This window comes from Sorghum bicolor, chromosome 2 (assembly GCF_000003195.3).
Source record: "Sorghum bicolor cultivar BTx623 chromosome 2, Sorghum_bicolor_NCBIv3, whole genome shotgun sequence".
In the NCBI taxonomy this organism is placed as follows: domain Eukaryota; kingdom Viridiplantae; phylum Streptophyta; class Magnoliopsida; order Poales; family Poaceae; genus Sorghum; species Sorghum bicolor.
This window is the reverse complement of record NC_012871.2, coordinates 57,578,177-57,650,265: the sequence shown is the minus strand read 5'-3', so window position 1 is coordinate 57,650,265 and position 72,089 is coordinate 57,578,177. Positions and strand designations below refer to the sequence as shown.

At 41.8% G+C, this 72,089-nt stretch overlaps 4 protein-coding genes across 4 annotated transcripts; 2 read left to right on the top strand and 2 right to left on the bottom strand.

Moving 5' to 3' along the window:
• LOC8055777 lies at positions 14,058–14,920 on the top strand. The gene has a single exon (XM_002462273.2). The coding sequence runs from the start codon at positions 14,203–14,205 to the stop codon at positions 14,731–14,733; it is 531 nt and encodes a 176-aa protein (XP_002462318.2). The 5' UTR covers positions 14,058–14,202; the 3' UTR covers positions 14,734–14,920.
• On the bottom strand, positions 43,129–44,315 carry LOC8056202. Its single transcript, XM_002460120.2, has 3 exons — positions 43,843–44,315; positions 43,607–43,728; positions 43,129–43,508 (listed from the first exon to the last, which is right to left on the bottom strand). Exons 1-3 carry the CDS (start codon positions 44,135–44,137, stop codon positions 43,386–43,388), a joined length of 540 nt encoding a protein of 179 aa, XP_002460165.1. The 5' UTR covers positions 44,138–44,315; the 3' UTR covers positions 43,129–43,385.
• Positions 58,480–59,649, top strand: LOC8055775 (RING-H2 finger protein ATL79). The gene has a single exon (XM_002462271.2). It carries the CDS (start codon positions 58,774–58,776, stop codon positions 59,335–59,337), a length of 564 nt encoding a protein of 187 aa, XP_002462316.1. The 5' UTR covers positions 58,480–58,773; the 3' UTR covers positions 59,338–59,649.
• LOC110432923 (nucleobase-ascorbate transporter 6-like) lies at positions 61,164–65,411 on the bottom strand. Its single transcript, XM_021454151.1, has 14 exons — positions 64,792–65,411; positions 64,063–64,160; positions 63,772–63,948; positions 63,589–63,689; positions 63,411–63,486; positions 63,268–63,327; positions 63,001–63,185; positions 62,819–62,915; positions 62,623–62,709; positions 62,473–62,531; positions 62,282–62,373; positions 62,086–62,163; positions 61,822–61,982; positions 61,164–61,718 (listed from the first exon to the last, which is right to left on the bottom strand). The coding sequence occupies exons 1-14, from the start codon at positions 64,892–64,894 to the stop codon at positions 61,500–61,502; spliced, it is 1,593 nt and encodes a 530-aa protein (XP_021309826.1). The 5' UTR covers positions 64,895–65,411; the 3' UTR covers positions 61,164–61,499.

Below are 72,089 nucleotides of genomic sequence, written 5' to 3'. Positions count from 1 at the left end.
ACAACCTATTGTTGCAGTAGTTCATCAGACGTTGTTGCAATATCATGTTTATAACATTTCAGCGTCTTCATCCTTATGTTGCAGCATGCAGGCAGGGAGGGGGGAGGGAGCTGTGGTGGCGACCTGGTAGTAGGCGGATATGTTGGGGGCCGACGAGGTTGGAGGTGGGTGGATTCCGTGCACGTCGGAGAGTGGGGCGGGTTCGGAGGAAGCGTGGTTTCCTTTCTACTTCTAGCCCACATGGGGGCAAGTGGGGTTGTGGGCGGGTTCGAAGGAAGGGCTTCCTCCTTCCGTGCGGGGCGAGCAGGGGCAGGATGGGTTCAAACCTCCCGTCCGACGAGCGGGGCCGACATGTTCCTTTCTTTTCGATTGGGGCAAGTAGGGTTACCTAAAGCACCGGCATCCGGATGCACTCACGCGCCGCACGTCCGTGCGCTAGTATGACCGTAGATTTTACTATTACCAATGTATTCTATTGCAAAAAAATATTTAAATAACTATAAATTACTAATATCTTTTACTATAAAATATTCAAATAAAATACTAATAAATTCTACATATCTATATCATCTAAAACTAATCCTCACTAAAAGTATTTCTTAACATTCATATCATCCCTCACCGAATATTCATATTCTCTCTCACTAATAATCATGTCATTCTCTAACTTCCAACATCTTATTGCAAGTTGTTCACTCCACTTAATTTTATTTTAAATTATTCACAGTCTCTAAGATTTGAAGTGTTGTTACCCTAAATATAACACATTTTTCTATGAAGATAGAACATTTTACCTTAGATTTAGAACATTGTCTTTGCTTAATAAAATAAAATATTCTTTCTTTATGAGAAATCTACTTGTTAATAAAATTTTATCTGGATTTATTCATACAAAATTTTGTTTAAAAAATTAGGGTAGAAGCATAACGGTGAAATTGGAATTTAATTTAGATGCTCACATATGCATTTTTAAACTTCATGAAAATGCTTATATTTATACAAAATAAATGTGTGAAATAACGGCCTAACAAGGCCCGCGAGTGGGGGAAGATTTTTATATTTTAATTCTTTTTTATAAATATTTTAATATTAATTCTTCTAGAAAATACTTTGCATAAGATAACTCCTTAATAATATAGTTGCGCTACATGTGTTGGCGTGGTAAGATACGAAACATTCAGTGACATTCCCGACGTGGGAATTTGTCGCGCCACTCCCATTGGTGTGACAGTATTGTCTTGTTGCACCATCGAGAGTGGTGTGATAAAACTGGATTTTCAAAAAAACATAACTCTTCAATACGATATTAGATGGAGACAATTTTTATAGTTTTTAATTTTTTGATTTGATCAAGTTAAGGTGCTCAAAAAGTTATATAAAAGTTCAGCATCATAATTATCACGTATTTTTGCTCATCATATTAGAAAATTAATATTTTTTTGTATGTTGTCAAATAAAGACACATTTTATATCAAAATTATAGTACTCAAATAGATCTACAAGTTTGTAGTTTTGAGTTTTCACATTTAATATCATTACGATGTTTAAAAAAATAATATAAAGTATTAGCAACTTAATATGTTGTTGAGGCTTTATACAACTTTCTCGACATTTTAACAACTTCAATGTCAAATGTAAAAATTCAAAACTACAAACATGTGAAACACTTTGAGGGCTACAAATTTGGTATAAAATGTGTATTTATTTGACAACATACAAAAAAGATATTAATTTTCTAATACGACAAGCGGAAGTATATGATTATTATGGTGCTAAAATTTAATATACTTTTTTAGCACCTTTACGTCGTCAAATGAAAAAACTCAAAACTAGAAAGGTCTCATCAAAATCTATATTTTTTATAAAAAATCATCTTCATTCGACATCGTATTAAAGAGTTATGATTTTTGATAGTTCGGTCTTGTCCCGCCACTCCGGGTGGCGCGACAAGAGAATATTGTCACGCCAACGGGAGTGGCGCGGCAAATTTTTTCACATCGAATGTATCGTATCTTGCCGTGTCAATATATGTAGCACGACTATATTATTTTGCCACACCAGCGGGACAAAGGGGCTATTTAATACAAAATATTTTCTGACGTGATTAATATTAAAATATTTATTAAAAAGGATTAGAATATTTTATTTAAAAAAAAACTGAGCGGGTGCGCTCTCCCCGGGCCGATTCCGGCCGAACAACCCCTGGGCCGGCCGGCCGCCGCATTTCTATTCACAGTTGAAACCACGTGCGTTTCTGTCTCTCACTCTCTCCTCGCTCTCCGAGACTCCGACGACTGGAGGGCTGCCGCCGCCGCACTACGCCAGGTTGAGGCGGTCTCTTCGCCGGCGACGAGCACCCACCAGGTATTCCCACCCCTTCTCTTCCCTTCCTGCTGTGCGAACCCGAGCACCCAAACCCTAAACTAAAGGCATTTGGGCATCTGACTCCTCCTAGCTTAGAAAACCTTTTGCAAAATTATCCGGTGTATACATCCATGTACCTTTGTTGAGTCCGCCCTTGCTCCCAACATGGTGAACGTGAAGGGTACAATGTTGCTCTATGTCGTTTACATGTCTTGAAGTGTTATTTATCTACTTTTCTTAATTGATTGTTCAAAACTTCAAATGTTGAAAAGCCCCCTTTACTCTTCCATTCACTAGGGGTGTGTGTGTGTGTGTGTCCGATTACCCACACATGACTACATGAGACTCCTAAATGCAAGTTTGTTCAATTGTATTTTGCCATTACTATGGACATAGCTCTGGTTAAGTGTCTGTAGCTCCATACCCAACTACTGTGCCATTTCTGGTAAACTTTCCGAATGAAAGTTTATCCAGTTAACCTCCCCAAATAATCTCTTTTATGTTGTATGAAATAGTATGTTCAGAACTTCAGATAATGCTTCGAACAAAAAAAATGTATGGCTGCATTAAGGCAATGTTCAAATAACATCATAACTCTGGTAAACTTGTTTCATATTCTTAATTTGTTGCTCTTGCTGCCTAGGCATGCAAGATATGGATGATAATGCCAATAAAGGTGAAGATGAAAAAGAAGAGAGCACTGACAACAACACCAGCCCACTCTACTCAGGCATAATGTCGAATAAAAGGCTCCGGTCGAAGGTGTGGGATGACTTCATACCCTCCTTTGTTGATGGGAAGGTGGCGCGGGCTGAGTGCAAGCACTGCCACCGGGTCTACAACTGCAGCAGCACCAATGGCACTGGCAGCCTGCTACGGCACCAGGCCAATTGTAGCACGGGGACGGGGACTCACAAGAGGCCATGGCAGCACGAGCACACGTCCTTGCCAGACCCAATGCAGAAGAAGCTACCTTCTTTCCATCCAGCCAAAAGAAACACTCAAGCACAACAGATGCCTCACCTGAACAGGGGCTTACCTTGCCTGGTGTTCATACCAATGACACAAATACAAAGATCCGGGAGGTTGATCAGAATGGGTCTCATGACAAACTTGTGGTGCCTGAGTAGAAGAATCTTGCTTCACTCAAGCAAGTCATACCTACTGACACTAATTGCGAGAATCGGGAGGTTAAACAGAATTTTTCTAATGAAGAAATTGCCAGGGTATTGTCCATCACGGACACAACCCAAGCATGATCGAACAAGATAGATTCAAGAAACTAGTTGCTTACTTGAATCCTATGGTCAAGATGCAATCCTTCTTGTATCTGAATACATACTTTTTGAACTTGTGTCAGCAAGAAGAGTCCAAGCTCAAGGAGAAGTTAATAGCCTTGCGCAGCCGTGCTTGTTTGAGTGCTTACATGTGGCGCTATGATCCACGTCCACACTTGGCATTCTTGTGCTTGACCGTTCACTACATCGATGACAAATCGGAGAAGCAACAAAAGATCATCAGATTTCATGCCGTGAATCCCTCTTGCAATGCAAAAGAACTGGGTGACATCATATGGGCGTCTATTATAAATTGGCATCTTGGTGGCAAGATTTTCAACATTATACTAGATGATGCATTCATTGATGACACAGTGGCTTTGGATGTCAATGCCAGTCTACAGAAACAGAACAAACTTGCTGCAAACCGTAGCTTCTTTGTGGTACGTTATGCAACTCATGTACTTGATCACGTTATTCAGGTGGGGTTGGATGAGCTGTACACATACATGGGGAAGTCAGCAAAGTTTTCCAAGTATACAACAGGCCCCACTCCTTCAATAGTACAATATTCTAACTGCACTATGCACCTTCAACTGAAGAGTGGAAAAATGCAAAGAAAATTTGTAAGATCTTGTAGGATTTTCACAAACACATGGACTCTGTTGATATTTGGGAACGCAATAAGGAATTGATGTGCAAGCGCACGGATATCGGTGAGCACTTCACCCGGGATGTTATCCAGAGTATCGTATTTATATTTTTACTACTAGGAGAAAGTGTGCATCTGACTAACCCAGTCTATTACTACTAACCTTTAGGCTACAAAGAATGTTTCTCGATGTGAGTGATATATAGAGAAGACTACAACCGTAATCCTTTCTAACCTTGGTAAGGATGATCTACTGTTCTATTGGAGAAGCTTACGGAATCTAGACACCACAGAGGATGTTCAACCCGCACCTATAAACCTTATCCTTCCTGCTAACGAGATATGGTTTGCAAAGGTAACTTGGAAATGTCACGTTCCTCGCTACTACCATGGTCCAGCTAGTCAGGGGATATCTATGAGTATCCTAGCCCAAACACCACGTCTACGCTAGAGATGAGTACTCTAAACTCTACGCGAAGAGATTAAAGTAAACTCACAAACTAAAGAACAATAAAACAAACTTAGAATTTAGAAGTCGAAATACTGAAGAATCCTAGGAGCAAGCTTCGGGTTAGGAGAACTTGATCCCGCTGGTACAACCTCGGAGTAGACACCAACAGGGCGGGCTTTCTCCGATCTACACCTCCACTCTATCTCTCTCAATCTAGTAGAACTTAGAAGAACTAATTCTACTCATATTGGATGCTAAGCCCTAAGTCTATTTAGAGGAGAGGTATTCCTTCGAGGGCTCCTCTCAACTCTATGATGAACTTGTTCTCCTCCAGGTGCTTATATAGTCCCCTCAGGTGAACGTGGGCTGTTGGATCAAACCAACATTGATTGAACGGTTATCCTTGATCCTTTAGGTCAGTGGAGCGTGATCCGCGAAGAGAGTCCTGATTGGACTCTAGGTCAGGGCGGGCACCCTAGGGGGGAGGGAGGGCGCCCTGCCCCCGGGCCCGATTGCCTTCCCGTTCGTTCCCGTCGCTTCTGGAGTCTTCTAGATGGTAGAAAATTGCGCGGTGCGTTAATATCTCTATGTAATCCCGACATGTGGGCCTTTCTTCTTTATTTTCTGATAACCCCCTGCAGAAACAGATAAACAACAAAACTCATGGGATTCTGTCAGATCAAACCCTAATTCTAGGTGTTGTATATTGGTCCTTTCTCTTGTTTATTTGATAACTAAAATTGATACTTAAGAACCGTCAACAAATACTCCCATACTTAGGCTTTTACTCGTCCTCGAGAAAAGGATGGTTAAGAAAAATATCTGGGGTTAAAACATTGTAAAGCATTTTCTTTATACTTGCAGGGTGTTGTAAAAATTCACTGTGTACTGTAATCAGGGACATATATGGTTAAGAGTAGAGATCCTTTCTTCTCAATCCTGTTACTTGGTTGGAGTTTTTGTATATTTTTGAAAAGAAATTCAGCATATCTTTATCCTCATAGGTTCTCTCAGATCACTCATTTATCTTATATATATATCTCGCTGAGGCTGTTCTAATTTGCAAAAATTCTCAAGCATACTTACCTTGCATCTATTGCTTGATCAAAACGAGATACGAGGAGAAGAATGCCATACTCTTAGATCAAAGACTTTGGAAATTAAAAACTAGTCAACTCTTAGGGACCATGGGCTATTATTTTCTTTTTTTTCTCTATTTTTTAGGTGGATACCGAGGTACTCCTAATTCTACTGTCGGACACTTGTCTATTTTTTTCTACGAGGTTATCGAGCACTTGCTCCTTTTTATTTTCTCGAATTATTCATATTTTTACATAGCCCATGCCTCTAATGCAATAATACTTCGGAAGAGTGAATCTTTCTGAATAAATGTCTTGATCTTAGGAGCATGATAAATCTCTCAACAAGGGTCTAACTCATTTTGAACAAACTCAATATATAGCAGATAGCTTTTCTAATTATAATAATTAATATTTTCAGGTTTATCAGGCATATAAAACACTGAGGATGGTAGCTTGAATTTTGAAGATTTTGAAATAAATTCTCCAAGCAACAATGATATCAAGAATAAGAAACTCATACCCTACCATCTCATATTCCACAATGACTTAAGTAGCACAGGGTTTTCAATGATTCTTAATAATTTTAGATTTTCAGGAAATATCACTGAGTGAGATTAATCATGATTAGAAACATCTTTTTAATTTATCATGTCGGAAATAATATTCTGCATAATCCAAGATATATATGCATGTGTAAAGTGTGCAGAGTATGTACCTGAATCGTGGAGTGGTGTAGTCGAAGTGTGTTTGGCGTGTCGAGGGATCTCCCCCATACTTGTTTTCTGCTTTCTTGCATAAAAATAAAGTAGAGACACACAAGACATAATAATAATACTCTTTATTAACCTTGAGGCATTTATTACAAATGACTAGTAATGAATTGAAGCTAATAATAGATCTAAACCGAATTTAAAGATAAATAACTAAGATGCATTGCCTCAAGATCTAATCTAGATAACTTAGCGGCGCTCTAACTCCCTGATCTTCTTATTGGCACTAGCTAGATCATGCCTAAGACCTAGTATAACGGTGTTATGGTTAGAGAGCTGCCTAGTGATAGAGTTAACTGAAGACTGGAGGTCTATGATGACCCTGTCTAGCCTGCGAACGTCCTCATCAATATCTACTATAGTCTTGCGACGCTTAGGAGGTGTCTTGAGAGTATTGAGAGCGTGCTTCGGGGTGCCTTTGGAGGGATAAAACAGACTTTGGCTGCTCTAATCCCCTCAAAGTAAGGTCTCTCTTCCTCCGTAGTGTAGCGGATATTGCTGATCTCGCCGCTCCGATTGGTCTTGACTCCTACGACCCTCTCATTGGGTCTAGGTGGAAGGATCCTCGTTCCGGCTGGCACCTTGATGGTGGTCTCCTTCTTGGCTGACGGTCCCTTGAGAAGTAGGGGTTGTGGCGGTGCGGTGAGAACTGGTTGAGCATGGTAGGATTGGGCAGAGCTACGCTGGCGTAATGGCATGGCTTCTAGCTGTCGCTCTGTGTTGGCCGGGATGAGAGCACGGGCGTCGGGGTCTTCCTTAGGCTTCTTGTTGAGGTCGTAGGGAACGACTTCCCAATCGTCGTAGAACTCTTCGGCCATTGGAGCAGCGACGAACTAAGCAAGCTCTAATTGAAGAAGAAGAGAAGGCTTGAATAGATTGGTGTTTGAAAACTGATGTCAGGGGTTTGTTTATATAGGGGTCAAAAAGTGCCTCTAGGGGTTGTTCGGGTTACTCCCGTCGCCGTGCGTGCGAAACTTTCCATCTGAAGGATTATTTGGTTTACCATAATTTTTTTTTACGCGGCGGAGGAAATCGGGACCGAGAGGGGTCAGGGGCTGGGCGCCCGCCCTCTTCATCAGGGTGCCCGCCCTGTGTCTGGCCCCTCTGTGGGCCCGCTTCCTCGAGCGTGTTTCTAGATGCAAAACTTATTAGGAAAATATATGTGTGACCCAAAAACGTCAGATTAAAAAGGTCGGGCTCTAAATCTCCATGGGAAGGTAAAAATGGATTACGTCTATTTCTTCTAATTCTTTATTGGGCTCTAAAAATAATTTAAGACGTTGACCATTTACCTTGAATAACGTACCTTCATCATTTTGAAGAGTGATAGCTCCGTGGGATGATGAATTGATTACCTTGAATGGTCCTTCCCATTTACTCGAGAGTTTTCCATGCCCGAAAAGCTTCACCCTGGAATTAAAAAGTAATACCTTATCTCCGGGTGCGAACTCCTTCTTCTTGATCCTCTTGTCATGCCACCTTTTGACTCTTTCTTTGTAGATCTTCGAATTGTGATATGCTTTCTCTCGCCATTCTTCCAATTCTGATAATTGCATTCTTCTATGATCTCCAGCAATATCTAGGTCTATATTCCATCTCCTTATGGCCCAGTGTGCTTTGAATTCTAGTTCAACAGGTAGGTGGCAAGTCTTCCCGTACACCAATTGGTATGGGGACATTCCAATTGGGGTCTTGTATGCTGTCAGGTATGCCCAGAGTGCATCGGGTAACTTGTCTTTCCATACCATTCCCATTTCATTCACTGTCTTCTGAAGAATGTTCTTGATTTGCTTGTTGGAAGTCTCTAATTGGCCACTTTTCTGAGGATGGTAAGGGGTAGCGACGTTGTGACGGATTCCATGTTTTGATAGATATTGCTTGAAGCGTTTGTCGATGAAGTGTGCTCCTCCATAACTTATCACTACTCTGGGAACTCCAAATCTTGGAAATATAATTTCTTCAAACATCCGCTTTGAACTGATGTTGTCGCCATGTTTGCAAGGTAGTGCCTCTACCCACTTAGAGACGTAGTCGACTGCCACCAAGATGAACTCACACTTCTTTGATGGGGGAAATGGACCCATGTAATCTATTCCCCAAACATCAAAGAGCTCAATCTGATGGTTGTTGGTGAGTGGCATGGCATCCCTTGTGTTTATGTTTCCGTGCCTTTGACATGGCCCACATCTTCTGATATATTGCTTCGTGTCTTCATACATTGTAGGCCAGTAGAATCCACACTGCCAGATCTTTGAATGTGTACGGAATGCTCCATAATGACCTCCATATGGTGATGAATGACATCTGTCGATGATCTTCCATCCTTCCTTAGTGGTCACACACCTCCTGAGTAAGCCATCAGAGCATACTCGGAAGAGGTATGGCTCATCCCATATATGTGAACGACTTTCTTGAATAAGCTTCTTCTTGTTTGCTCCTGGTGGTACATACCCTGAAACCATAAAATTAACATTATCTGCATACCAGGGGTCAGACCTGTTAATCCTGTAGAGCATGTCGTCCCGGAGTGAATCATTGATGGGGGTTTCCTGTGGACTCTTAAAATACATTCTAGACAAGTGATCAGCAATAGAATTTTTTATTCCCTTTTTATCTTTTATTTCTAAGTCAAATTCTTAAAGTAATAGGATCTATCTAATCAGGCGAGGTTTAGCATCTTTTTTAGTGAGCAGATATTTTAGTGCAGCATGATCAGTGTAAATAATTATTTTAGCTCCAACTAAATAAGATCTAAATTTATCAACGGCAAAGACAACAGCCAGAAGCTTATTTTCAGTGGTTGCATAATTAAGTTGAGCTCCTATCAAAGTTTTACTGGCATAAGCGATTGCATGATGCTTCTTATTTTTAGTTCGTCCCAAAACTGCCCCCACAGCATAATCTCTAGCATCACACATAATTTCAAAAGGCAACGACCAATCAGGGGGTTGAATGATTGGTGCAGAGATGAGTGCTTTCTTTAATAAATTGAAAGATGTTAGACATGCATCATCAAATTCGAAAGGAGCATCCTTGGCTAGCAAAAGAGTAAGTGGTCTAGCAATAAATGAAAAATCTTTTATGAATCTACGATAAAAACAAGCATGGCCAAAAAAGCTTTGAATTCCTTTTATATTCACAGGTGGAGGTAGTTGTTCAATTACTTCAACTTTAGCTTTGTCTACCTCAATACCTCTTTCAGACACTAGGTGTCCCAGCACTATTCCTTCCCTAACCATAAAGTGACATTTTTCCCAATTAAGGACTAAGTGTTTTTCTTCACATCTTTGCAAAACCTTGTCTAAGTTTTCAAGACAACTATCAAAAGTTTTTCCATAAACAGAGAAATCATCCATGAAAACTTCCATAATCTCTTCAATCATATCAGAAAATATAGACATCAAGCATCTTTGAAAAGAAGCTGGTGCATTACATAACCCAAAAGACATTCTACGGTAAGCGTCAGTTCCGTATGGGCATGTAAAAGTGGTTTTGCTTTGATCATCGGGATGGATCGAGATCTGTATGGGCATGCAAAAGAACGAATGGTTCGCTAATCGCTCTAGCATCTCATCTATGAAAGGTAAAGGAAAATGATCCTTTCTCGTGGCTTTGTTTAATTTTCTATAGTCTATGCACATCCACCACCCTGTGATGGTGCGTTGCGGAATTAGCTCGTTCTTTTCATTCATAATGACAGTCATGCCTCCCTTTTTAGGCACAACTTGAACTGGGCTCACCCACTCACTGTGCGGCACAGGATATATAATCCCTGCATGCAGCAACTTTATAACTTCATTTTTAACTACCTCTCTCATCGCGTTGTTTAGTCTACATTGGGGCTCTCGAGAAGGTGAAACAGAAGGATCTGTTGGAATACGATGGGTACAGATCATAGGACTGATTCCTGTAAGATCTTGGAGTGAGTAGCCGAAAACTGAGTGATGTTTCTCAAGAATGGTCATTAATCGCAGAGTTTGGTCCTGAGTGAGTTTATCACTAATGATCACAGGAAACTCTGGATTATTGTTTAGGAAAGCATAGATAAGACTGGGTGGTAAAGTTTTAAGCTCTATGGGAGGTCTAGGTGTTTTTGCAAACTCATCTAAGGGTTCAGGTTCAGAAGGTTCAGCTTCTTCTTCTATGAAGAAAGGAGCTTCGTCTTCTAAGTCTGGTTCATCTAAAAGCTCTAGAGATGCAGCCTTTACCTCCTCCATAAGATTAGGCAAAAGATAAGACTCGGCCTTATTATTTAAGGAGTGTGAAATTGTTATGGGAAATTTAAAAGTTTTTCCAAAAGAAGTGTGTAGCTTTCCAGTATGACCTTCATAAAGGAGTCTTCTAAAAGGTTGTCCTATCAATAGGTCAAAGTCCCATGTATCAAAGATATAGAAGTTCAAATGAACCATGGAGCCTTCTACCGTAAGGGGTAGGACATTAATAATTCCAAGACTGGGGACTAATCATCCTAAAGATTCCTTTATGACTTTTGTTGTGGGGGTTAAAACCAAATTTTTAAATAGTTTAAGTGCAAAAGATTCAGACATGATGCTGATCCCCACAACAGGATTATAGAGAGCATCAAATCGATCAGAATCATAAGCACAGCGTATAGTTATAGAGGGTGTGTCCAAACGGATCACCTCAGAGGAAAGCTCTGATTCCTCCAACCACTCGCTACTCATGACTGAGATAAGCTCTCTTAATTGATGTTCACTTGGTAAACAAATGCTAAAATGGCCGTTTTTGGGTCTGTTAATAGAATGGTAGTTTGAAATGTTTCCAAAATCGGTAAAAAGATCAGATTCTATATCCAGCATGAAATCAGGTGGTGGAATTTCTTCCTTTTGTGGCTCAGAACTTGGGATAGCTAAAGTAGATGGAGAATTTGGCAGAGTGTCTACTTTGGCTTCATGGGTTTCATCATGAAGGGTATTATCCATCTCAGCCTCTAGGATTCTATCTAGGATCACTCTAGCATCATCAGTACGGATGCGAAAGAAAGAACCTCTAGACATTGTATGCAGCATTTGTTTATTATCTTTCTGAAGACCTCGAAAAAAGTGAAATAAAAGAACAGGGTCTTCAAGATTAAGGTTTGGACCAGATTCTAAAAGATCAGAAAAACGTTTCCAGGATTTTCCCAAAGTTTCATTATCTTTTTGTTTTAAAGATAGGACTTCGAGTCTAAGGTCGCCGATACGGTCGAGGGAATAAAAATCTAGACAAAAGTTGGCTCGTAAAACTCCCCATTCACCTCATTGTTGACTTACCTTCTGATTATACCATTGTCTAGCTTCTCCCCTTAAAGAAAAAGGAAAAAGCTTCCAACGTAAAGTTTTATTAGAAATGCCTTCAATGCTAAGACAATCACATGTTTGCTCAAAATCTCTAATATGAAGGTAAGGGTTTTTGTCTTCCTTTCCTGAAAAAGATAGGTTTTGAATCATGGCAATCAACCTAGAACTTAACCTATACTGGGATGTTTGGATAGGCTGTGATGACTCCCATGGTAAAAGGTCAGTTTCTGAAGGTGTTGCAAATTGGTAGATTGATTTAGAATCTTGGTTTTCCATAAGGTAAGAATAAATAAAATAAATAAAGAATATAAAAGATAAGAAAAGATAAAAGTATAGATACAAGCTAGTAGTAAGACTCAAGGTTATCTCAGCAAACCGTTTTTCTCCCCGGCAACGGCGCCAGAAATGCTTGTTGATATTTGGGAACGCAATAAGGAATTGATCTGCAAGCGCACGGATATCGGTGAGCACTTCACCCGGGATGTTATCCAGAGTATCGTATTTATATTTTTACCACTAGGAGAAAGAGTGCATCTGACTAACCCAGTCTATTACTACTAACCTTTAGGCTACAAAGAATATTTCTCGATGTGAGTGATATATAGAGAAGACTACAACCGTAATCTCTTTCTAACCTTGGTAAGGATGATCTACTGTTCTATTGGGGAAGCTTACAGAATCTAGACACCACAGAGGATGTTCAACCCGCACCTATAAACCCTATCCTTCCTGCTAACGAGATATGGTTTGCAAAGGTAACTCGGAAATATCACGTTCCTCGCTACTACCACGGTCCAGCTAGTCATGGGATATCTATGAGTATCCTAGCCCAAACACCACGTCTACGCTAGAGATGATTACTCTAAACTCTACGCGAAGAGATTAAAGTAAACTCATAAACCAAAGAACAAGAAAACAAGAACTTACTAGAATTTAGAAGTCGAAATACTGAAGAATCCTAGGAGCAAGCTTCGAGTTAGGAGAACTTGATCCCGTAGGTACAACCTCGGAGTAGACACCGATAGGCCGGGCTTCCTCCGATCTACACCTCCACTCTATCTCTCTCAATCTAGTAGAACTTAGACGAACTAATTCTACTCACATTGGATGCTAAGCCCTAAGTCTATTTAGAGGAGAGGTATTCCTTCGAGGGCTCCTCTCAACTCTATGATGAACTTGTTCTCCTCCAGGGGCTAGGGGGTCTGCTTATATAGTCCCCTCAGGTGAACGTGGGCCGTTGGATCAAACCGACATTGATTGAACGGTTATCCTTGATCCTTTAGGTCGGTGGAGCGTGATCCGCGAAGAGAGTCCTGATTGGACTCTAGGTCAGGGTGGGCGCCCTAGGGGGGAGGGCGGACGCCCTGCCCCCGGGCCCGATTGCCTTCCCGTTCGTTCCCGTGGCTTCTGGAGTCTTCTAGATGGTAGAAAATTACGCGGTGCGTTAATATCTCTATGTAATCCCGACATGTGGGCCTTTCTTCCTTATTTCCTGATAACCCCCTGCAAAAACAGATAAACAACAAAACGCGTGGAATTCTGTCAGATCAAACCCTAATTCTAGGTGTTGTTTGCATATTGGTCCTTTCTCTTGTTTATTTGATAATTAAAATTGATACTTAAGAACCGTCAACAGACTCCATGCTCAATTTTCCTAGTCCAACTAATTTTTTTGACAAGTTGTGGGATGTGAAGAAAGTGGTGCATCGCAAAGCTTTTATATACACATCAAGGAAAGAGGAAGCATTTTCTAAAGTGCGAGAAAAGATGAAAATGAAATTCATAGCATCAGGCTCTGCACCGAGATGGAATTATTCGTTGCAAATGAGTGACTAGGACTTGCTGGCAAAGGTTTCTTTGCCTCTCCGTTAGAACTTAGACGTTGTCTTCTCTCTTATTGTTGCTGGTATTCTTGTGGTTGCGTTGGTGTTGTAAGTAAGGTGTTATTGACAGTTTTCACAGTCGTCATAGTTATTGAGGTTCCTTTTATAACGTCCTCCCGAGGCGGTTGTTTGTCTAGTTTGTCTTCTTCTTTATCAATATAATTGACGTCTTTCTAGCCCTAATTTTAAAAAATAAACATCGGCCAAAGCCATCAAGGCACTATCATGATCCAACTTTATTCAACCATCTGATACCGAATGTTTACAATTGTCTAGTTTGAATATGAAGCTATATTTCGACCATAACTGCACAAGGCAAAACAAAAGCAGGCCATTAGCCGCATATTCCAATCCAGACAGGCGACTGGGAAGATAAGCCCCAGACTTCGGTCCACTCACAGAACCTCTCGGTCGCCTGGTCCAATGCAACTCCAATCCAGCATGGCGTCTCTGGCCCTCCACCCCATCATCCCGGCCACCGCCGCTTCATCCACGACCCTCGCGGTCGTCGTCGGCTCCCGCCACGCCGCCACACTCCACCGCTGCTTTCGCCCGCGGCGGCGCCTCATCACCACCTGCAAGGCGGAGCCGAGCGGGGGCAACAGCACCGTGGAGCTAGCCGCAGGGGCCGCCGGGCTGGCATCGAGCGCGGTCGTGGCGTGGTCCCTCTACACGCTGAAGACGACGGGGTGCGGCCTCCCTCCAGGCCCCGGTGGCGCCCTCGGCGCGGCGGAGGGCGTCAGCTACCTCGTCGTGGCGGGCCTAGTCGGGTGGTCGGCCACCACCAAGGTGCGCACTGGGTCGGGCCTCCCGGCTGGCCCCTACGGGCTCCTCGGCGCCGCTGAGGGCGTTGCCTACCTCACCGTCGCGGCCATTGCCGTTGTCTTCGGCCTGCAGTTCTTCCAGCAGGGATCCATCCCGGGTCCGTTGCCATCAGAGCAGTGTTTTGGCTGACTCTGTAACTCATTCGGTTGATGTTTGTTACCGAGTGTACGCTGCTATATGCTACTCCGTATCTGTTTAACTTTTATTGTTATGCGTATTCGTCAGTGATTGTAAATTTGTAGTGTGTTTTAGTTGCTGTTTGGTTCCATGAGTGGGAGAGGCAATGTTAGAAGGCAACAGATCTAGTGCAAACTCATCTCCCGTGCAAACTATGAAAACTCTAATCTTGATCATAGGATGTTGATTCAAGGAGCGCAGAGAGATTGAGTAATTTTGTACTTAACCGCTCACTCTTAATCACACTTTTATAAATCCCTCCTTCCACCTCTGTCATGTGTCCCCTTAGATCAACATCTTGCAGTCCAAATTAGAGTTTGCACGAGAGATGAGTTTGCATTATATCCGTTGCCATGTTAGAAAGGCTTAATTACAAAGGACCCAAAACGTAGACACTGAAAAGGGACGCACGACCAGAGTGACTACTAAGGCCAATCGGATAGTTCTATAACGTTATTTTCAAAACTGTCATATATCCAATAGTTTTTTTCCATAGCTTTTTCAGAACTGTTACTTCCAAAACTATTTACAAACTTTTACTTCCAATTTTATATACGGTATCTTTTCGGCAGCTATAAGCACACCAACAACTAATTACAGCATGCATGTTGCGTGCCTGGGGCTTCAGTACACATTTTTGTACATAAGCTTATCCCTTTCTGCAGTAGCATTACACGTCACTAACCTGCAGGTCTGCCGCTCAAATCATGTCATTTCGCACTTGATCGACGGGACCCACGCACGACCTCCAAATCACAAATCTGAAAAACCTAAGGGCTCAAAGCTTCAACTCTTCAAAAATACGTGAGGGAGACATACCAAAATCCCTAAAGGCTGAAGACTTAGACCCTCCAAAATACGTGAGAGCGAGGCAAACCAAAAAGTCTAAGGTCTCAAAAACTTCAACCTTCCAAAAATACACGATGCCAAACCAAAAAGTCTAAGGGATCAAAACTGTATTTAACCCTCCTAAAATATGTGAGGTGAAGCAATCTGAAAAGCCTAAGGGCTTAAAACTTTGACCCTCTTAAAATACACGAGGGAAGAGCAAACCGAAAAGCCTAAAGGCTCAAAACTTTGACCCTCTTAAAATACACGAGGGAAGAGCAAACCGAAAAGCCTAAGGGCTCAAAACTTTGACCTTCGAAAATACGAAAGGACAAGTCAAATGTTTGAAAAAATTGTTGTCTATTTTCTCTTGTATTATAGGTTCTGGCTTCAGTTACTTTCTCGCATAAGCACTTCGTACAAGGCGAAGAGGATGTCATAGCATTGTAAGGCTCCCCAATATTGGCCATATAAAATCAAAACTAGTCAGCAAACGGAGAGCACCACTTGCATCCATTTTTTATCTCTAATCAGACAATGATTTGATAAGGGCTCATAAACTATGAAAGGGCAAGTCAAATGTTTGAAAAAGTTGTTGTCTATTTTCTCTTGTATTATAGGTTCTGGCTTCAGTTACTTTCTCGCATAAGCACTTCGCACAAGCGGAAGAGGATGCCATAGCATTGTAAGGCTCCCCAATATTTGGCCATATACAATCAAAACTAGTCGGCAAACGGGGAGCACCACTTGCATCCATTGTTTATCTCTAAGTAGACAATGATTTGATAAGGGCTCATGAACTTCGCTTTGCCAAAAATATGAGCAACAAAAGCATAATGACTTGATAGAGCTCAGTTAACTTCGTGTTGCCAAAATTACATGCAATAGAAGCAAAATGCAAATCTAAGTTTTGCAAACTTTGTTATAATTAATTTCGCAATCAACATCAGCATCATCAACTATCATGAGGGGCTCATTTCGTGACTCTATGCCCTCATTGCCTCAAAGGTTAAGGGTCGGCACCAAAGTAACCTAAAAGCACCAAGGGGCCCATTTTTACAACTTCTAGCCTCCTCACCTCAAAAGCTATAACGAGCCAGCTCACGAACCGCTCGCGAGCCAAACAAGCTACAGTTTTAGAGAAAAAGTCATCATAAACTATACTAGTTTTGTATTACTTCATATCTTACACTTTACAAATGGTTAATATGTTAGCTCATATGAATATTTTGTTCAACTTAAGACTATTGGATATATTATTTTTGTATTATTATTTTTAAGCTTTAGATAAATGTAAATATCATATTTTATATACTTTTTATACCTATCTCGCGAGCTTAACGAGCTAGCTCGAGCTCGTAACGAGTCGAGCCGGCTTTCTGGCTCGTTAAGATAATGAGTTGAACCGAGCTAGATCGTTATCCTAACGAGTCACAACGAGCCGAGCCGAGTCAAGCTGGCTCGTCATCTAGCCTTAGACGTCACCTTCTCCACCAATTTAGAGCAGGGGATCACCATCAACATCTTCAAGATTACTCTTGCCAACATTTTGTAGTGGGGGATTGCCATCGACATCTTTGACTTCGCCTTCGCCATCAACTAGAGTGGGGGATCTCCATCTACGAAATATGTGACATCAACCACTCATACGTCATTTACTTCAAGCATGCGAAAGAATTTCTCACAAGTGCCAAACAAGAAGAGGGACTGGCAAGAAGCGTATTGGACAAGCAATCTGTCTGAAGACAAAAGCTTTTGTCTAGCGCTCGTGAGTGGCTTGAAGGTCTGTTGTATCATCTACAACTACCTCGCCTACATCGACTACTTTGCCTACTTTGAGTACATCAATGTCCTTGTCAAAGGCTCAATTATGAAAATATGGTATCTAGGGTGACTACTTCGCTTACTTTGACAACATCAATGTCTTTAGTGAAGGCTTACTTATGAAAAGAAGGTATATAGGGTTCAAGCCCATATGAAGGAGCAAGCTACCAAAGAGTAGCCAAAGACTCGAGCAAAGGTTGATAGTGAAGACTAGCCAAAGACTAGCTAAAGATAAAATCATGCATAGACTGTCTCTATATAGACGAGAGGTACATGTCAGGATTAAGTTGTAATTGGACCACACTTAGTTATATTCAGCTATTGGATCTTGTACCATCAATCAAAATGGAATAGTTGAGAGGTTACCATTGGGGTGTATTATATGATAGGGACCCATTAGTTTTTCCAAGGCCTAGTGACATAGCTGGGGGCTTGTAAGATAATATTTAGGTTCTATTTGTAGCTTCTAGAGGCTCTTTTGTAAAATACAAGCCCACAAAGAGAAATAATGAAAGCAGCCCCTCCTACCTTCTTATAAAAGAGGGAGAGGGCAAAGGTGGGGATGAGACTGGCTTGTCACTCATTTAGCTCTCAGTATTTTCTCTTAGTACTACTGTCTTGGCAAAGAATCTTTTTCCTCATTTTAGTCTCTTATGAACAGAATAGCCCACTCCTCAAAAATTATCCGCTTATAACTTTAGGGAGGCTATGATGGTGTTGTAGTTATTGATTTAGTGCTTTTCTTTCCGTGGTTGACCTTAGTAACCTAAAAGAGCGACAACAAATTGAATTAGCCAAAATTTTCGCTCATATAATAGGAGTTTTGTTTTGTCTCTAGGACACAACGAAAAGCGTGGTTTTGTGCCAAACACACTCCATTGTTTATTTTAGACAGTTGGACACTGCAAAATATGAGGCGTTTGTATGCTGCACACTACCAGTGTTAAAAAAATACTTTCCTAGTCTAGGTACGTACATAGTGCCACATGAAACACCAAATTCGACCTCCAACATCAAATAGCAAGATCAGAGACTCATCCTGGGCACTAGCCGCATCCCAAGATGATTTCACATGTTGGGCACAACATCAAATAGAGAATATGAAACAAAGTTAAAGAGTACTCTTAATTAAGGCAACATAACTTAACAAGTGCATGGCCTCACATGTCAGAGCACAACTTAATATCTTATCACAAACTAAAAGTCGTCACAAATTTACATCAATTTAGCATGTCAAAATGTTTCTTCTAGTTTTTTATGATGCATGTATTCCTCACCTGAACTTTTTGGTCTTATAATATCCTCTGTACCTCTTGGCTTCACTATAACAGCTGCGATTTCAATCTCATTTAGAATAGCATATTGCCCAATTTCTCTTTTAAAGGTTTCCCCATTCTCAAATGTCACACCAACATCAATCTTTGTATTTTCTAAGTCAATTACATGGTCACCAATCTAACAACCTTGTTCACCACCAATAGCACAATCATCTTTGTCTTCATCAGAATTAGGAATGCAATCAAATTCATTTGCATCATCAAAAATCAAGTTAGCATGGAAGACTTTCTCATCATCTACACCAACATACTCAGTTTCATCATTTTTGCCCCAAGGATCATCATTTGTAGGGGAAGCATTCTTAGAAAGGTCCGCCTCATAAACTATCGCAGATTCACTAGCAAGATCAGAGATAGAACATATGCTCTATTCTATGGGTGGTTGATGAATGGCAAGCCTGAGCCTACAAGCACACATGAAATCAACTCCTATAAGAATATTGCTAAAGCCCAAATATATATCTAACGAACCTTAGGCCTCCAAATCTCATGAACCCATGCCATGTTTTGAACCCTAGATCTTCAAATAACTTGGTGGGTGGGGGATTTGAATCTTACCCATCAAGAGCCTAGGATAGGTCCAACACCTTCTTTTGGGAGTTATCGCTGCATAGTTGCTCCACTCCATGCCTGGGGATCGGGGACTAGGTTGCAACCATCGGGGTCTGACTCTTAGTATAGCTCGAGGATGGGGAGAGCTTGTGGGAGCTATGTTGCATCAGTCGCAGGAGGTATGGCCTATGTGATTGGTGATGGTCGGTGAAGAATCGTTGGAGATATGGCAAGCTGACAAAAATCACAGAGGCGGCGGCGAGATGCGTTGCGGGTGTCATGAATAATTTGGAAATGTGGCTCAGGTGGTGTATGTGAAGAGGCATTTTAGTCTTCCTAGGCTACACTATCCACCCTTCTGCCTAGAAAATTATTTTTTAAATGGAGCCAATGTGTAGTAGACAAACCGATGTCTTTTGCAGTGTCCAGCTACCTAAAACTACATATTGAATGTGCTTGACACAAAATCAAATTCTAGTGGTGTCCACTAGACAAAAAACTCTAATAAAGAGGGTAGGGAATATTTAGACTAGTTTCACAATAATATAATAACTAAATTTAGATCACGTACTTGTATCATTACTTAGAATGATAAATAAAACTATGAAAAGCATCTATGTGGGTGACATGTTGTGCCATCAATGTTATCAAGAATGTTTACATGAAGTACTCCTTTTTAAACTGATAGCCATGACATACAACCTCCTGTGACTCTCTTATTAGGGGCACTAAACAACTCTTATAAGGACCAGGTGGAGCTAGAAACTTATATTCAATAGTGGAGCATGCCCACAAAAAGGAGCAGGTTTAAATAGCTCTTTGGCTCTATATCTATGGGTGAACACTTCTAGCAGACATCTGAGTGTCCTAGAACACTTAAGCTCTTTTTAATTTTAATGGGCACCCCATTACATATCAAATAGTTGAGAATCTATTTAGTTTCACTTTAGAATTTAATTCTGCTTCTTCAAACTTTCTCTTCAAAGCAGTGAAATCTATAAAATATGTATGATACTTATCACCTAACTTAAGACAATAAAACATTTTGAGGGCATATTTCACAGCGACAACTACATAGGAGCCTGAAAAACAAAAAAAATAAAGAAATTGATTACACCACCGCAACATGAGTCAGCTTACCTTAATCTCAAATCAGAGGACAAAAACATAGTGCAGAAATTTTGCATCGAAGGACATTACTTACCATCATCTTGTCTCTAGAGAATTTTTAGAACAAGTGTTGATAATAGAGCCGAATCATTAATGGAAACGTTTTAACAATTTTTTGTTGTACCATTATTTCTCACCCTTAGAACTTATTTTACTTGTAATAGTACAAAAGTTATGTTCCTGACGACAAAAGCACAAAAAAGGCTTTAGTTAAGTTGTCTCAAATAATCTAAAAAATGTTAGCTTGCCCAATGCTTTTGTCTTTATTTGAAAGGATGATTATTATCAACTGTAGATGAGATCAAATGTAGCAATAAAGTGTTGTGGACTTTTTGCAAATTCCACATGGTACCGGGCTGGTATTAGCGATGGTGAAGGAGATTGACTCACAAGCGGAGTTAGAGGCTAGGTGTGGCGCCAAGGCTTAGAGTCGATGGAGGTCGTAAAGGAGGAGGGAGTCATGGCCAGGGTATCTCACGGTGGTGTTGGACTCACTCGGGCGCTCCTAGCAGAGGTGGTGTCTGAGAATGTGCCAAGGTCAAGGCATGACTTCAATAGCCGATGGTTGTCGGCCCTACCATCGAGGAGGCCCCATGGTGGCACGTTCCCCTTCCTCCAAATGACCACTGATGTCACCCACCGCAGGTCTAGCATGTTCCATGATCCTTTATAGGTGAGCAAGGTTACCACAATAGTGGTGGTGAAGGGTTGAGATGGCGGACTAGAGGGGAGGGTGAATAGTCCTTTCTAAAACTTAACACGTCGGCTAACCAAAACAAATGCGGAATTAAAACTATCGGTCTAGCCAAGACTACAACCCTCTATCTAAGTTCTCTAGCACCTTGTAAAAGATCCTAAACAAGCAAACAAGGTGCCACCTTAGCAAGAGCTCATCTAACCAATTCTAGGAGCAAGGTCACACAAACCTATGCTACTAGTACTTTGCAACCCGGAGGAGCTCCTACACAACTAGTAAGCAAAAGCTCCTAAGCTCACTAGCAATGCTCAAAACAAGGCAACTAATACCAAATTAGAGAGTGCAATTTACTTAGCTACACAAGCTAAGCAATGTGACTAACAAGGTTACACAGAACCAAATTAGTCATGCAAGGGGACCTACTTCTAGCTAAACAAGCAAGAAGATGACTAGCAAGCTACACAAGCCAAACTAGTTACAAGAGCAACTACACAATTACAGGTATATGAATGTAAATACAAGCTTATGTTAGGGACTTGAAAACCAATGGGAAGAACAATGTTGACACGATGATTTTCTCCTGAGGTTCACTTGGTTGCCACCAAGCTACGTTCCCGTTGACACAAGCTCCAAGGTTACCGTCGGTCCTCTTGCTAGTGGTGACCCACAAGTCACACTCTCCCACAAGGAGTGCTTACCACAAGCTCTAGCACTTGACACAACCGGACCACTTGTCGCCCTTCACGTCTTGCTCTACTAGAGTTGCTCTTCGTGATCCCCGCGGGATGAGCACCGTACCTCTCACAATCTCTTCTCTAGAGCATCACACAATCTCCTTGCATGCTTCGATGGAGTCACAATCCACCAAGTTGTCTAAGAGGTGGCAACCTCCAAGAGTAACAAGCACCACTGGCTTGCAACACGAACACCTAGTGCCACTCGATGCAATCTTGCAATGCAACACACTAGAATCGCTCACTCGCTATTGATTCACACTCTTACAAGCATAGGTGAATTAGAGGCTTTCCTAGCACTCCCCAAGCATGGACACTAAGTCCCAAGGGTGCTAAGCACTAGCCAAGGCTGGCTACCAGTCATTTTATAGCCCCAAGGGCTCAACTAGCCGTTGCCCCTCCACTGGGCAAAAAGCATGGGCGTCGGATGCTCCAATGCTAGGCGTCGGACGCGCTACCCCAGCGTCCAACGCTCACCGTGCTGCCACGTGTAACTAGCCATTTAAACTCGACCATTGCTACCAACGGCTAATTAACACAAGCACCACACACAGTCACATTAAACACTCCGATGATCTACACCGGACATAGAGCCTTAGCATTGCATGCTACTCAGAGAGGTCTACAAACTCGCAGGGCCATCAGACGCGTTCGACGAAGGGTCATCAAACACACCCTCAGCATCCGATGCGTCCACAGATGAAACCCTACGGCTACAGTGTGAGTATCGGACGCATCGACGCTGGAGCATCAGATGCTCTGACGCACAGTCAAACTTCGCCTCCCTGCATTGCATTTGTCGGATGTAGCCTCAGTGTCTGACGCTGACCTCACCGTCCGACACTATCTGAACCCAAACCCCTCTCTACCCTTTGAATTCCACTGCCTTTGCAAATATGCTAACACCACCAAATGTACATCACCATGTGCAAGTGTGTTAGCTTTTCACAAACATTTTTTGAAAGGAGTTAGCCTCTCAAACTTGCCACGCCACTCAATCTTAACATGTATGCAAAGTTAGATCGCTCAAGTGGCACTAGATGACTGATATGCAAACAAGTTTGCCCCTCTTGATAGTATGACATCTATCCTAAATCTGGTCATAAACTTCTCTACACACCTATGACCAGTGAAATGGAAATGCCCTAGGTTATACCTTTGCCTTGCACTTTCCATTCCATCTCCTCCAATGTTGATGCAACACATGCACCAATGTTGGGTATTTTAAACGCAAACAGAAAAATCCGCAAGCGCACGGATACCGATGTAGCTTTCACCCGGGAGTATTCCAGAGTATCGATCTTCCACAGGGAACGTGAGTGTACTAATTAAGATCCAAGATCGCCCAAGGATAACTATATAATTATTTTTGGTGGGAAGAGAGGAAGTTTCCTGAGAGTTCTCTAGTTGATCTAAGAATCAAGAATTACTTCAAGATTATCTATTTCGGGACATCAGAACACTAACCACAGAAAGAGATGAGAAGGGGGCTAGGAAGCTCTGACTACGGTCCTACAAACACCGATCCGAACGAGGTGGAATACATCGACCGTTAGGGCTGTCACTACCCTAAGGCTACCACAACAATCCGCAGGATTGGGTGCAATTCCAGGTAATTGCAAGACTAAACACCACGTCTAATCTATTAATTACTACTCTAATGTTGCAAAGATTAGAGCACTTGATGCAAGCGGAAATCCAATAAATAACTTGAATGTAAATAAAAATAATTAAAGAACTCAGGATTATGAATTGAAGAACCTGGAGAACGATGAAGAACGAACCAGTTGCTGCAAAAGTACAATGTTGAGGAAGATCCGACTCCTCCTCCTCTGCTCTCCTCTTCTCTCTCCCTATTTTCTATATTACAACTAGAACTAACTAGAACTACAACTAGAGGAACTAGAACTAGAACTAGATGAACTAGAACTAGATCTAGATGAACTAGAGGTAGAACTAGAAGAACTAGAGGGATCCTCTCTACTTGGATGAAGAACTGAAACCCTAACTTTGATTCTGTAGAAGAGGTATGCCTCCAGGGGCTGGTGGGGGTCTGCTTATATAGTCCAGGAAGAGTAGCCCCCAAGAAATCTAGGAAGAGTAGCCCCCAAGAAATCTAGGAAGAGTAGCTCCCAAGGAATTTCCACGTTATTCTCCACCATCCGATCAAACCGACCTTCATCGTGTGATTTTCCTCGATCCTTAGAGTCGGTGGAGCATAATCCCTGAGACTTGTGCTGATTGGCCAGCAGAGGAAGGCGGGCACCCAGGGGGGTAGGGCGGGCGCCCTGCCTCCGGACCCGCTCGGCCTCCCGTTCGTTCCCGTGGCTTCTGGAGTCTTCTAGATGATAGAAAATTGCGCGGCACGGTAATATCTCTATGTAATCCCGACGTGTGGGCCTTTCTTCCGTATTTCCTGATAACCCCCTGCAGAAATAGACAAACACCAAAACTCGTGGAATTCTGTCAGATAAAACCCTAAGTCTGGGTGTTGGTTGCATTTGGATCCTTTTCCATGATTAATTGATGGTTAAATATGAGCATTAAGGACCGTCAACAAGCTCCCCCAAGCTTAACCTTTGCTCGTCCCTGAGCAAAGCTAAAATCAATAAGAAAACAGGGGTTACTTCTATGCCTCTTACTACAGTGTTTTTAAGTTATCACTAAGGTCTTAAGTGATTGAAAAACAGAATGATCAAGTCAAGCACTATGTCTCAAGTTCTTCTGTCTTACCTTTGTTCTGGAGTTTTTTATAAGTCTGCAAAATAAAACTGAGGCATTTGCCTTCTTCTCGAAAGATATATAAGTAGAGCTTTAAAAGTTTTAGCATACTTACTTTGCATTTTGCTATGTCAACGCTCGAAGTAAGAGAGAGGAATGTCATACTCCTAGATCAAGACCTTTGACCTTTTTGAAAAGTTTGTCAACTCTTACTGGCATATTGCTTATTAGAGGGACCATGGGCTATCATTTTTTTCTTTTTTTTCTCTTTTTTTTCAGTCTCTTTTTTTTCAAGTGGGTAGCAAGTACCCCTAATTCTACTGTCGGACACATGTCCATTTTTTTTCCACTCAGGTGGGTATCTTTGTACCCCTAATTCTACTTCGGACACTTGTCCATTTTTACCTCTCGTCTCACTCTTTTTTTCGAATCAAATTTTTGCATAGTCCCATGCCTCTAACGCAATAATACTTCGGAAGAGTGAATCTTTTATATTTTTAAAACAAAAAGATCTTGATCTTGGGAGCATGATAATTCTCTCAACCAAAACTACAAGAATTAACAATGGCTTGAACAAAGCAAGTGCCCACAGTTTTAATATTTATATCTTATAAGACTCTAGGTATTATGATCTCATTTATATATATTTTTTATGAATTTTTAGATTTTCAAAAGATAAAATCTCCAGAACTCTAGCAAAACTTGGAACAAGTTAAATAGTAGCTCAGACCTGCTCATATCATGTTTGTCAATTTCCTAGACTTGAATCAAACTTTCTTTTTATTTTATTTAAAACTTAGGATTACACAAAACTATTGTATATTACTCAAAAGAAAAACTTTGTTTGGTTTCATGGTTATGCATTTTTTTTATTTCCGAATACTAGTAAATAAAACCAAGAAAGAAAAGTAATACTTATCTAGATACACGTGGGGGTGCCTCCCCCAAGCTGGATGTTGACATAGTCGTTTACTCTTGTGGCATGCATGTTCGGTCTCACTCTTCTTAAGCCTCAAAATCCTGCACAACCCAAATAGACAACAAAACTTGTGGAACATGTTAAGGGTTAGGTAATTGTCTAGAGCTTATGAGAGCTTAATGTGAGAATTCTATGAACTCAATCACATCAAGTTCCTCTACCAGGTTGTTTTGTGGCTCGAGATAGATTTTCAAGCGTTGACCATTTACCTTAAAGGTGTTACCTATGTCGTCTTGGATGGTAATGGCTCCATGAGTTGAAGTGTCAATAACCTTGTATGGTCCATCCCACTTACTTCGTAGCTTACCATGACCAAAGAGCTTAACTCTTGAATTGAATAGTAGAACCTTATCTCCAGGCTTAAACTCCTTGTGCTTGATTCTCTTATCATGCCATCGTTTTGTTCTCTCTTTATAGATCCTTGAATTGTGGTAGGCTTTCTCTCTCCATTCTTGTAGCTCAGATAGTTGCATCAGACGATTCTCACTAGCGAGGTGGAGATCCATGTTCCATTTCTTGAGTGCCCAATGAGCCTTAAACTCTACTTCCACAGGCAGGTGACAAGTTTTTCCATATACAAGTTGATAAGGTGACATGCCTATGGGTGTTTTGAATGCAGTTCTATATGCCCAAAGTGCATCAGGAAGTTTGTCCTTCCACCCCTTACCCATCTCATCTACGGTCTTTTGTAAAATATTTTTGATTTGTTTGTTAGATGTTTCGGCTTGACCGCTAGTCTGAGGATGGTATGGTGTTGCAACGTTGTGTCGAACTCCATGATTGGCTAGGTACTTTCGGAAGATTTTGTCGATGAAGTGAGAACCTCCATCGCTTATAACTATCCGGGGTATACCAAAGCGAGGAAAGATTACTTCATGGAACATTCTCTTGGCATGTTTTGAATCAGCTGATCGACAAGGTAGGGCTTCTACCCATTTGGACACGTAGTCCACAGCTACTAAGATATACTCGCAATTCCCGAACATAGGGAATGGCCCCATGAAATCAATGCCCCAAACATCGAAAAGTTCTACTTGAAGATTATTTGTGAGAGGCATTTCATTTCGTGAGTTAATATTCCCATGTTTTTGACACCGGTGGCATCTCCTGACAAAGTCCTTTGTATCTTCATACATCGTTGGCCAGAAAAAACCACTTTGCCAAATTTTAGCATGTGTCCGAAATGCTCCATAGTGTCCTCCATATGGCGAGGCATGGCATCTTTCCATAATTTGAGTAGCCTCAACCATAGGAACACACCTTCTCAAGAGTCCATCACGCAGACTCGGAAAAGATATGGCTCATCCCAAAGGTGGAAACGACTATCGTGAAGTAACTTCCTTTTGTTTGCACCAGGTGGGACATAGCCTTTTACTATAAAGTTTACGATGTCTGCGTACCAAGGATCTGCATGTGTTATCTTAAGCAGGGTGTCATCCCTTAGGTAGTCATTTATGGGAAGCTCATCATGTGTTTCCTTATATTGAAGCCTAGACAAGTGGTCGGCTACAGAATTCTCAACTCCCTTCCTATCTCGGATTTCTATGTCAAAGTCTTGGAGTAGAAGAATCCATCGAATTAGACGAGGCTTAGCATCTTTCTTAGTGAGGAGGTACTTGAGAGCAGCATGGTCTGAATAGATGATTATCTTTGCCCCCACTAAGTAAGATCTAAACTTGTCTATAGCAAAGACAACAGCCAAAAGCTCTTTTTCAGTTGTAGTGTAATTGAGCTGTGGTCCAGACAAGGTTTTGCTAGCGTAGGATATGGCATAATGCTTTCTATCCTTGGTTTGTCCTAAAACGGCACCAACCGCAAAATCGCTAGCATCACACATGATCTCAAAAGGGAGATTCCAATCAGGTGGTTGGATAATCGGGGCTGAGATGAGTGCTTTCTTAAGAGTTTGAAAAGATTCATGACACTCATCACTAAAGATGAAAGGTGCATCCTTAGCTAGGAGACTAGTTAGGGGTCTAGCAATTTGAGAGAAGTTCTTGATAAAGCGTCTATAGAACCCTGCATGTCCCAAAAAGCTACGGATTCCTTTCACATTCGTGGGAGGTGGAAGTTTTTCAATAACTTCAATCTTTGCTTTGTCTACCTCTATACCACGTTCGGACACTTTATGTCCTAGCACTATTCCTTCTTGAACCATAAAATGGCATTTCTCCCAGTTCAGGATTAAGTGCTTTTCTTCACATCGCTGCAAGACTCTATCTAAATTCTCCAAACAATGATCGAAGGTTTTGCCATAGACGGTAAAATCATCCATGAAAACCTCCATGATCTTCTCAATCATGTCCGAGAAAATAGACATCATGCACCGTTGGAAAGAAGCTGGAGCATTGCACAATCCGAACGACATTCATCGGTATGCATAAGTTCCATACGGGCATGTAAAGGTAGTCTTTTCTTGGTCATCTGGGTGGATTGGGATTTGGTGATATCCAGAATAACCATCAAGGAAACAAAAGAAAGAGTGGTTTGCAAGCCGTTCCAACATTTCATCAATGAAGGGTAACGGAAAGTGATCTTTCTTTGTAGCCTTATTGAGTTTTCGATAGTCAATACACATACGCCACCCAGTGACAATTCGTTGAGGGATGAGTTCATTCTTCTCATTCCTAACGACCGTCATTCCTCCTTTCTTTGGCACTACTTGGACAGGGCTAACCCACTCACTATGTGGCACAGGATAAATAATCCCAGCACGATAGAGTTTGAGGACCTCTTTCTTAACAACCTCTCGCATAGCATTGTTAAGTCTCCGTTGTGGTTCCCTTGAAGGTGTAAAAATAGGATCAATAGGGATACGATGAGTGCAGAGAATGGGACTGATGCCCGTGAGATCCTCGAGAGAGTAGCCAAATGCTGATCTATGTCTTTCAAGAATAGTGACAAGTTGTTGTGTTTCATAATCAGAAAGCTTGTCACTGATAATTACTGGAGTTTTTGGGTTGTTGTGCAGAAAGACATATCTAAGGCCAGAAGGAAGAGGTTTTAATTCTATTGAAGGAGGTGAAGGTTGTTCATTTTTGTCTAGCTCAATGGGTTCTACCAACTCTTCTTCTTCTTGAACAAAGTGTTCATGATTAAAGAATGGTTGGGCCATCTCCTCTTGAGTTAGCATTAAGATCTCCTCAATAAGATCTGGTTTAAGTTTGGGTTCCACTATCGTGTTAATTGATCTAGCAAGAGGAACAACAATAGTGGAATTCCCAACCTTGAAGTCTAAATGGCCTCGTTGTGGCTGTTCTTGTAGAAGTTTCATGATTGGTCTGCCAATCAAGAGAGGAATCTCTGGTACGTCAAAAATGTGAAAGTCTAGGCATATTCCAGAGTCCTTGATTCTAACAGGAACTGCCCTTAATACCCCATGGCTTTCTAGAATTAATCCATATGGACTTTGTAAAAGTTTTTGAGATGGGGTTATGGACTCATTGGGATAAAGAGTGTCAGCTATCTCCTTGGAAATAACATTTATCCCAACATATGGATTGTAGTGGACCTTCCTAGGGGACCCTCTAATTTGGCATAGAAGAATGGTTGAAGGAGTGATGATCCGAGCTACCTCAGGAGACAGCTCTGCTTCTGTTAGCCATTCATAACTCAGAATAGCCGAAAGGCTTTTGATGTGTTCCATGTCAACAGATTCTACTCTTAGAACGGATTGAGTGGTCCTTGCTAGAGGTCGTGTTTGGATAGGAAAATTCGAGGTGTTTCCATAATCTTCAAAAAGATTTTCCTCGAATTCAAAGGGATGCTCTAAAGGTGGTGGTTCATCATCCCTTAGTTGGTTTTGCATTCCTTTATCAGGAGGTTTCTCTACAACCAAATTACTAGATGGGTCAGGTGGAATTTCTATCTCGGTTGCAAGCTCCTCATCTTTTGGTTTAGGATCAGGCTCGACTTCTTTTTCTTCTTCAGGAAACTCATCATAAATGCCTGTGTAAGGGGTATTTTCAAGGATTCTCTCTAGGATAGCTCTCCCCTCATCTGTGAGTTTGTGTGTGAATGATCCTCCTGAAGCAATGTCGAGGTGAAGAGCAGCCTCCTTGCTTAGACCACGATAAAAGTGGTAGTACAGTACATGCTCAGGCAGGGAAAGGTTTGGACCGGAATTGGTAAGGCTTGTGAACCTAGCCCAAGCTGCTCCTAAAGTTTCCTTCTCTCTTTGTTTGAATGTAAGAATTTCGATTCTAAGGTCAGCGATTCGAAAGAGTGGGAAGAAAGCGAGACAAAAGTTGTCCCGAAGTTCGTCCCAATTTCCATTAACGCCTCCTACAGAATGAGCATACCACTTTTTTGCTCTTCCCAAAAGGGAGAACGGAAATAATTTCCATTTAAGGGTTTCTTGTGTCATGCCAGAAATAGATCGGCAAGAGCACAACTGCTCGAATTCTCTAAGGTGGGTGTATGGATCTTCATCTACTTGCCCAAAGAAGGGTTGCTCCTGAATCATGGCTATTAGATCAGGGCCGAGGTCGTAGCCATCTGTAAGAATTGGATGTGATGATGGTGGTGGCTCTAATAACTCGCCCTTTGGAGCAAAGAATTTATAGATAGGAGTGAAATCCATGTGGTGTGGTGAAAATGGTAAGGTGAGTGTGGTAAAAAGGAAAGGAAAAAGGATACACGGACGACTTGGTTCGAAACTAGCACAGCTACCGTTCCCCGGTAACGGCGCCAGAAAGCTTGTTGGGTATTTTAAACGCAAACAGAAAAATCCGCAAGCGCACGGATACCGATGTAGCTTTCACCCGGGAGTATTCCAGAGTATCGATCTTCCACAGGGAACGTGAGTGTACTAATTAAGATCCAAGATCGCCCAAGGATAACTATATAATTATTTTTGGTGGGAAGAGAGGAAGTTTCCTGAGAGTTCTCTAGTTGATCTAAGAATCAAGAATTACTTCAAGATTATCTATTTCGGGACATCAGAACACTAACCACAGAAAGAGATGAGAAGGGGGCTAGGAAGCTCTGACTACGGTCCTACAAACACCGATCCGAACGAGGTGGAATACGTCGACCGTTAGGGCTGTCACTACCCTAAGGCTACCACAACAATCCGCAGGATTGGGTGCAATTCCAGGTAATTGCAAGACTAAACACCACGTCTAATCTATTAATTACTACTCTAATGTTGCAAAGATTAGAGCACTTGATGCAAGCGGGAATCCAATAAATAACTTGAATGTAAATAAAAATAATTAAAGAACTCAGGATTATGAATTGAAGAACCTGGAGAACGATGAAGAACGAACCAGTTGCTGCAAAAGTACAATGTTGAGGAAGATCCGACAGATCCGGCTCCTCCTCCTCTGCTCTCCTCTTCTCTCTCCCTATTTTCTATATTACAACTAAAACTAACTAGAACTAGAACTAGAGGAACTAGAACTAGAACTAGATGAACTAGAACTAGATCTAGATGAACTAGAGGTAGAACTAGAAGAACTAGAGGGATCCTCTCTACTTGGATGAAGAACTGAAACCCTAACTTTGATTCTGTAGAAGAGGTATGCCTCCAGGGGCTGGTGGGGGTCTGCTTATATAGTCCAGAAAGAGTAGCCCCCAAGAAATCTAGGAAGAGTAGCCCCCAAGAAATCTAGGAAGAGTAGCTCCCAAGGAATTTCCACGTTATTCTCCACCATCCGATCAAACCGACCTTCATCGTGTGATTTTCCTCGATCCTTAGAGTCGATGGAGCATAATCCCCGAGACTTGTGCTGATTGGCCAGCAGAGGAGGGCGGGCGCCCAGGGGGGTAGGGCGGGCGCCCTGCCTCCGGACCCGCTCGGCCTCCCGTTCGTTCCCGTGGCTTCTGGAGTCTTCTAGATGATAGAAAATTGCGCGGCACGGTAATATCTCTATGTAATCCCGACGTGTGGGCCTTTCTTCCGTATTTTCTGATAACCCCCTGCAGAAATAGACAAACACCAAAACTCGTGAAATTCTGTCAGATAAAACCCTAAGTCTGGGTGTTGGTTGCATTTGGATCCTTTTCCATGATTAATTGATGGTTAAATATGAGCATTAAGGACCGTCAACAACCAACCAATCACCAAATGATATGATCCACTTTATATCATCATGTGACTGTATTGGTTCATCGATCTTGGCCTCACTTGCTCTTCATCGTTGCCTTGGTCAATCGGTGCCAAATCTTGCTCAAGCTTCACCGTCACATGTGGTCCCTCACTTCAAAGCCTCCGACTTGCCCTTCGCACTTGCAACCGGTCTATCGAGCCAAGCCTCATCTTGATCTTCTCCACCTTGGTCACATGACTCTATGTCATGTCTCATATGCAATAAGCTCCTCCATCATCACATATTCACCTGTGGACTAAACTTCTGTGTATCTCACATAAACACTATTGGTCCATCTAAGTTGTCACTCAATTACCAAAAACAAACAAGGACCTTTCAGGTGGCAGTTAGGGCATAGGTGCAGCCCGAGGCATAGAGAGATGCCAAGGAAGTGACAATGACAATGGAGAAGCTAGAGAGCTTGGCGGAGAAGTATGGCATGGTGGTGGCAGATAAGAAATAGGCATTGTAGCTAAGTAGGTGGCTGGACTAGAGGCTACGACTACTGAATTGGAGGCCAAGAGCTCAGAGCAAGAGATGAGCAAATTGGAGATGTATTTGAAGGCTTCTAGGGTGTCAGCAAGTATGGTACTATCATAGAAGAGAGTAGTAAAATCAATTTTTGGCAAGAATAAGAAAAAAAAAAGTTTACAAGCATGAGATAAAGGTGTGAAGCTTCATGTGCAATTGCAAGAATTAGAGGTTATATGCAATCTAGTGAGGTGGATCAGAAGCAAGTTGCAATGGTCACTAAAATGGATACACTCCAAGGTGAGATTGACCTGGAGAAAGCCGAAGTAAAGAAGCTAGTAGAGCATTTCATAGGAAAGAAACCGGTGGATCTAGCTCAATTATTTTTAGGGAAGAGTTTGGACTTAATGTCAGTTTTACAAGGGCCTAATGATGGGAAAAAATTCTCAAGCATAGATTATACATCAACAATTCTAGGCAACCTTATCAGCCTTGCTCGTCCTGATAAGAACATTTAATGTAAATTGGATACTAGATTCAGGTGCATCACGACATGTCATTGGAACATTAGATGAATTTGCATCATATAACTTGTTTCCTCCCATGCATAAGGAAACTATTCGAATTGCTAACAGAATTGCTTAGCCTATTAGAGTTGTGGGTATAGGCAAATGCACCCTATCAATTACACTATCTTCTATTCTATATGGACACTTGGCATTAGGCGTAATGGCCTATGGTTCTTAGATAGAAAAATAAGTGAGGCCACGTGCACTGCTCTAGTAGTTGCTACAAGTGAAGAAGAGATTAAGGTGATACTTCGACATTGTCAGTTGGGTCATATGTCCTTTGACACTATGTGTAGAGCATTCCCAGGTATTATGATCAAGGTTTATAAAATGAAGTTGATGTGTGATGCGTGTGAGTTTGGAAAGCATACAAGAGCCTCCTATATTAGCAAAGGACTTCAAAGCACAATACCCTTTATATTAGTCCATTCTCATGTTTGGACATCTCCTATGGTCTCTATTAGTGGAACAAAGTATTTTTGCGACATTTATTGATTGTTATTCTCGCATAACATGGATATATCTCATGAGGCATAAAAACGAGGTACTCAAATGATTCAAAGATTTTTGTGTATGTGTTAAGAATCAATTCAATACTCGGGTTCGGATGATTAGAATGGATAATGGGATAGCGTGTATGTGAATAAAGAATTTGCTACTTTCCTTTCTACTCAGGGAATATTGCATCAAACTTCTTGTCTAGATACACCTCAAAATGGAATAGTTGAAAGGAAGAATCATCATCTCTTAGAAGTTCCAAGGTCACTTATGTATACAATGAATGTGCTAAAATTCTTGTTGAGTGAGGCAATTTTGACTGCTACTTATCATATCAATTGAATTCCATCAATAATACTTAATATGAAGACTCCTTCTGAAATGCTATATGGTAATAATGAATTTATTATAGCACTCAAGGTGTTTGGCTACACTTGTTTTGTCAGAGACCATAGACCTTTAGTGGGGAAGCTAGATCCACGGGCAGTAAAGTGTATCTTGTGGGGTACTCCTTGACACAAAAGTGGTACAAGTGCTAGAGAGTTCAAGACCTAGTTAATGACGCTTGTTCGTGAGTATGGACGTTACATTCAGAGAGTTTGAGCCTTTTTATGGAGAGAATACAAATTTAAGTTCTTTATTCTATGACCTTGACTCACCTAGCATGGGCGGTGATGGTCGAGAGGGAGAGAATGATGGTGATGGTCAAGAGGGGGAAAATGAAGCTTCACAAACTAGACAAGGTGATCATCAAACAAAGAAAATGGAAATTGTTATTGAAAAAATTCCACAACCATTGGATGGACCTAATCTTATGAGCGTAGAAGAGTCTTGTCAAGAGATAGAGAATACTAATGTTTATAGTGAATTTGCTTAGGAACAATCAAGCAGAGTGGAGGTGACAACTGGTGGTTCCACACCTATTCAAACAAATGAGCAGGTTTGGGGTTATAAAATAGAGAGATATCTAAAGTATATGCAAGAAGAAAGTTCAGATCTCAACAAGAGACCATAGAGTTGGTCCAAACACTGACATATGAAGAATGTCCTTCTACCCCAAGGCATGAAAGTGAACTAGACATTATTGATATATCTTCAGCCTTAGAGATTAATGTTGAAACCCCTCCTCAGATGGTATACCCATTACACTACGAAAAGGTACATGAGTCAATACAAGAGCACCTACACAACGGTATGGTTTTGAGCATGACATAAGAAACTATGTATCATACGCATCATTATCTTGTGCATATAGAGCATTTATTGCTTCATTACAATCTACATATTTTCCTAGAGATTGGAGAGAAGCAAAACAAGATCCAAAGTGGCATGAGGCCATGATGGAGGAGCTTAGAGCTCTTGAAAAGAATAAAACTTGGGATATTGGAAAACTACCTATATGAAACAAAGTTGTAAGCTGCAAATGGGTGTTCACTGTGAAGAAAACTCCTGAAGGTAGGGTTGAAAGATACAAGGCTCAACTTGTTGCTATGGCTTATAGCCAAACTAATGCCATTGACTATGATGAGACATTTGCCTAGTGGCAAAGATGGGTATGGTGAGAACTTTGATCTCCTATGTAGCAAATTTTGGGTGGACCTCGCATTAGTTAGATGTAAAAAATGCTTTCTTGCATGGTGACCTTGTGGGTTATATCATCTATGAGTACCCTAGGAAGAAACTGATCGGAGATCAATTTTGTGATAGAAGAGGTGAAGAACATCACCCGCCTGTTGGGTGAATGCAGTGGCGGAGCCAAAGAACTTTCACGACTAGGGCCAATACTATGAACCACAAACATCGGATCATATGCTAATAGACAAAAGTAATGCTAATATATAGATTTAGCTAGAAAAATAAAAATATTACTCTAATATTTTTTCCACACCTAGGGCCATGGCTATACTGGCCCTAGGCTTATATCTGCCACTGGGTGAATGGAATATGTCCCAAATAAAGAGAGAAGGGAACAAAGTGGCAAATGCTTTGGCTAGTCTAGCTAGCCGTAGTAAACCAGCAGAGGCTCGATGAGGGGCAACACCTGCATGCGTTGAGGATCCCCTCACGGTCGACTGTATAAACGTTATGCCTAGTTAATGAAATTCTCTCTTTACTCGGAAAAAAATCTATCTAACTTAGTATAACATATTGATTGTATTTGGTATTGGAACTTGAGCTAATTTAGATCATCATACGATCATTAAAATTAATAATGCATGTTTATTTTCCAAAGACTCTATTTATGCACTTTTCTAATTCTATAAACTTACCTACATATGGTTTGTATTTGCTATAGGAACCTGAGTTATTTTAGATCGTCACATGATCACTAAAATTAATAATGAGTAAATTGCAAGGCCGGTCCTTAGAGTATTATCATGGGCGGATACAGAGGGTATTTCTTGTATTCCTAGGAATACCCAACTTTTTTATGCACTAAGTATATATAGACATATTTATATATATGTATATCTAATATATTAGCATTTCTATATTTAGCAAATAAAATTTCTCTCTTATTCTTTTTAGTCTATCCTTGTATTTCTTTTCCACACAAGTTCTATGTTAGCTCGATTGTCGAAATCATTCTATTTTATAGTTTCTGCAAATGGGAACCTATATTTATCTCTAGACCACATACATATTGACCATACCACCAAATATTAGTACAAATCATATCTTGTTTTTAAACTCTTTTTCAAGATACATCGGAATATGCACATAGCAACATGTATAATAAAGTATTCTTTTCGTGTGAGTGAACGAGGCATGAGGGAGAGGCAATTCCGTAATCCTCATTCCTAAATCTCTAACTCTAGCCGACCAACATGGTGGCGGCACTGCTATTCCTAATGTCCTGAGCTCTTAGCGGCACGGGCTATGCAACGCGGGTGCAACCTCTGTCTCTATGCTATGCCTACATGGCAACCGACGAGGGCACATGTCGGTCATGAGGTTAGAGACAATAGCTGAGTGGCGGCCCACCAGACATAAGATTCAAATCCTAGCTCCGCCACTGTATTACGTGGTTTTTATCTGGATCCTCAAACTACAAAATCGCATGTTTGACTTCCTAATATATTTAAGTAATCTCATCCAGGTCCAAAATACACATAAGGAAGATTAGAAGTTGATGCATCCACGTGGATATGATTTAAGCATATGACCCCTGATTTAAGCCCACACGTATTTTATATTTAAAATATATTTTTGATAGATATTTTTTCTTTCGTTGTAAGGCATAAAACTATTTAGTCATAAATATATTATAACTTTAATTTTCATACTATCATTGTGTTGGTAGACTTACATAATTATTACATACATGATATTTATTGAAGACCTAATAATCATGACATCTACGTGTGGGCTTAAACCAGGGGTAATGTGCTTAAATCATATCGTGGATGACCGTACCAGCTTCTAATCTTTCTTATATATTTTTTAGACCTAAATGAGATTACTCATACGATTTCGTAGTTTTGGGATCCAAATAAAAATCACGTAATATTTTAAGGACCGGTTGTGCAACTTACATGTTTTTTTTCCAATTAAGCATATTTTTCTATTAAATGTAAATTATTAGATCACCATAAGTCCCAAAGTACATACTCCCTCCATCCCAAATTGTAAGTCATTCCATGGAGAGTCAAAGCATTTTCACATTTGACCAAAATTATAGAGTGAAATACTAAGATTTATAATGAGTATACTATGAAAATATAATTAAGGAAGAATCTAATGATATTTAGTTGGTATCATAATAATTATAATTTTATCATATAAATTTGGTCAAACTTTGAAAAATTTGACTCTTCGAGATTCTTACAATTTGGGATAGAGGGAGTACTTATTTTCTTCTTGAAGCCACCCAAGCCTATAGCACTCCCAATAAAATACACTGGGCTCAGGCCGAGCGGCCCATGCATCGGGCAATGCTAGGCTGCTAGCGGGCAAAAGAGGAATTCAGGTCAGTTGGAGGAAAGAGGCGGCAAAGGCTGCTCCCGGTTTTCCCCTTCCCTCCATTGCCGCCTCGTCTCTTCCGCCGCCGACGCCGAGAGGAAGAATGCTTCGTTCCCCCCTCCATCTTCCTTGCTTCCGAGAACCCAGCTCCTCGCCCCTAGCCCTTCGCTGAACGCTGATCCGCCCCTTGCCGTGGGATTGCAAAGATCGGTATGGGCTTCGCCTTCGCCTATTTCTTGATGTTCTGTTCTGTTCTGTTTGTTTGTTTTTTGGGGTGGGGGGAGGGGAGGGAGACACACTGCACCGCGACTTGTTAATCTCCGTAGATCTTGGTTTCAGTTGATTCGATTGATCATCTGCTTCGGAAGCGATTGTGCAGATCAGGATGGATGATTTGGTTTCCTTGGTTTGTACTTTGTAGGTAACGGATAGAGTTTGGCAGTGACAAAAAAAAAAGTCTGAATTTTCATCGACAAGAAAGCCATAAAATGGTGAATGGTACGGCTCTCTCGTTTTTTTTTTATACGCAGTGATATCTTTATAGTCTGATACGTAGTTCCAATACATGATTAACTAGTATATTTTTCTTGCCTCTTCAATTTTGTTTACCTTTTTCTCTCCTGTGGACGAAATATTAGCAACACTCGTGTTATTGCTTCAACTTTCATGTTGTTTTACCCTCACAAGTCACAAGCCTACTGACATTTTTTTGATGAAACAGGAGGGGTTTGACCCCCTACTGGAATTTTATTGAAGAGAACAATTTACAAATTACAAATTTCAAATTTCAAAGGCTTGAAGTCAAGAAACAAAGAAAGTAAGAAAGAAAATTAAAAAGACTATACATAATTCTGTAGCCATAAATCTATATCCGGGTGTAGACTTGCTTTTGCTCGTAGAATAACCAGAGCAAACTCCTTCTTGAACACTGCTTTGCATCTAGACAGGGAATGAGGGACGCCATTAAATATCAAATCATTTCTCATCATCCAGATAGACCAGCACATTGTAACAATTATCTCCATGAAGAAAGGTGTCTGCAGCTGATGCTTGAGGCTCTCAGATATAAGAGTAAGGTCAGATGTTTTAGGTATAGTCAAATTCAGGGTGCCCCAACATTGCAAGGAGAAAGAGCAGTGGAAGAGAAGATGACCGATCTCCTCATCTATACCACAAGCACAAAGAACACAACTGTAATCTGGCAACTGCATATTTTTTCATCTGAGGAGGGCCCTTGTGTTCAATCTCTGTTGAAGAATTAGCCAGAAGAAAAAATTCCTTTTATTTTGGCAGCAGGATTTCCAAAGCCATTGGAATGCTGAATGGACTGTCCTGCATCCGATAAGATGCCTATAAGCATGTCTAGTAGAAAAAATATTGGTACCCCAAATATATGACCAAGTATCATGAGCAGTCTGAAGTTGAAAATGTTGCATAAAAGCTGAAGATTTAGGAACTGTGAAAAAGCTTCTGGGGATAAAGGCAGATGAAAATTATCATGAAAAGAGGCTGAAGAGGTGACCAGATATACTGTTGAGTGTTGATTCTTTACAAAGGAGAACAGCTCAGGAAAAGCCTGACTTAAAACTCTCCCATTCCAAAGGTCCAACCAAAAGAAACAAGATTTGCCATCTTTAACTGTTACCATGGCCATACCCTTAAATTTATCTATCAGTTTTAATAAGTCCCTCCACCAGTAAGAACCTCTGAAGTTTGTTCCCACAATTGGGGCTCTGTTTCTTGTGTAATACTTGTCCCAAACCAACTGAACCCAGGGAATCGTGGCTAACATTAGATTTAGTCTTTCGCATTCAGTAGCTCTCTTTTGTTATTATTCCTAGGGGCTAGGATTTTTTTTTAGAGTTCTCTAGGGGCTAGGATTATAGAAAGAAGTTTGATAACTTAACATCTTGAACAAAAAATCATTCTATTGCATCGCCACAAAATTCAGATAGCGGCAATCTTATGATGAAATTTCCCTGTACTAATACTGTGTCTTTTCTTTTATTTCCTAGGCATTGAAGATATGGATGCCATTGCCAATGACTTAGTTGAACAAGAGAGCACTGGCAGCCCGCTGTTCTCTGGTACAAATCTGAACAAAAGACTCCGGTCCAAGGTGTGGGATGACTTCATACCCACCTTTGCCGAAGGGAGGATCGTGCGGGCTAAATGCATGCACTGCCACCAGGTCTTCGGTGGCACCAATGGAACTAGCAGCCTGCTACGGCACCTGGCCAGTTGCGTCCCTGCGACTCTCAAGAGGGCAAAGATGCAGGAGCATACATCTTTGCCATGTACACAGAAGGGCACAGTATCAGCTGGCTCTGATCTTAAACAGAAGAAGCTCCCATTCTTGCCATCCAACCAAAAGAAATGTGTGGGTACAGATGACATGATTCCTGTGCAGAAGGAGCTTGCCTTGCTTGACACTCCCACCACCATGACTAGGATGAATCAAGAGGTCGTTCAGAATGGATCTCATGAGGATCTTGCAGAGCAGAAGAATCTTGCTTTACCTGGAATTTCCACTGATAACAATGGGAGGAATCAATCTAACAAGGAAAACACATCAGCTGAGCAGATCGGCATCCTTGCTGACACGAGTCAAAAGCATGAGGTGGATGAGAATGCTTCTCATGAAGAACTTATCAAGATACTGGCCATGCATGGGCACCTGCCAAAGATGGTGGATCAAGATGGATTCAGAGAGCTAGTTACTTGGTTGAATCCTTTAGTCAAGATGCCATCCCATGACGACCTGATGATGAACACTTTGAACTTGTTTCAGAAAGAAAAATCCAAGCTTATGCAGGAGTTTACAGCCTTACGCAGTCGTGTTTGCTTGAGTGTCTATATGTGGCACTATCATCCAGTCTTGGCATTCTTGTGCTTGAGAGTTCACTACATCGATGGTGAATGGGAAAAGCAGCAAAAGGTCATCACCTTCCGTGCTGTGGATTCCTCTTGCAATGCAAAGGAGCTGAGTGATATCATATCGGGAGCTGTTGAACATTGGGGCCTTGATGGAAAGGTTTTCTGCATTATATTGGATGATGCATTCATTGATAATTCAGTGGCTTTGACTGTCAAAGCCAACCTTCACGAACGGAATCCACTTTCTGCAAACCAGAGCTTGTTTGTGGTACGTTATGCAACTCATTTAGTTGATCGGGTTATTCAGGTGGGGCTGGATGAACTCGAGAAAACCTTGGAGAAGCAGTCAAAGTTCTCTAAGTGTACAAACGGTCGCACTCCTGCTGCAGTACAGTATCCCAACTGCAGATATGCACCGGCATCAGAAGATTGGTGGACAGCAGGGAAGATTAGTGATAAATTGGACAATCTTCATAAACGCGTGGGCTCCACCAAAAGATACCCTACTCCAGCTCATTTATTTAACATGCTGTGGAATGTGAAGCAGGATGTGCATTATGAATCTCTTATCTACTGCTACAAGGATGATGACACATTTTCCAAAATACTAGTGAAGATGCAAAATAAGTTCAAGGAAAGCTGGAAGATCTGCTTCTTCCATTGCTGTATGCCTATGATCATGGATCCTGAATGCCGCCTGGAGCGCATTAAGTCCTCCGTTTGGCTTTTTGGTTCGGAAAAAAACGATGTGCTCCGTACATTGGCCAGCCTCTTCAATGAGTATTTGGATCAGGCAGAAAACCCTAACAACTCTTCTGGGTCTAAAACTAGCAAGGGAACTGTTGTAGATGCTGATACGCTGGTGGAGTACTATAGTCATTGGGGCCAGTGTAGTGAGAGACCGATGACTGAACTTGATCAGTATTTGCAAGCGCCACATCTCACGACAAGTGAGCCTGTTGGTTTAAAAGGAGCAGTAGGAAAACCCAGTGATCTCCAGTGGTGGAAGGAACACAGCAGGAACTATCCCACGGTTGCTCGGATGGCGCGTGATGTGTTGGCACTACCATGCATTAGTGACTGGAAGGCTGCAACAAGAACCGCAACACTAGCAATATCCGAGTCCGGTAGTAAACAATGGGTTGAAGAGCTTGTTTGTACTCAGGATTGGCTGACACCAGCTGGTACGACCTGTGATCTAGACTTTCTGTTTTTCTTTCCTGATTTTATCCTATCATGTTCTTGGACCAATCTGACTTTCTCGTATCTTGGCTAGGTGCAAACCAGGAGTCAACCGATGATCTTTAAAATGAAGACTTCGTCCTTGCTAATGTTCTAAGCTGCTTTCCTAACTTACCATCTGTTAATCTGTGCTGTTAGCAATGAGCATTTAGTTACCTTTCATATGCAAGACTAACATGGGATATCGTGTGACGAGGCTTTTGTATGTATGTGGTGTGGAGCTTGGCAGTAGTTCCTGCTTCTAGTTTCAGATACTGAACCTTGTCAACGTGCTATCAGACGCTTTATGTTCAGATATCCACTTACTCTCCAGATTTGTTATGTGCTTTTTCGGAGAGGAATGTATAGGATACCAATTCCTGCCACAACAGTTTGATCTGTTCGAAAAAGAAAAAAAAAAGATTCAGATTCAGACTTTCTCTGAACAATGATACGCCACTTTGCCCTTTAGCAGCACGCACGCACGCTGCTAATCAGGCTTTTGCCCCTTCCAGAATCATTGAGCCGGGACGGGGATGCATGGATCCCAGACCAAATTATCAAACAAAACCCCACCCAATAGTCCAGTCCAATACACCCTAAGATCTGGATCTGAACCATTAGAGGCGCATGCATGCCACAGAAATCACCAGCTGGACTATATCCCGTAATTTTCCTCGCGCAAGCCTTAAGAGGCTGAGGACCGATAAAATGTTCAGGCGATCATGGCGCGTCTGATCTCTGTCCAACATTTCTCAGAACATGATCACCTGCTGAAACTGCACTAAAACTGAACATGATCACTGCCCTCCGTAATATGCAGCACTTGTCTGTTGCATGTGGATCCGGGTCTCTGCATAGCCAGCCACCAATACAATATTGCCCGAGCTCAGTTTCAGTTTCAGTCGCAGTTGTTCCCAATGCAGTGCAGGCTGAGCTGACCCTCGTGCAGGCTGCGGGAGCAGGACAGCGAGACTGAATCCCAAGACCGCAGCGGTGGGCGGCAGCAGCACGCCACACGCCCACACGTGAGCGGGCGGTTTCGGCTCGGCCAGCGCCCAGCGCCCAGCCGCTGGCTGGAGCTCCACTGGCAGCCGTGGACGGTGTCCGTCCGGGCTGGCACTGCCGGCGTCTCCCCCAAGTGGTCTCATGGAGCTTAGCGGCACTAAACACTCACTACTTCATCAGCAGCAGCAGTGGTGTTGTCCTCGTCTGCCGAGTATTTTACACTGAATCGCATGTGCTTAGCACCTGACAGTCAGTCGCTCACTGGTAATGGTAAGCCTGGCTCTGATTAATTCCGGAATTCAAAACGAAGGCGCCTCGAGCATCGCGAATTCTAGACGAAGAATGGTACTGTCCCTGGTTTATGAGTAATTTGGACGCCAGCAGTGCTCAAGGATCAAGATTTGCAATGTGTGTGTATGATGGTCTCTGCCTACAGTTTTGGTATTTGTCTCTCGACTCTCGAGCAGCTTCGAAATATTTTCAATTAGTCTCACTTTATTTTGTTTATCTGTCACATACTCAGGTTTGTATGATTTTTGCTGTCGACCAAAGTGAGAGAATAGTAGGAGTTGTGTTCTCCTTCTCACTTTGTGCTCAGACTTCATACTTTGCAGAGTTACAATTGCCAAACCGCTCGATTATTTGAATTCAGTTTCTGCTAATGATGTGAAGACTAATAATACCGTATGGTGCTTAAACCTTTTTCTCGAGGTGACTTAAAATTCTTAGTGCCCTTGATCTGGATCGAAGAGTAAGAATTGTATCATTTTTTCTTCCTTTCTGCTCAGTGTTCATGCTCTGAAAAGTTGCAATTGGCAAACCACACGATTGATCTGAATACGCAGTTCTTCTAGTTTCAGTTTCACCATGCCAAACCACATGAGAGACGAAACAAACTTCCTATTGATCCTGCTCTGACACTCTGATTTACAGTTTTTTTTTTCATTTCTGGCTAGGCTCAAGCACTTTATACTACTAGCAAGCAAACAGAAATCCAAAAAAAAGAAAAAGAAAAAAGAAAGAGAGCGCCGGCCGGCCGGATGGCACAGTCCGGTCAGTAGCACTAGCTGGCGGCGGATTCAGAGACGCTGCTGCTGCTCTGGCTCGCGGCCTCGGAGATGCTCTGCAGCGCCGGCCGCCAGTTCCGGCCTCTTCCCCGGTGCCGGTCCTTGTCCTGCTTCCCGTCCTGAAACGACAGACAGCGTGGGGGGCGAGAATCAGTAGCTGCTTCTTCTTGCAGCAGGCAAAAAAAAAAAAAATGGTGCCAGAGAATCGGTGACCGACCTGGTTGGAAGAGCTCTGGTCCGCGCCGTCGTCGCCGCGCCGGAGCTGCTCGTGCTGCTGCCTGATGGCCTCGCACCGCTGCATCTTCTCGTTCTTCCGCGCCCGCAGCGCCTTCGTCACCTCTACGCGCGGAGCACAATCATGGATTGAGAATTTGAAGATTGCCGGAGCGGAAGACAAGAAACCGAGCCACAGATTAAGCCATGGGCAGGACCAGCTGGGTGCTAATAACTAACCTTGCGCGGTGATGAGGCGGTAGACCTGGCCAAGGAGCAGCGTGTCCTTGGGCTTGAGCAGCTTGACCCTGGTGATCTTGGCGCCGCCGCCACCGCCGGAGGACGCCGCCCCGGCGTCCCCGGCGGCGGGCTTGCTATTATCAGCAGGAACACGGAGGATGACGAGCGCAACGTAGTGCCCCGGGTTGTTCCGCATGACCTCGGCGGCGGTGGTGGACCAGTAGAGGCGGTCGACCTTCCCGCCGGGGTGCTGGATGATGACCGCCGACACCTCCGCCGCCTGGCAGTTGCCCATCGCGCCCGCCCCCTCTCTGCAGCAGCAGCAGCAGCGTTGGTTTGGTGGTTCAGGGAGCCGCGCGCGACGGTGGCGGTTTGAGTCGTTGGGAGGAAGAGAGCGGAGAGGGAGGCGGTGGTGAACTGGTGGTGGAGACGGTGGTCGTGTGCTTGCAGTTTTTGAGGTGGTGGGAGTTAAATGTGAGCAGGGGTGGGTGATGACTGATGCGGAGCTTTGCTCTTGGAGGGTTTTGGGTTTCGGATCCGGGTGTCTGCTAGCTAATAAGGATTTGAATCCGCTATGGCCACGGTAATTCTTTTTTTTTTTGTGACAGATGGCCACGGTAATTCTTGGGCAGACAAAACTGCAGGAAAATTCCACGGGAAAATCGTTCGAGTTCCGGGTAGAAATTCATGCAAGAGCCTAGAAATTGCTGTCACATCAGTTAGCTGAATTTTGATTTTTTTTTTTTGTTTTGTTTTGCGCAGGCAGGACAAAGAAAGGAGGATTTGTTGTTGTCTTGTCACTTTATCAACTTCTGAATAGATGTCGTAGATTATTCACTGGGATTAGATATAATAATAGTATTATATGAATAATATTAAAGATATTTACGAAATAGTAGTAGTGATGTTGTGTGTTAGCATGTCGGATAAGCAATAATGTGTCAGCGTTGAAGATGAGGTGGAGGAGACGGTCTGCCGGAGAGCTCGCCATTGCCGTATTCCCTGGCCGGTGAGCGTACTTCAACATCGCACATGCACATATATATATATATATATATATATATATATATATATATATATATATATATATATATATATGCAAAAGGAAAATGGCTGACGCTTATTCTCGTCCGTCTTCTTTCCGGCGCCCTTTTCCCCTTTTTCTGCAGCAGGCTTTCGTCATCGTCCTTCTCTCTAAAAACTTTTTTGGCTCTTTTTTTTTCTTGAACCTTAACCGTCATCTTCTCTAGCCTAGCGAGGTCTCCATGAGATAAGAGTTTGGATAGGGTTTTATGTGACGGTCCAGCAACTCCAGCAATACCTCTCAAGTCTCAAACAAACCTCCTTGAAATTTGAGAATTTTTTTTTTGAGGGTCCTCTTTTTTTCTTAACTCTAACATTAGCCCTCAAATTAGAGTCTCCGGAAATGAGAATCAATGGAAGAGCTAATTTAGGACCTTCCTACTTTAGGCCTTGTTTAGATCCAAAAATTTTCAAGATTCAACATCATATTGAATTTTTGGATGTATACATGGAGCATTAAATATAGATAAAAAAATAAATAATTGCACAATTTACTTGTAATTTACGAGACGAATCTTTTTGAGCCTTAGTCTATAATTGCCAGACACAAACGAAAGTGCTACATTAGCGGAACCTAAAAATTTTGACGAACTAAACAAGGCCTTAATGACATTAAACCCTCAAATTTAGGTTTAGAGATTGAATAGGAGCTTTGCTGGAATTGTTGTGTATGATTCTTGCTAGACCTATTTGGGGTACCCTATTTGTGGTAGGAATGTGAGACATCGTGCCAGAACGAAGAACCTCCACCCTCTGTCCTGTAATATAGTCCATACAAGATTTATTCTTTGATTGTCAGTTTGCTAAATTTGTGTGGCGAATGGTTCAAATTCCCTTTAATTTATTACCCCCAACTAGTATACATAATATGTTTACAAGTTGGTTACAAGGATTTAATAGGAAATTGAAAGCTAAGATTCTTGTGGGTGCAAGCGCGATATGTTGGTTAATTTTGTTAACCCGAAATGAAGCGGTCTTTGACAGGATCACAACACCATCTTATTTGCAGGTTATCTTCATAGGAACGTACTAGATCAAGTTCTAGTCCTTACTACAGAAGGAGGAGGATGGCCAAATGATGAAGATGAGATGCAGGCAGATTAGGAACACCGCGATGGAAATGTTTGCAAGAAACAGATGGCGATTCATCAATAAAATTACGTATTAAATGTTGCACTCAAAACTTTTTTGATCTTCTCTTTGCTTCATAACTTTGTTTTTGAGGTTGCGTGGACCTTTGTTTGCTTGAATGTAACAAGAAACAACTATATGCATTAGTCGATGTAGAAGTTGTGATATTATTATATTTTCTTTTCTAAAAAAATATAGTATATTCTAGAAATATTAAGACAAATTAAAAGAGAACATAAAAGACGCATATATCCTCACTTTATTTTCTAATCAGATGTTATAATCAACTTGATTACTAGTGATTGGTTGATAAATAGAAAGTATTATCAGCCCATGCAAAATTGAGTTTTGTTCTACGAGGCAAGTTGGGCATTTGGGTATTATCAGCCCATGAAGATGGGTATAATCAGTGGTGAATTTAGCTCGGGTCAGATCGAGCTCGATCCCGATGGCATTCTGTAATTTTCTAACAAAAATACTATTGTTCAGCTTTAATCCTTCATATATGCTTGACTCTATTTCCTATTTGTTTAATGGAACTGACCCGGTGTCACTTTGGTTTTAAATTCATTTTATTTTTCATTTTTTTACAACAAAATTTATTTTCCATTTAAGCTCTTGACAATCGACTATGCTTGTGGGGTTTGTTTACCCCCGAGAATTACCAGCAGGGCGCAACATGGCCCTGTCCTTGTTTCTGTTTCACAAATAAGGTATGATGAGTGAATATAGAGGTATTAGCTTCCTACTGGGTACCAGCATAGCTGAAAGCCTGAAATTGGTATATAGCTTTGTTTAGTTCATGGGTGAAAAGTTTTTTTTTAGATATCACATTCACATTGAATGTTTTATGAAATGTTAGAAGAGATATTTAGATATTTTTAAAAAACTAATTATATAATTGGACTGAAAATCGTGAGACGAATTTATTAAACCTAATTAATTCGTTATTGAAATATGTGTGTTACTGTAGCAATTATGACTAATGATGGACTAATTAGATTTAAAAGATTCATCTCGTGATTTTCATACAAACTGTACCATTAATTTTTTTTCATCTGTATTTAATATATGTGTAAACATTTGGTCGGCCGTGGTGAGAAGTTTTCGGATGATACGCCGTCCAAAAGAAAAAAAAATATCGTGTACAATTTGGTGGGCGGCTGGACACGAGCCATCGTTGGTATTGATGGGCCATGCATGGCATTGATGGCCGTAGCACAGGCATATATAACCGATGATGGTGCAAGGGAGTGACCGGCGGGCGGGCCCCGCAGTCAGTCTCAGGTCCTTGCACGCGGGCCCCGCGGCATGGGCATACAAGTGGGAGGTGACGAGTCCTCTGGCTGTGACCGCCGCGTGGTGTGACTGTTGTGTCACTTGAGATGATGATCGATCGAGCTGATATATGCCGCGTAGCGTCTCTCTTAATTTGTTTGATCTCCTTTTTTATCCGAACCCGGGAAAATGTAGGATGCGTGTGTACAGCGGGCCTACCACGGGTCAAGTGGTGTCAAGTCAATGTCACCGCACGTAGAGAGACAAGTATGCGTACATGGTACGTGTTTGGTTCGTAGCGAAATCACGGGCGATCGATGCATGTGTAGACACGTATTCATAATTCATGTACGTACGTATTGCAGGAGATGGACAATACTACCTCTTGCAACTTGTCTCTCTATGAGCCAGCCGCCGTACGTAGAGGTAGGGTCCGTAGGTTGCAGGCACGCGTCCGGCTCTAGTTGAAGCGTATAAGAAACGACTTGCATTGTATGCAAGTCGTTTACAGAGGCAGGATGAGAGAGTACTCCTTTACGTATAGACGTATAGTTAGCCAGAGCGACGTACGCAGGCATGCGGCAGCTGGTGTGGTTCATGCATCCCGACTGCTTCACGCATTTCTCGATTCCTCATTCATGTTTATTTTGTGCGAAAATCCCAAACCACAAACTCAACATTGCTTGTGTGCCTATTTGTGTAGCTTGTTTGATGCCCGCAATTAATTAGTTTTGGTTCAAGGAGGAGTTGTAAGTGGGGAGGAAAACTTATTAACGGCTACATGCAGGTTAAGGACTTTAAGGTCCGGCTCGGCTCACCTGCTTGGGGGACAAACTACTATAATACCTCCAATTGCTTTCTCTATCTTTTCTTTTTCTTTTTCTTTTTCTTTTTGCAAATGAAAAATTCTCAAGTTTTGCATGAATTGCAAATAAAGCAGCACTTGGATTGGATGGTCTATATAACAATAAGAGCATCCCCAAGAGCCTTTCTAAATCACCATTTGAAGTGCCATTGACATAAAAATCGCTTTCTATATATGTCCAATCTCCAACGGTTTTGCTAAATCTCATGCGTACTCTAGAGAGTCATTCTCGTCTTCTATATTTGGCTAGCGAAAATCCGGAATAGACGATGGCTATATTTGGATGACCATTTAGAGAAGCCGTTGGAGCATAGTTTTTTTACTAGATCATCTCTATTCCTAGTATCTAGGAAGAATATAGAGAGTCTCTTAGATATGCTCTAGGCCTTGTTCAGTTCCCTTGGTGAAAAGTTTTCAGCTACTATAGCACTTTTGTTTGTATTTAGTAAATATTGTCTAATCATAGACTAATTAGGCTCAAAAGATTCGTTTCACAATTTCAGACAAACTTTGTAATTAGTTATTTTTTATCTATATTTAATGCTCTATGTATGTACCACACAAGATTCGATGTGATGGAGAATCTTGAAAAGTTTTTGAATTTTGGGTGTAACTAAACAAGATCTAAAGCTACAAAGGATCGATGGAGTTGAAAATTTGGAGCCTTTTTTGACTCATGAGTATGACTAGGTAGCTCATGCGCGCCAGGGTCCATGATGCCACCAACATGGAGCAAGCAAGAAGGTAATAATCATAGCACTCCTCCACACCCCACACATGACCCAAACAAAGAAAGGGATAGCATTTGGTGTACGTGTAGCGCAGCACCACCACCAGCACCACTTGTTGAGAGCTAGAAATGATCTACGTACGGCCGCCTTGGTTTGATTAAACTATGATGAGAATCTGCGTATACTAATTACTGTACTTAACATCAATTTGTTAATATATGTATGTCCAGTGCTTCTCTTGCTTTCCTTAACTATCTTTGCTTCGGAGGAGCATTAGTATATAGCTAGCGCAAAGATCTAGCGGATCATGGCATCCATGCATCGTCCAAATTAAAGGTGTGCAATAATGTTTGGGGCACTAAAGGCTGGGAGGTCAACAAGTTGGCTCTGCAGGCCACACACACCTTCAGAATTCTGTAATCCTACATCACAAACATGTAATTCTTATATATTTCTTACTTGTATCTTAGTAGCTTACAATTCAAAATCTGTGTAGTTTATCAGATTAAAAGTGGTAGGTTATCAAATTGTTTAAACCAGAGATGTGATCTTGAATTTAACTATAGCAGTGCTTGTGCATGACTTAGTACTGTAATGATTAGAAAACCAAGGAAGATGGGTCTGATCGGCATGCAAGTGGTTTATTTATGTCCGTCCGGTCGACGAATTGGTCGGATTAGCGCGAAATGGTCCATATGTGTATACAAAATATACAATCATTGCGAAACTTGTTGTATTTTTGCACATTGAAAGGCGGACACGTACGTAGGTACTGTACAAGGACTGGCTACCAAACTGTCGACGTACGTGATAGATATAGACTACAAATAATCAGTGCTACATTATAGTGTATATATGATTATATTTTATATATACGCATTTATTGTTAATTTCTCACTTGAGTATTTTTGGCCTGAGACGGGATGTGGATTTTGACTCGCGCGACGAGAGGGCCGGCATCTGGTTAAATATACTATTTCAACGTTCTTTATTAACCTTTTTCAAAACAGGAAACTAATTAATTGAGACGATGTGATCTCGTACTTACATTATTCGTCCATAGTTAGGCATTTATTCGTCCTTATAGAGCAACTCCAAGAGTCTGACTAAAATTAGTAGTCAAATTCTATGGTTTAGCAATTTTGTAAAATAGAAAACTTTTTAAAAAAGAAGAGATCCACAACAGCCTTGCTATTTTACAAAATCATATAGCTTGTGTCAATGGTTGGCTATATATAGCCAGCGAAAATCAAGGAATAGCCAACTTTCCATTTTACAAAACTAAATAGCATATCTGTTGGAGTCTATCTTTTGTTATACAAATTCTAAAATAGCCTCCATAATAAGAATAGCCAAGCTATTGGAGTTGCTATTAGTTAAGCATAATTCCATTAGCATATACTATTACTGGTTATAATGGTCGTTATTTACAGGGCCTATACATGTTTTTTTTTAAAAAAAAACGTGTGAAGATTTTGCAGTGAGAACCATATTGCTTTCGAATTAGGCCTTGTTTAGTTCGCAAAAATTTTCAAGATTCCCGTCACATCGAATCTTTAGTCGCATGCATGGAACATTAAATATAGACGAAAATAAAAACTAATTGCACAGTTTACCTGTAATTTGTGAGATGAATCTTTTGAGCCTAGTTACTCCGTGATTGGACAATGTTTGTCAAATAAAAACGAAAGTGCTACAGTAGCCAAAAACTACAAATTTTGCGAACTAAACAAGGCCTTAGCTATGCTTGTAGACAAAGTTTGATTGATCCTTCACTTTTCGCTTTTGTATCTCCAATAGTATATAACGCATATTATTAATCTGTCAGAGAAAACTCTGGATTGGGTCCAGTGAAGCATATAAATAATAATCTAGATATATATACTGCGAAGATAACGACTCGTGTCACATGATTTTGGCATGTACTAGCACTTAATCAGGAGCGGGTAGCCGAGAAAGCATACCGCAAAAGTCAACTAAACAAGCCAAGCGAATGCACAATTATGTAGTACGTATTAAAGATGATCAAAATCGATTTGATTCGATATAGAGTATAATGAAGTCATTTCACATCACCATTTTTTTTCTTATGAAATACGGCCGGAGTAGCAGTCATCAACAATGTCACGAGAGTGCAGGGTCGGCAGTCGGCATACGTATTTCCTACCACCACTACGAAGTTCGAGAGGTGAAAACAAAAACCATTCGAATTTAAATTGGGATCAGATGCATATATACTGATAGTGTAGGACGTTTGATTACGTCCATCGAATGAAGTCGAAAAGCAGCCGTGCGCGCGGTCAAGATTCCTGTACACGCACGCGCGTGCGTGCATGGCGCGCTACGCAACCGCGAGCCGAATTGAGGCCACCAAGGAATGAAAGAAAACATAGGAATATGAAAGGAATAGAGGTGTAAAACAGAGGATTGGAAACACACAGGAATTTTGTAGAAACGCGTGTTTGGAACACAGGAATACTAATAGCATCAAAGACTATTTGTTTGTGCTAAACACAATTGTTTAGATTAAGTATGAGCTAATTACTTCTTTACAAAGCAACATATAGCAGTTTTAAAAAAATTGACGTGTCTTGGACGAGCCCATATGGTTGTGCATGCAGGTAGGGATCAGGAAGTAGCACATGCTGTGCATGCAGATAAGAAGGGATTATGCAGATTAGTGCTGTGAGTGCGCATGAGCCACAGGAAATATTCCCATGAGGTCTGACTTCATTTTTTCTTTCCTCCAAAACTGCAGGTTTTATTACCTTTCCTCTGGAATCGTTTGGGTCTCTTCCTTTGTTCCAAACACTGCTACAGTAAAAAATCCTATAGGAACTTGATTCCTTTGATCTTCCTACGTTTTTCCCATAAACCAAACAAGGCCTGAAGCGGAACGCCGCCGTTCACGAGGCCCTCCGTGTGGCCGCCGCGGTGCTCGCCAGCCGATGGGGACATTTCTTCCGCTCGCTGCAAGAGATTGCACGGACACACAAGCTTTACTTTATTTTATTACTCCCTCCAATCACAAAACAGTGGCGTTGTTACATCAGCCAGCATGCTTTTTTACTCTCTTCGTCCATAAAAAAAATCAATTTATAGAATCCGTATTAGTCATTTTTTAAGTTTAACTAACTTTATAAAAAAAATAACAACATCTATATCATAAAATATACATCCTATAAAAATATATTCTATGATGAATCTAATGATACTAATTTGATACCATCAATCTTAGCATTTGTTTCTAGAAATTTGGTCAAAGTTTAAAAAATTAACTTAGGACAACTCTAAAAATTGATTCTTTCATGAATGGATATAGTATTTATTAACAATTTAAGGATAAATAATTCGCCAAGAAGAAGATAGAATTATAGTAAATAAAATTTCTAATTCAGCTTAGAAAAAATAATGAAATCAAGCCTTATAGTACGATTTTGAATACTTAAAAAAAGAGAGAAGAGAGAAAAAAAAACTTTTGGATATACTCCCTTCGTCCCTAAATACTGCTATTTCTAGGAGAAAATTTTGTCCACAAATACTGCTATTTCTACTAGCATACTCAGTCCACCAGCCCATTTAATTATCCTCGGAACTTCACCAACTCATTTAATTTCTTCTAGGGAGTAGTACTTTGGCGCATGGTAATTGGTTGAGTCTATTCAGTTGACATTAAATGCAGCTCGTTGGAACCAGAGAATCATGGCTTAACGTGCATGATTAAATGGTGGAACCTAAATTAATTAAGAGTAGAATGGTCTTTGTTTGTCACACTAATCTGTCTGAAATCTGCTAGAAATAGCAGTATTTGGGGACGGAGAGAGTACTAATGAGGAAGTGGTATCACTTTAGTAGAGATGTCCAACGGGTCGTGTCAGGCCAGCCTAACGTCGTGTTGTGTCGTGTCGCAGATCGTCGGGCCGCTACGGGTTGTTGTGCCTAGCGGGCCGTGCCTCTACGGGCTTCGTGTCTCGCCTTCGGCCCAAGGCACGGCCGCAGGCCGGTTTTCGTGCCGTGCCGGTCCGTCAAGCACGTCGTGCCATGCCGGCCCACGGCCCATCAAACTGACAACAACTTATTTTCATCAATATTTTCACCAAATACTAAAATATTTCATCATTTTCACCAATTATTCATCATTTTCACCAATATAACAATTAATAGCATAAATATACAAGTCATAACTATCCTAACAGTTCATATTCAGCGGACCGCTACCGAACCGACCGTTGAAATAGACCGTGTCGCGTGACTAGGTGGCGGCCCAGGCCGTCTGGTCCCTCGAGTCGGGCCGGCTTAGGCCCAGTGGCCACTATGTCGTGTCGTGCCATGCTCGAGCCACGCCAAATCACCAGGCCATCGGGCCGCGGGCCACATGGCCATGTATACACTTTAGGATCAACCTGACATCAAGAAATTGGTTATTCAGTAAAGATACATGTGTCGCGCCCAAGAAAAAAACCCAAGTCCTAATAACCCCATTAAATAATGATTTAACATAGATTTTACATCTTCGAACCAGACCAATTTGGGAGTGGCTTCATGATAATGGAACCAATTGGCAAACGACATTAACAATGCAAAAATCACGTGCCATCCGAGGTAAAGAAACACCAGTGATTTCTTTTTGGTAATTATAATTTATATAGTAACTAGCGGCGCGGCATGGCACGTCCAATTGCATGGTCAGTACTTAAAAAAGATATTAAGAGATAATCAGTTTATTTTATTAACAAAGCCAGTCATGAAATATTCCTACCTTGTCTCTCAAATTTTATTTACAGAGCCCACATCTTAATAGGTTCACATATAAAAATAGATAAACCCTATTTTCAAAGACAGACCCCGAAAATCGTGCTCGAGGTCTAGTACAGTGAAACATACATATATAAGCATAGATTTAGGATTACAGCATGACGCGCTCTCTTTTCTCCGCGCGCAATTTCTCTATTTCTCAGACACAGTCGGTGTCGGGCTAGCGGCACTTCGCTCACTTCTCTCACTCACTCTCTCAATCAGCAATGTGGGAAGGTGCGAAGAATGGTGGAGAGGCCTCTAGCGCTCGCGTAGACCGACACCGCGGTAGTCTTGGTTCATCCACGACGACATGGGTAGGCCGTCAGCACTTTTTAACTGTCTTAGAGCAACTCCAAGAGAAGAGCTATCCATGTTATGTATTTTATATTTGGCTATTTTGAGAGAGAAAAGAGAATCCAACAGCTATTGTATTTGGTTTGCTAAAATAGCAAGTCATCTATCCCGGAGTTCTCGCATGGTAAATATAACTTGCATGTCCCGCTAGCCATATGATTTGCCGTATTAGAAAAATTGTTGGAGATTTTTGTTTTTTTGCATGATTTTCTATTTTAGAGGTTGGCTAAATCTTAATTTTAGCCATCCATTTTATAAACTCTCTTGGAGCTGCTCTTAGAAAATACTTTTGGTAGTAGTGTTGTTTAACTATTACACAACTTGTATTGTTCTGCACTACTCCACCAACCCAAGCTTCGAAATGGACTGAACATCACAAGACATGAGGATTAGGTGTTTATGTCTATGGTATTTTTGTTAGATTGATCTCTTACCGATTAGGCCCAGCTTTGACTCGCGCACTGATCAGGGGTGCCCAACTCATCTATGGTTGGAGGGCCCCTATCACACTATGCTATATAAAGAGCTGGAGGCCGGCGGGCTCTTAGTACGATGTTTCTCTAAGCCGTCACTCCCCACTAACAAACCCTTGTCTGATCTACAGTAGGTGTGCAGCCAGCAGCCAATGACGGAAAGTCCCCAGTGCCGCCACTGCTCGACACTGCCTCGACATCCGCATCACCACCACTTCTTCCCCGGCCGTCGTTGCCCTAGCGCAGAGGATCGTCACCGACTCCATGGCCAGCTCTGGATCTTCCACCACGCCTGCACCTACCTCCTCTAATGGTTTGCACCTCACTACCTCCTCCCTTCCTCCGGATCTTCTAGATCTTGTACTAGTCCACTTATATCTTCATAAAGACAAAGTTGTACCCACTAGATCTACTACTAGTCGATCCTAAGGTACTAACAATTTTCAGTCTTTTAAGGCATTCCCAATCTTTTTCTTTGCTCTTGTGCTCTCAACAGCTAACCCCAACACGGTCTTCAAGCCTTCAACACTAGTGACAAACGATACCTAACCTGCCATTTGGCCTTGCATCATCACAGACGAGAGACGACACAACAAACACTGTTGGGTGTTGGTTAGGATGACCGAAGCAGCTTGTTCCGTGTGATGTTGAGCTCATCTTTTGGCATTTGGTGCCATCAGCCGGCCTCTTTTCTCTGCATCCCTTTAATGCCTGTCCAAATTTCTCGTCAAAAAAAATGCCTGTCCAAATTTCGACAAGGATATGCAATATACATATGGGATAACATTATATTGAACAAGTAATGCAAGGACTGTCTGTATTGGGACATAAGTTGGAGTCTCTTGATTACGCATGTAGTTGCCAGGTCTAATTGCAATTCAAGATTCTCCCTCGTCATACTAGATACCTGTCAGGGTTTGGAACTTGATAGGCCATTATGCCATGATGTAAGACAGCAACGAGCTGTAAAATGACATAGCCACTAAATTATACGCTCACAGAAGTTGTTTGGTGATCATGCGTTCCCAATAGGCCCTGATATATACTACCACATAAAAATTCAAGGGATTAATCAATTTCTGTGAAAGTGACATAACGATGAAATAGCTAAAACAAGACAAGCAGGTAAACTAACAGTTTGAAAGCTATTTGACGCCTGTATATGAGTATATCCTATTAACACATCAACTAGCAGCTGGACCTTAAATACACTAGACAGCAAAACCACCTTTCACACACGAGCTAAAAAGAACCATCTACACGCAATGCAGGCCACCAAGGGAGATCTTCATCTCACCTTCCAACTAGGACCAGTAGTTAACTATTTAATCAGATTGTTAACCGGGAGTTGTTACACTTGGCCTACTTGTGTATATGCCATACCTAGACATACGTACGTACACAAAATCTCATTTATTAGTTAGCCACTAAAGTTTCTCATCGATCTGTTTCCGTGTACTTGCATGCTTGTCTTGTGATCACAAGAAGAAGAAGCAAACATATATATAAATCTTTCAAGGTGCAAGGTGCAAGGAAGCAGCTTGCTAGCTACCCAACCCCCTAGTGGATTTCCACATCAATCTTGTGTGGTTTGTGGTTGGGCCTTTGTCTCATTAGCCGACATAGATCCTGGCCAAGTGCACTTGTCCCACGGATTGCCCTCTCATGTGGGCAATCATGGGGAGCAAGCCACAGACACACAAAGGTTGCAAAGGTTGGAAAGCATGCGCGGAGGTGTGCTACCAGCAAGCACGAAATGCATCATTGAGAAGACCAGCAATGCAAAGAAAGTTCAGAGAAAGGCCGCCGGCCGGCCGGCTTGAAACAAAGCCATGACCACCATGGGTGTAGCTGTTGCTTGCTCCAACTCTTCTCTAGCTAGCTCACATCTCACATGTGTGACAAACAACAAGAAAGCAATATATCTCTGAGACAAAAGTTGCCACTCCATCCATCGATGTGTCGTGCATGCAAACTTTGATTAATTTTTATTTGCAGTCGCTGCAAGGAAGATGGCTTTTGCAATGCAATCTGTCTCCATCCTACTCCCATCCGTGTGTAGGATGGGAATGATGGGGAGAGGGGAATCGTTTCAGGAGGCATGGAAAAAGGAGGCTGCTGTCATGGAACACTAGTTCTTGTTTTCCTGTCTGTCTCTCGGCTCTCGCGGCCGCAGGCGCCTTTTAGCGGTGACTGACAGGTTGGCCCTGGCAAATGGCAAGTCTGCTCATGGAGGAGAGGGCCATCAGAGTGTTTGACTGGGGAGTCACTTTCAGACAACTTTTGTAACATACAAGTCAAGTAACGGTACGTAGCCCGAGATCTCTGTTCACATCGAATCTTGCCACACATGTATGAAACATTAAATATAGATAAAAAAGATAACTAATTACACAGTTTATCTGTAAATCACGAGACGAATCTTTTAAGTCTAGTTACTCTATGATTGGACAATGTTTGTCAAATATCTGTAAATCACGAGACGAATCTTTTAAGTTTAGTTACTCCATGATTGGACAATGTTTGTCAAATAAAAACGAAAGTGCTACTGTATCAAAATCTAAAAAAAAATTCATCTAAACAAGGCCTTCGCGCATCCATATCAGATAAGAAATACTAATTGTTCATTTGCTCACCACTGAAAGAAGCACACTACTTAACTATAACAATTTTTCTTACTCCAGCATTAGTTCAGACAATGACATGACTCGATGCTTCAACACTCTCCTCATTTTAGCGTCGACAAAAAGCAACCTTGTGGTAAAAAAAAATTACATTAAGAATATAAAGACGGTTAGGATATGGCTACTCTCTGGAATACAGGGATGCTAAGCGTTTTGCCTCCTGCTACACCCCAAGTTGTTGCTTCGTTTTTAACCTTTCTAGTAATAAATAGATACATGCTGTGGTTGCTCCGATCCTTTTTGTTGAAATATTCTCTGGTTCCGCTCCTTCCAAAATTTCGGTGCCACAAAGTAGGATGAGGGATCGTAAACCTTTTCTAAGCATTTTTGTTGTCGTTGCGAGGAATGTCCACCACTCATATACTGTCTCAGAGCTCGCTTCAGTTGATTTATTTCTAGGCATTGTGAGACTTTTGTGCCGTGGACCAGACTAATCAACACCAGGGAAATTCTAGAAACTAATTCCTAATGTAAATAAGTCCACGAAAACCCATTCAGAAAAAGAAAAGATCAAGAGACAACCGCGTGGTTCATACGCACTGTGAGACTTGTTGCACCATGGACGACCTTTCACGGTGAAAAAAACTAGCCTTAGGAGCTTTGTTGTTCTGGATGGACGATGGAAGCAGCAAGCAACGCCACCTGCTGTTGCTGCGGCTGCGTCTGCGTATCTGGCAGCATCACGGTTTGTTGCGGGTTTCCGCATAGAGATAAACCAAGTTGCCATCATCTTCAGTTCAGCACTGCCGTTGGGCCTCCTCAACTCCTTGCAGGTTTTCACACAGCCATAGCCATGCATCGATCTGAATGGACGATGCGTGCGTGCGTGCGTGGCGCTCGCGCAGACGCCCAGATAGATGCCCAGATGGATGGCAACGGCTCATCTCCTCTCCCTCTCTCTCCAGGCCTTTTTCTTCGCTGAAACGGCCATGGCGGTGGTGGCGTTCGTTGCCATCTTTGCAGGATCCGGACGAGCGCGAAAGGGGATTTGTACTCTTGTGCGATCGAGAGAGAGCACAAGTGGCTGAAACTTCAAAGTGATCGCAACATCTTTGTGCTCTGCTGCTGCGCACGTCTATCTGCTGCTACTGCCGTGATATTTCTGCATTCAACAGGACATTTTTCTTTTCTCTTTCTTTTCTTTTTGAGCTCAACAACTTTCCTGAGGAAGTGGAACTTCAAACGAAAAAAAGAGGGGTTTGCATGATTTGCCAAGTTTGCTTTGCTTTTCCACGCAAGATTTGATTTTTATTTCAAAATAAAATACTGTTGTAAACTTGTAATCTTGTGCCAATTCTTAGCCTCCGATATTCCTTGTTTCTTTGGGTGCGAAAAACATCCGTCGCGTCGCGTAGAAACCAACAGAGAAATGCGATTCCTAGAAAAAGCCCAACAAAGTAACAAACCGAAGGCTACAGTACGTAACCCAGCCCATTTTTAGCCCAACCAGCAAATTTCACGCCGCGACGGCCTTGTCACACACACACTGTGCCTCCAAACCTCCAGACCACCAAGCCCAACGGAAGCAGCAAGCCATGGCGCTAGCGAACCGGACCAGCAGCCACACCGCCTCCACACCGCCGTCACCCGCGGGCGCGGGGCCTCCGCCGCGTCCCGTCGACCAGTGGGGCCCCAACTCCAGCTGCCGCGCCTGCTTGTCCGACCTGGCGGCCGTCGTCGTCGTCCTCGTCTGCTTCTCCTGCGTCGCGCTCTGCCTCCACTACGCCGCGGGCGTCCTCCTCCGCTGCCTCCACCGCCACCGCCGCCGCCGCCGCCGCCGCCGCGCCGCGCGGGAGGAGGCGCAGGCGCAGGCGCAGGAGCCTAAGCCACTCTCCGACGCCGACGGCGGCAGCGCGGGCGCCAGCCCGGTGGTCGCCGGCGTGTGGGCGGAGGCCGAGTGCGCCATCTGCCTGGCCGAGCTCGACGACGACCTCGAGGGCGGCGGAGAGCGCGTCCGCGTGCGCGTGCTCCCGGCGTGCGGCCACGGGTTCCACGCCGCCTGCGTGGAAGCGTGGCTCGCCACGCGCGCGTCCTGCCCCACCTGCCGCGCGCCGTCGTCGTCCCGGTCCCGGCCGTCGCGGACGACGAGACAGCCGTAGCCAAGCCGGACCAGGCAGGCTGATGGCTCTGTCCATGCATGACACGTACAAGAAGCGGCGGCAAGTACCATTATATTACTCTGGATCAAGCTCTGCCCATGGTGTTTTGTTTGATTATACGTAGTGTATGTAGATGCAAATTTAACTGCTGCCAGCAACGTGTTGTTCCTGTGGAATTACGGCTCGGATCATCTATTTTCCATTTTCATGCATGTAAAGCTTGTGTTGCTTGGATTTGATTCTTACTAGAGTAGTTTGTATAGATTGAAATTAAATTTAGCTCGTGAATCCTTTGGTAGCGCCATCATGCAATCGTGCACGCATATTAAGTTGGGCCTTGTTTGGTTTTCAAAATATTTTACAAAATTTTTCACATTCCCCATCACATCGAATCTTGTGGAGTACTAAATATAGATAAAATAAATAACTAATTATACAGTTTATCTGTAATTTGCGAGACGAATCTTTTGAGTCTAGTTAGTCTATGATTGGACAATATTTGTCAAATACAAACAAAAGTGTTACTATTCATGTTTTGTGGTAAATATTATCTAATCATAGACTAACTAAGGTCAAAAAAATTTGTCTCACAATTTACAGTCAAACTGTGTGATTAATTTTTGTTTTCATCTATATTTAATGTTTAATGCATGTGCTGTAAGATTCGATGTGACAGAAAATTTTAAAATTTTTTTGGATTTCGGGATGAACTAAACAGGCCAAGGCCTTGGTCATTGCAGTGCAGAAGTGACAGCGCAAGCATGCATGCCATGCCGCTGCGGATTCCCTGGAGGGACGACAGTGACGAGGAGAGCACGGAAAGATCACAAAAACCAAAAGAGAAATATTTTTTTTATTTCGATCTATCTCTTAATTGTCTGTTGTACCTTTTGAGTTTGTTCGATCAAAACTTGGTAGAGGCCCTTGGTGACGTGTCAAAGGCCGATTGGTAAAACAAAACAATTTTAAACAACACAGAGAGAGGGAAAACAACAGTGAACAACTCTGATTTGACGACTATGGGCTTACACTGGCCTTCCTAGCATTGCAAGGTCAAGGCCCGCTATGCTCCGAAGCTTCAGTTGGACTTATCTTGACAACTGTTGGACTTGTCCATTCAAAAGAGCGATCAAATTCTTTTTTTTAAAAAAAAAAAAGGAGTGATCAAATTGAACAACAGAAACCTTTTTCTCCAAGTAGCAAACAACAAAAAAAAGAACTGCAATAGTTCACCGTGTCAATCATAAGACTGGTCTCACTGGAAATTTCTGAATTTCATGAGAGTTCTTAAGCAAATATGCTATCTTGCACTACTACACGAATGATTTTGTAATAGTATATTTAATACTTTATACATATGTCCAAATATTCGATGTAATTGAGACTAAACTTTATCCGTATAAGCAAACGGCCTTAGTCATTGTTAGCTGACATAGATCAGCTAAGGGGCTATTTTTTAGCGTCTAGTCTGTATCCAAACGGGCCGTAACTCCAAGAATATTGTAAGGAGAATTACCAAAGTATCACTATCCCTAAGGCCCAAGGTTTGTTGCTCCTTGGTCCAAGGCCCATGGCTTCTCATATATGATCATAATGATAAGAACGTTTAACTGACCATTTTTTCTACACCTACAGCACCTAATAAACACCAATAAAAAAATTAACCTCCATCCTAAATATAAAGAATTTTACCCATACACCTAGACAATTATTACTATGGACCTTAACAAAGTAATGATCAGCAGCTGTAGCACAGGGAGTAGAATACTCCTCCAGATGTTTTAAGTTACAGAAGTAGCAAAAGGTGGTAAATGAACACTCCGCTATTTACTTCTACGGCACAAATTAACAACTTTAACACATCAATTATCATTCTACCTTGGCTATGAAAGCTACATAAGTTGTAATACTGATGTACATTGCCAGCTTGACAAAAGAAACTACAACCAGATTATCAGACGCTGATCCATGTAGATCACAAAAAAGAACGTAATATACTTCAGTCCTAATAATTCTACTGTCCAATTACTCCATCTCGTCCGAAAATACACAAAATTGACCAACATTGGTGACAAGAAGCTTCCACTGGCCAGACCAGCAGAATTATGTTCACATATGAACAACGGTTTGGTTCCAGAATTCATTTAGCAGCGCCATTGAGATCAGACCGAAGGGAAGAATTTGTTCAGATTGAACGGCAACGAGTAGAACTCTTGGCTCCTCGCGTCTTTCTTGAAGCTCCTGAACTTTTCCCACCAGTGGTTGCCTCTGTCCTTCCTCACCGCGCTTTCCTTTATCTGAAGGGTGTTGTCCAGGATGTAGGCTACCAACCCAGCGACGAACGGCTTTGACGAGAATGGCACGTTTATCATGTCATTGAACTGTCAGAGCCAAACCAAAGATTGATTAATTTGTTACAGACCGTTAGATTGTCGAAGCTCAGGCTATCAAGGAAAAAGTGTAGCTAGGCTTTCTTGATCATACCCATCTGGCGCCAGTGTGCACTGGACCATAACTTGCAACAGCTGTATACTCATTGAAGTACTGAGGAACTGATAAGCCCATGAAGAAAGCAAACCCCATGATGAACTTGGTCCTAAAGCTGTTTAGATTGCAGAATTGAAGTAAGCTCAGGCCAACACCACCTGAAAATGGAAGCATTCATTGAGTGTGATGCAGAATAAGAAGCTAAAAATTACGAAGTGGAAACTGTCAGACAACTTCGTTTTTTCAGGGAAATGGACTTACCAACATATGCGAAGAAGAGACAGTACATGCCAGCAAATATGGGCAGTGGAATCGATGCAAACAAAGCTCCAAATTTTCCTGGTTTGGCAAAACAAATATCATCAATGATCAACCTATCACAGCACCAGGGAAATACACATGAACATAACAGAAAACTGCGTTGCAATATCTAATAGAGGTCAGTAAAGCAAGTTACCAAGGACAGAGAAGAAAATCATGAACCCTGCAGATATTTGTACTACTCTCCGGCTGCCAATACGTGTCAATGCAAGCAATCCGATATTCTCTCTGTAAGCACAAAAAAAATTGATAATGCATATTAGCAAAACATTTTTGTTCTGAACAAACAAGGATTGACAACTTTTTTTTCAATGGAATTATACATACACTGAAACTGATGTCCCGGTGGCTGTCCCAAAAAATGAATCAAGCAAGAGGCCAATGCCCTGACAAGGATGTTTCACATTTAACAATGTTACCAACACCATGGTATAAACTCAGATCACTGAGCCCACAGTACAATATTTGAATCCTTACCTGCCATCCCACGCCCCGACTAATAATTGATGGAGGAATCATAGTTGCACTTGCATATCTTGAAGCACCAATGAAGGCGCCAGTTGACTACAGGATTAAAACTTATCAAATTTGTACACTACTCATAAATTGATATCATATATGTTGGTCTAATGCAGTTTTCACTTCCATTTCCAGTTGAGTATTGGAAACAAACCTCTACAAGAGCAATGAATGAAGTCATCATCATTGCAAAAGCTTCTCCAGCGTCAAATGTTGGAGCACCCCACTGAAAGGGGTATGGAACACTTATCCTACAACAGTTGTTCCATAACCTTCATGAGGAATGTCACCAATATAGTAATTTAAACTAAGATTATATTGGTCCAGATATCTTACCAAGGCGCTCCTGAAATAAGGCCTGAACGATCAACACGGCAATGCACCTGTGTCTTCGGTGGAGAATTCTTGTAAGCACCACCGATGGTGAGAATGTAAGCATACAGCCACACAATAGAGACAGTGAAAAGAACACTGAACCGGCTAAAGACAGACTTCCCGAAATCCAGAACTTGAGACAAATACTGTGAAAAGGATCAAACAGAATTAGTACATGACATACTGCATAATAGATAGCCGTGCAATAACCACGATATATCAGTATACCTGAGAAAATACAACCAACAGGAAAACTTCTGGAAGGCCAATTTCAACACATTTCGCTACCTACAAACATGCACAAGTTTTGGCCACTCCCCAGTGAAGGTAGAAGAAACATGGAGACAAAAAGATGGAGCAAACAAACTAACCCCTGGAAAGCCAAGCTCATAAAGCCCAAATCCGACAAGTGATACTAGAGGAACAGCTGCCAGCGGACTCAATAATCTGCGAAGCAAAGTGATTATAAGTCAATTTTACAGGCTACAAAATAAACATGGTACTACCCCCTAAAATACAGGCATGGGGAAAAAAAAGTTTGACACTAACTTGACTACATTGCGCCAGAGCCCACTGAACCCAAGTATGATCTGAATTGTCGACGCAATTAGGAGAGCACCTTGCGTTCCCCTCATCGTCCGCAAGAATTTCTTCATGTGAGCAGTAAAAAGCTTGTCAATTATTCTTGAAGAAACAGGGGATTTGAGCAGAAGAAACTACTATATGAGGTACCTCGTGAGGGTCTGCTTCATTGCTGTACCGTCCAGCCAAGATGATGGAGATGGTGGGTCCGACGAAGATGTATGAGCCACCCATCACAACCGGAAGGCGTGTCCCGAAGAATGTTTGGAACAGGGTGTTTATGCCAGCCACGAACAATATCGTCTGAACCACCCGGGCTTTCTCTTCCTGGCAGAGAGCGTAAAATATCATTCAGGTGTTCCTTATGGGCGTTACTAGGATGATTCAGTGCAAACTTCAATACAACTACTACTTGATTCATAACAAAATTCAGAGGCTTACATTTCCGCCTCCCATCTGAGGAACGAGCGAGCTGGGTATAATGACAGTGGTGCCCAGCATGACGATGAAATGCTGGAATCCTAGTAAAATGGCCTCGGCTGCACAGAGGATCCCAACAACCAAAGGGTCAGAGAAGCGTTAATCATGCCTGACCATACCGGTACTAGGTGCCATTTCCATGCTTCGGGACTTGCACAATATTTAATTTACAGAAAAAGATGTGCAACCGCACACCTTTTCTTTAGTTTTCACGGCAGATTCAAGTGAAAGCAACCTTACTATGAGTAGTAAATCCTAGACACTACTTGATCAAGGAAAGCTACTTTCTTCCGGAAATCAAGAACCAAATCATAGCAGGAGGAAAAAAATACTATGAAGAAAGCGATACTGCGCACTTTTAACTACACCAACACATCGGTTTGGAGCAAACACCGGCAAAGATCGACAGAGAAAGAACAAGAGGAGTAACAATCCCAGCTAGTAAAAGCTAATAGGAGTAGTTTACATGAAGAAAGGATGAGCAGAGCAGAGATGTAAGTATATGTCTCGAAAGGTGAAAATGAAAACCAAGCTCAGCATCAGAGAAAAGACGGAAGCATGCATGCAGTGCAGGCAGCAAAAGAAGGCAAGAGGACAAGCGCAGACAACATTTGAACGGCGAGACAAGCAAGACAGACAAAAAATACACTCCCCGAGACTAGAGTAGAGCACTAGAAAAGAAGCACGTACGCCATGGCGGCGGGCTGGTGATGCAGAAGGCGACGCCGGGCAGCTGCTCCTTGGGCGGGAACGGCTGGAGCTCGTCGGCCTTAGGCGGCGGCGCGGCGGCCATCCCTGTTCCGGCTCCGAGAAGTTTCGCCTCAGTCCACTGGGACCGTCGGTGAGTGACTGAGTGAGGACGCCGGCAAAGGGAAGCTCTCTCCAAGCAGCTCCTGGATGAAGCGAAGGCAAGAACGAACACGCAGGGATTCTTCCTGTCTAGCAGAGGAAAGCAAGAACACAAAGCTCGACGCCTTCACGAGGAAGGAAGGAAGGAAGGAAGAATATGGATGGCTGGGAGTGGGGAAAAAGGCAGGGAAGGAGGGGAGGGAGGCTGCTGGTGTGGTGCTGCTAGTTGTGAGTTCTCGCCCGCACCCCTGCTGCTTTGCCTTGCTCTTCTAGCTGATTCCACGGCAGCCTACTAGGAGGAAGTAGAAGTGGGAGGGTAGCCGTACTAGTACTCCTGCGCAAGGAATGGAATCTGGCTGCCCCGGAAAAGGTCGCCCTTTTCCCTCCCTTTCTTCGCACACGCCGCGGGCGGCCGGGCACACAACACCCTGCTCTCTATGATTGATGATTGAACTGGGGTTGAGCCGCTGGAATCAATCACCCGGCGGCAGGAAATACTAGAGGAAAAACAGTGAGGGAGGGAGGGAGGGAAGAAGGAGATCACAGCGAGATGGCTTCGCGGAGGCCTTGTTTAGTTAAAAAAAATTTTACAAAATTTTTCAGGTTCCCCGTCACATCGAATCTTTAGACGTACGTATAGAGTATTAAATATAGATAAAAATTAAAAATAAAAACTAATTATACAGTTTAGTCGGAATTGACGAGACGAATCTTTTGAGCCTAGATAGTCCATGATTGAACAATATTTGTTAAATACAAATGAAATTACTACAGTGCTCATTTTGCTAAAAATTTTGAAACTAAACAAGGCCTTTGGGGGGGGGGGGGGGGGGGGGATTGGGCGCTTGGGGGCTTGGCTTCCCAAATACTAGTACCACCCTGCCACGACGGAGCGTCAAGAAGGATCCGCGAGGGAGGGGGCAATCAATCGGTTTCCAGCCGCGCGGGCAGAAACCAGAAAAGAGGTGGCAGCGGCGAGGCGCGCAGGAGAAAACGACGCCTCTCCTTCCCTCTTTATTTCCCCCTTCTTTGCTCCTCGCTTTGCCACTTTAAAATCGGCGCCTTTTTATCAGCAGCAATCCGGCTGCCGACTGTCAAAGGGCATTCGCTTCCGAAAATTTGTTGTTAAATTATTATTTAGGGCCACTTTAGATCCAAAATCTTTACATCCCAAAACTTTTGGCTGTAAACTTTACATTCAAGTAGGTGTTTAGATGCTTCCCAAAATTTTTTTGGTCTGCAAGACACATGACACGGGTCCCCAAGCAAATTTACACAGTTTTGGGGCTCCAAAGTCTTAAATTCCAAATCTTTACAGCCAAGTTTACAAGCCCCTGTTTAGATCCATTCTTCCAAAAAGTGCTCATTTCTCCAAAAGTTTTGGTTGTTTGGCTGCATCTAAACAGGCCCTTAATCATAGACTAACTAGTCTTAAAAGATTCATCTCGCGATTTACAGATAAATTGTATAATTAATTTTTGTTTTCAACTATATTTAATATTCTATACATGTACTGTAAGATTTGATTTGTGACGAGTAATCTTGAAAAGTTTTTAGTTTTTGGATAAACTAAACAAGCCTAACATCATCCGCAATGGTTATCAAATAGCTAGCTAAGAGCAATTCTATTGGCTCTCAATAGCACTTTACAAATAGCTAGCGAAATGACGTATAAAAATAATAAAAAATTAGCATTCTCATTGGCTATAGAGGAGAGAGATCAAATAGCTAGCGACTTCGTAATAACTAGCGACTCATAAATAGCTAATCTAGCACGATCTTCTAGAAATAACTCTCTCGCAATACTTTTCACAGTAGCTAGTGATTTCCTAATAGCTAGCGACTTCCTAAGCTAGCTATTTGCAAATTGTCATGGAGAGCCAATAATATTCTTTCTAGAGATCAAATAGCTAGCGATTTGAACACTATTACAGACTCGCTAATACTAGTTAAGATTCTCCGTCACATCGACATATGCATAGAGCATTAAATATAAATAAAAATAAAAACTAATTGCACACTATAAATCGTGCGACGAATCTTTTAAGTCTAGTTACTCTATAATTAGACAATATTTATCAAATAAAAACAAAAATACTACAGTGTCAAAATCTAAAAAAATCGATCTAAACAAAGCCGCCTTAGGCCAGTCTCAGTGGGGTTTTCATCAGAATGTCATGCACATTTATTAGAGCGTTATATCAGCAAATCTGCACTTTTTTGCATGAAACGAAGAGGAGAGAAAAGAAAGTAGTTTCACCGTGGTGAAATCCCGTGGGCGTTGTTTCACACGCGGTGAAATGGGATGAAATTCTCACTAAGGGCCAAATCGTTTCACCACCTTCCATATGATCCAATCATTTTACAGCAATTAAATGTTTTACTTGGCCTTAGAAATAACAAAGTGAAATGCTTCATTTGCTGGGATTATTTTATAGATAATTTTATTTCAATTTGATAACATGTAAAACTGTGTGAAACCGTGGAGTGATACTGTCAACGTTTCGTTTCGTTCCGTTCCACCTCGCTCTCACTCGTCACTCGGCAGTCCGGGATCGGGAGTGGACTGCGGAGGGAGCGGGTCGCTCGCTTCCCTAGGCTGGCGGGCGGGCGGGCGCACGCTGTGGCTGCTGTATACTGTCGCTCGCTGACAGATGCGAGGAGGAGGAAATGTGCAATGCCAGGTTGCGGCGTCAAGTGCAGCTACCCCTCCCCGACCCGAGCGGTTGGGGGATTGACTCTTGCGCCTCATCTTTCACCGGCCGTTATTGGTTCCAACTTTCCAAGGCAAAAGCCGCGGAGTGGCCCCACTGGCCAGACGTAAATGCACTGCTCCTCCACCTGCACGCCGGCAACGGCAAAGGCCGTTACTCTAGTTTTTTCATTTTACCAGAAATAAAACTTGCATTACGGAATAGTAACTAGCTAAAATTTCAAAATTAAGGTTTTATTTTGTTGATGGTCATGGTTTGCCACGCCTAAGACTCGTTTCTCCTAAAATTTAGTCACAATTAGTCGCAATTTGCCAAACACATGGACTACCATTAGTCCCTCCAATTTTAGTCACAATTAGTCGCAATTTGCCAAACACATGGACTAGTATAGGGAGTTAGGGAGTAAAATAGGTTTAGGTTATAGTCTCTTGACGGTAGACTTATTGGGACTACTAGCCCAAGTTAACACCCCATGCCCATCCCTCTCTCCTCTTTTATTGTGTCGCGACCATCCCCACCCCACCCCCTCCCCCCAGCCCCGACCCTATGTTGCACTCCTCGGCAGCAGCGGCTACGCCCCCTTCCTGGCACGAGCAAGTGAGCGTCGGCAACTCTCCTTCCCTTCTCTAGCGATCCTGACCTCCTTCTACAATACACGTCAGGCACGAGCTCCACTGCCACCGCTGCACATGAGATCCGCCGAGGTCGGGTGTCGCTTCATCCCCAGCTCTGACGAGCACGTCGTGGCCTCCTATCCCTGTCTCTGGCGGGCGTGCCCCCATCCTCAGCTCTAGCAGGGGCGCCGTGGCCCCCCGTCTCCGTCTCTGGCGGGCACATCCCTGTACCCAACTCTAGCGGGCGTGGTCGGGCACGGCCCTGTACCTAACTTTAGCGGGCGCGGCCTCGTCCCAACTCCGGTGGGCACGGCCTCCTACCCAGCTCGGGCGAGAGCACACATAGCCATGTCCCTAGCTCGGGCGACAGCGGCGCGACCCCTATGACTACGAGATAGAGCTCAGGCGGGAGCACACACCCCTTTCCTCGATGCTACTAGGCAAGAGAAGCATAAGTATTTTGGTCTTTATTTATTTGTCTTAATGGTATTTAGTTTCTTTTAGTCTCTAAAACCAAACATGGTAAGGGACTACAATTTGGTCCTTGTTTTAGTCTCTAGTCCCTAGACTACATAATCAAATAGGGGCCTAGCCTGTGTTAGTCATTTTTCACCCAAACACTATGACTAAATAGGACTTAGCTAACTAGTCACCAAATTGCAGTTGTACTTTTAGTGAAGGAACAATATTTTTCTCTCATGATATTTTAGCATCAGCAGCAACATAAGCTAAATTTTAGCGAAAGGAACGAGGTCGACAGATATAGAGGAAAAGCCCACCACACTTTGACGAGAAAAACTATGGCGAGTGTTTCTCTAAGGTGTGTCGAGCTTTTAATTAGATTATGAACCAAGCACCCGCCTAAGCAACTATGGCGAGCCTTAGGCATGGTAAGTGTTGGCTGGCAACCAAACATGCTCTAAACTTTAGGTAGCTAAAGGCTTATTTGGTTTCTAAGGGATTTTTAAAATCTACAATATAGTTGTTTTATTGGATTTTATGTTTGCGTGTTAGAATCTACGGTCTGTTTGATAAGAGTCTAGGGTTTTTAGATTTTTTAATCTGCATTCTAAAAAAACCCTAAAATCTACAATATAGCCATTTGGATAAGATTCTAGGGTTTTCAGATTTTTTAATTTGTAGTATTCTAAAAGAAATCTAGGAACCAAACAGGGAAGTTCTCCTAGCTGAATTTTAGTTAGGATATTTAGATCTTCCAAATAATAGACTTATCTAAACTATAGCTAAGTTAAAGGAGATAAACTCAGTTAAACTTTAGCTGGTATTTTAGCTAAGTCATTTAGGCCAGTCTCAATGCATAGTTTCATGGCACAGTTACCAAGACTATAAACTATGTAACCAAGCCACATGAGTTTTATGGGGATGAAACTCCTCTCTCATCTGATGAAACTTCTTCATTTAATAACCCTGTCAAGTCAGTAATTTTGCTTATGTGACACCTTATTTAATGTGCATTACACTCTCATAAAACATGCATTGAGATTGGCCTTATATCCCTATCAACTAAATTTAGCCAACTAAAATTTAATTAGTGGATCCAAACCGGCCTAAGAATTTAATAGCATAACTAAATTTTCTTTCAACTTAGTTATACCCCTCAATCAGTAAATGAATGCAACTATAAAACTTGTGTAGGTTAAACTAGCTTGACTTTGACTAAACTATTAATAAATAGTGTCAACATTTATATCTCAGCTAAATTTACTAAGAAAATACATTTAATAATTAATTTAATAATATTTACTTTTTATCATAAATGTTATTCCTTCTATCCACAAAAGATTGTAATTATGGTATCTGTGTCGGTCAACTGAGCTCATATTTGACCAAGTTTATAGTAAATAATATAGTATTTATGTCTCTAAATAAATTTACTATAAAAATATATTACATAACTCATGTAATGGTACTTATTTTGTATCAAAAATATTTTTATCTTTTTATATAAATTTAATCAAAGTAATGTTTGACTCCTCAAAATCCAAGAATATTGCAAGTAGAACTTTTTATGCAACTTCAATTTTAGATCATACCTATATGATTTCTCAAAAAATGAGAATTGTGTATTTTTATAAACAGACGGAGTAATAAACTTTCGTCATGCGGGCACGTAGCGCAACAAATGAATACGGTTATGTTATACTTTCTATGTGGAATTGAGTCGCGCCGCTGGGGCACAGCATGTGTTTATATTGCTTATTTCATTCATTTATTTTATTTTATTTTATATTTTCTCTATTCCAAATTAAGTTGTTCGTTCTGATTTTTTTTTAAAATAAATAGGTCTTATTATACAAACAGTTATATGTTATATCTATCTGTACAGCAAAATCAATCTAGAAAATAAGAATGACTTATAATTTAAAATAAAGAGTCAATTTATGGGCATCTAAACATTAAGTACATGTTAAAAATTAAAAACAGCCTATTTTGCTTGGAGCTGACATCATAACTCTTATAATTTTAGAATTAAAATCCTTCCTATAAAGCTATATTTGAAAATTCAGTTAAACTGTTCACTTATAAAACAGTCTTAAAAAAATCTAGAAAATCATCTAAATTTGTGGTTTAAGGGAAATCCAAGTTTCTTTTAATAAGCATATGCTCAAACCTAAAGTTTTAATTCAAAGTTGTATTTAAAAGTATTTGGAACAAGCCTCGATAGACTTGGTCAGGATATGTGTTGTCACTTGGCGATTTCACTTCCGTGCATGTCTTTTTGTCTATTAAGATCGTTGTGTTAATTGAGTTGTAATAATCATATTTATAGAACAAGTGAAATCGTCTATAGCTTTGGTAAGATCATCGCATGCACATGCTCCAGCATCTATTTGATCTGTGGTATCATGGACATGGGCTGCAATGAGAGCCACAGTAACTTAAGGTAATGTTTCATCATAATCCATAGCGAACATATATTGTTGTGTCGCGAAGGGCAAAACCATATATATGAGTGAAAAAACATATAGACTAGTAAGGGCATTCACAATGCAAGACTCTATCACAGAGTCCAAGACACTTAATTACATATTATTTATGGTATTTTGCTGATGTGGCAGCATATTTATTGAGGAAAGAGGTAGAAAAAATAAGACTCCAAGTCTTATTTAGACTCCAAGTCCATATTGTTCGAGGTAATAAATAACTTTAGACTCTATGATAGAGTCTGCATTGTGAGTGCCCTAACTGATAAATTTGTCATTTCTGAATATAGATTACATAGTATTTGTATATGTACTGTATTAGAAAGAACAGAGAGAAAGTATGTGTAAGTTAATACAAGTAAATTTCTATTTGTTTATTGTATTAAACATCAAACACCCTATGTCTCATAAGATTCTAGCCCACGAAGCACAGATTGACATGCTAGTATTACTGATGGGTGTAAGTGCATTCGCCCCCGGTGTGGGTTTTGATAATTTATGACAATCAAATTAGGAACTAACATGTCTATCAAGTATGATCTACAGGTGTTAGTTCATTGATGGGATCAAACTTTTACATTTGGTGAATCACAGCACCCCCAAAATTTCTTCATATAAGCGACGTTTCAACTCAAGATGCCACCTAGTTTTATTTCTTGTTTGGGTTATAGGAAACGCCGCACTATCAAGAGGGATGCAAATTGAGTTGGTAAGATGAGGATAAAGGTGCTCAGGTCAACTTAGGTTTTGCGCTTGAGAGACACACTTGCACGCACGAACTTCTGGAAAGTTTCTTCTCTGCCAGGGTGAGCCGGTAGTACCGGCCCTCAGGGCCGGTGGTACCGGCAGTGCCAGTTCTCTCCTGA

Bases quoted from the DNA above. Each gene is read 5' to 3' on its own strand.
- LOC8055777 (XM_002462273.2), top strand. From the start codon at position 14,203: ATGCAACTCCAATCCAGCATGGCGTCTCTGGCCCTCCACCCCATCATC.
- LOC8056202 (XM_002460120.2), bottom strand. From the start codon at position 44,137: ATGGGCAACTGCCAGGCGGCGGAGGTGTCGGCGGTCATCATCCAGCAC. The intron at 43,729-43,842 runs GTTAGTTATTAG...CTCCGCGCGTAG, and splicing joins CCGCCTCATCACCGCGCAAG to AGGTGACGAAGGCGCTGCGG. The intron at 43,509-43,606 runs GTCGGTCACCGA...CTGTCGTTTCAG, and splicing joins ACCAGAGCTCTTCCAACCAG to GACGGGAAGCAGGACAAGGA.
- LOC8055775 (XM_002462271.2), top strand. From the start codon at position 58,774: ATGGCGCTAGCGAACCGGACCAGCAGCCACACCGCCTCCACACCGCCG.
- LOC110432923 (XM_021454151.1), bottom strand. From the start codon at position 64,894: ATGGCCGCCGCGCCGCCGCCTAAGGCCGACGAGCTCCAGCCGTTCCCG. The intron at 63,690-63,771 runs GTACCTCATATA...GCTCACATGAAG, and splicing joins ATGAAGCAGACCCTCACGAG to AAATTCTTGCGGACGATGAG. The intron at 62,532-62,622 runs GTAAGGATTCAA...CATCCTTGTCAG, and splicing joins GTCGGGGCGTGGGATGGCAG to GGCATTGGCCTCTTGCTTGA.